The sequence below is a fragment of the Lactuca serriola genome, chromosome 8 (assembly GCF_051521515.1).
Source record: "Lactuca serriola cultivar US96UC23 chromosome 8, Lser_US96UC23_V15, whole genome shotgun sequence".
Classification (NCBI taxonomy): Eukaryota; Viridiplantae; Streptophyta; class Magnoliopsida; order Asterales; family Asteraceae; genus Lactuca; species Lactuca serriola.
The window spans coordinates 33996300-34068388 of NC_136415.1; the positions used below are offsets into that span (position 1 = coordinate 33996300).

Below are 72089 nucleotides of genomic sequence, written 5' to 3' on the forward strand. Positions count from 1 at the left end.
CCAGATAAATGTTTGGACTACTGATCCGGGAAACCTTCACACTAATATCATCAGATAATACCTTAATTAATAATTAGTTCCTAAACCATAATCGGGGCCGCATCCAATGACACCCAGAGGCTAATATGGCTGAAATTCCTAAATGATGCCTAAAGCCCATTATGGGCTCAAATTCAAGAAGGCCCAAAGCCTCATTATAAACCAAAGTCAAAAATACTAGTGGCCCAACAAGGCCTAAAACCTTAATATTTTAAATATGGCCAAAATCTGAAAAGTCAGCAACTGTTGAGTACGCCCGACGTACTCGTACTTACGCCCTGTGTATGCCATCTTTGGTTAGTATGTGCCGCGTACGGGATGGGTACGTCCAATGTACTATACAACCATCCCACTGCCATTAAGTACTTAATTGGTTAAGCCACTAAGTCCAATTCTCAGATCTGATCCTAAATGATGTCTTAACACGTAAAGTTGGCAACTTTACTCCTTTTCATGTCTTATTGGGACCCAATATTCAATAAACCCCATAATAAGAACCCTAATTCATGCATGCTGCAATATAACAGATCAAGATTTCATTTTTATGCACAGAGAACCTCAAAAATGCTAAGATCTACCATCCCTAGCTTCTGGAGTAGCTCATACTCTCATGTATGACTTAAAGGACCATAAAAAGCACAAAACCAAGCCCTAACTAGATCTATCAAAATGAACCATCAAGTTAAGAACTTTATACCTCCAAAAGCTTCCTAAGTTGGTGATGATTCTGGATCTACAAGCTCTAGCCACACCAATGTAACTTCTAAGAGTTCTTCTTCCTTCAAGATCACTAAAAACACCTTCAAAGTTCACTTCCAAGCTCAAAACATTCAAAAGGAAATTAAGGTTTCGTTCTTAGGGTTTGGAGAGGTGGGGGCTGGTCATAAGAAGGTCCAATAGTGAAATAATGTGTTTAAATAGGGCACAAAACCTAAAAAATAGGGTTTTCCCCTGATAAACATGCACCCCGTGTACCTTTACGTACACCCCGGGTACATGGGTGGCTCCGCGATCATGCCATTGAGCTAGTACGCCCAATATACTCCTAGAGTATGTCCATCATACTTGGCTAGGGACCAAAATGAAAGGGTTTTAAGATTAAAGGCTAAAAGGAAAAAAAAAATGCCTGAAATGCAAATGTTACACAATACCTAAATATAAAGTATAAATAGCAAATTACTTATGATATGTAGCCGTTTATTTTATCGTAGTTGTTGAGTATAACCCATTGTAATTATTTGTTGGTCTATTCAGAAAGAGAAATGATTTTCATCTTGGAAATTGGTCAACACTATGATGAAAACACATAAAACATCTGCATTTCTATCGGGACCATTGAACTTCGTTTGTATACTATCAAGATACATGAAGCAGAATGCCAAGGCTTCATCTGCAACATAACCTTCTGTTATTGAACCTTCAGGTTTGGCTTTGTTTCTGACATAAGCTTTCAACTTTTTCATGTATCTTTCAAAAGGATACATCCATCTCGTATATATAGGCCCTCCAAGAATATCTTCTCCTGGCAAATGTTGAATTAGATGAACCATTATGACGAAAAATGTTGGTGGATATATAAACTCTAGATTGGATAATATATTTATCACTTCATTATGTGCTTTATACATGTCTTTCACATCTAATGATCATGCATAAATTTTTTAAAAGAATGCACAAAGGTCAATGATTGTTTTTTGATACATTAGCGGATAGACCAGCTCGAACCCCTATTGGTAGCAATTGTTGCATGAGGATGTGAACATCATGAAACTTTAAGCCATTTATATTTGAATCATTAGAATGCACCTTATTCTGAAAGAATGCGCAAAGGTCAATGATCGTTTTTTGACACATTAGCGGACAGACCAGCTCGAACCCCTATTGGTAGCAATTGTTGCATGAGGATGTGAACATCATGAAACTTTAAGCCATTCATATTTGAATCATTAGAATGCTCCTTATTCTTGAAGTTCGATCCAAAACTATCAGGTAGTCTTATACCTCTAATGAACTGACATAAATGTTCTCGATCGACTGGTTTGAAAGATTAGTCGATGTGGTGGATAATTCTTGTGTTTTTTTCTTTCGCAACCATAGATTCTCTCGAATAACACATTTTTCCAAATATTCTCTTGCGTTGTGCATATCTTTTGATTTTTCATTCTTCAACAAAGTACCCAAGAAGCTCTCACCCACATTTTTCACCACGTACATAACATCTATATTGTGTTTTAGTTCGAGAGAAGACCAATAATCAAGCTTGAAGAAGATACTCTTTTTGGTCCAATTTAACTCTTACTCAGTTCTCCTTCTTTTCACACCACCACCATAGTTAGGATGTTTCACTAGAATACAATTAGGGAGATGGTCTAGTAGCTTTATTATTGATGCATTACTGACTCGTTTGGTAAGCTTTCTTGTCTATTTCTTGCCATTAAACAATAAACTGCCCCTCTATTTATGTTTGCTATGCAAGAACCATTTGTGACCAACATGAGCTATCTTGTTGGTTATAGAACACGAGGGTGTGTCATTTTTGCAAGTAGCACAAGCTTTATAACCTTGACCACTCCATCCAGGCAAACTACAATGGGCAAGATAATCATTGATAGTTCAAAATAGTGTTGTATACATTGTGAATGCAGTGTTGGTCGAGGCATCTCTCATTTGGACTCCTTCCCACCATAACATTTTCAACTCGTCCACCAAATGCCTCAAGAAAACATCAATATCCTTTGCAGGTGCTTTAGGGCTAGGAATTAGCAAAGTCAACATGAAAGAAGATTCTTTCATACACAACCATGGTGGTGTATTATATGTTTTCAATACTACCCGTCACATACTGTAAAGCTGATTGATGTTGTTGAATGAATTAAAGCCATCGGTAGCTAAACCCAAGCAGACGTTCATGGGTTCTTTAAAAAACTCGGGATATCACTTATCAGATTCTTTCCTTGCCTTCCCATCAACCGGATAATAAATCTTACCATCATTTGAGCGCACAATATTATGTTAAATCATGTCTTTTGCTGTGAATCTGGAACTATACCTTCGATGAAGCCTGACATTCAAAGGAAAATAATGTAACACTTTTTGTGGCACTTTCTTCCTAATTGTGTTTCTTTCAACCCACCTACTCTCATTACAAACATGACAATTGTGCATTGACTCGTTCTCCTTCCAAAACAGAGCACAATCATTAATGTAGGCATGCATAGATTGATATCCCTACCCAATCTTTCTCAACTTCTTTTTAGCTTTATAGTGTGAAGCTGGAATCTTATTTTCTTTCTGGAATGCAACTCTTAGAAACTCTAAAAGTTGGTCAAATGAAATGTCTGTCCACCTGTTGATGACTTTAATGTGCATTAGTTTTTCTAGGAAGTTTAGGGAAGACATCCAACTGCAACCAGGTTGTAACTCCATATTAGCCTCTTCAAACAATGAAACAAACTCTAGGTTTAAACCAGTTTCTTCTTGGTTTATATTTTCTATATGTGGATCTTCCTTTACCATAGCATCATCTATTACATTAAAAATCTTTTCATGTGGGTTTTTATCTGCCACAACTCTAGTACTACGGTACTTTGAAGCCCAAAGGTTGTCTAAATCCAAAGGAGGATATTCCTCACCATGATGAATCCATATCAGATATGATTCTTCAAACCCATGGTCATGTATATGGGAATAAACCTTAGTCACAATATGCTGAAACATATTCACACAATCTACACACGGGCAACATGTTTTGACTTCATCATTGACATGGTTCTTGGCAATCTCTATAAAGTTGTTAAGACCTTTTATGCATTATGGACACCTCTAATTTCGCAATGTAATCCGATTCTTATTGATTGTCATAACTGTTTTATTATTAAAATTTAGAATGTATGCATATTAAATATGTAACATCTCGATTTTTGGTATTTACATTTTGATCCTTGGTATGAGAATTGTTTACAAATTGATCACAAATGGCATTTAAATGAAAATATTTGATCACATACACTGGGTGTACGCTTGGTACGATGGGCATATGTGGTAAATACTTAAATCCTAATTTTTAGGGTTTGGACCCTATTTAAACATCCTTAACTCATTGAGACCCCTTCATTCATTAGCCTCCATCCCTATTTTTCTCCTAAGCAAACCCCATTTCCTTGTGTGTGCATTTTGAGCTTGAAAGTATGCTTTATTGTGTCCTTGAAGGAAGGAGAAAGAGAAGAGACCATCTTAAAAGAGTAAAGAACTTTGGATCCAGAAGTATCATTCCATCAAGCTTCATTTGGAGGTTTAAAGCTCTGAACTTGATGATTATTCCTTTAGATCTTGTTAGTGCTGAATTTTTGTGCTTATTAGTCCTATATCCTTGGTCTATTGAGTATGAGCTACTCTAGACCAAATGGGTGTCCTTATGGATGTTTTAGGGTGTCTAGAGTGATAAAAATGGAATCTTGATTGTTGATATCCCTCCGTGCATGCTCGTTAGTGGTTTAGAACTTTGTGTTAAGTTAGGGTTTTGGTATTGGGCACTTAATAGCCATGCAAGATCATAAAGTTAGAAAATTTATGATTAAGAACAACATTTGAGGACTAGATCTAGATTTTGGATGAAAGGGTTCAATGGATTAAGCATATATTAGAAAGGGAAGCTGAAAGACGCGTATGCTGGACGTACGTGATGGTATGTTGTGTGTATGTGGTCAACTCCCTGTAATTTGGTCAAGATGCTAAGTATTCCACGTGTATAGGCTGAGTACGCTAGGTGTACTCAGCTGAGTTGACTCAGTTGACCCCTTTGACTTTTGACTTTGACCAAGTTTGACCTAAGGGTATTTTGGGTATTTTGAGTTGTAGTTGACATGATTGGTCACTATTGATGTATATGTGACTTGTTGAGCTAATATTAGGAGCTATGTCTATGCAACTATCTTTACAGACTGAGAAGTTAGTTTTCCTCACTATACTTGTGGGTCGAAGGCACCAATGTCGGCCCACAGGGTTATGTATCCTCATTTAGAGGTTTTTTCTATGTTGTATTGATATATTAGAATTGAATCTTGGTATATAGGATGTTGTTATGCGACAGTGATCTATAGATTTTCCTATTAGTCTGATGACTGGTTATATGATTATTCGTTTAATGGATATATGTTATCTGTTATGTATATGTCGACATAGTATGGTTGGGTTGAGGCGATGCTTTTTTGTGTAGAAGCCAACAAACCTGTGAGTAAGCCATACATAGGTTGTAGGCCCGAGAGGCATGCCGGACTTATGTTGTGGGCTCGGGAGTAAGCCAGACATGAGCTGTACACCAAAAAGCAAGCCAGACTCATGCTATGGACTTAGTGGTAATCTTGTCTGTTAGTTGTGGACCCAATATGAATGTTGTTATATGTTTGTGTGGTGGTAAAGGCATGATCATGCACATCCTTCCAGTTTTTATGATTATTGGGTTTTGGGATACTCTAATTGTGATTATCACTTTTGAGAACAACGTGTTGTAAACAAATTATGGTCTCGGTTGGATTTTAAAAATAAAAAATTTTACCTTGATTTTTGGGATGTTACAAAATATATGACTGATTTTTAGCATTCTATTTCTATTTATAAAAAAGAGGGATAAAACTAGAACATCCACTTTTGTTTTTATTTTTCTATTATGTCATTCTACTTTTTCATATTTTTTTATTTATATTATCTTACTTATGTTCTGTTTTCAATTATGGCATTGTACTTTACATTATAACATTCTAATTCTATTGTTTTACTTTGTATAGCATTCTACTTCTATTTCAACAAAGAGGGACAAAACTAGAACACCCACTTATGTTTTTATTTTTTTGTTATTGCATTCTACTTTTTCATATATTTTTTATTTATAGCATCTTACTTATGTTGTTTTTTCAATCATAGAATTATACTTTACATTATATCATTCTACATCTATTGCTTTACTTTTAATAAAATGCTACTTCTATTTCAGACAAAAGAGGGACAAAACTAGAAATTTTCACAACATTAATAAAATCATAGATTTAATAGCATAAATAGTATCCAGATTAACAAAATCATACACAACTAAGAACTTCACAACCAGTATGTAGAAAACCCTAAATTTTACGAAGTTTTATAACATTCTACTTCTATTTCACAGCTTTTATATACACAAATCAATTGGCAGACTTGTATTGCTTTACCTTTTATAGCATTCTACTTCTATGTTAGAGAAAATAAGGACAAAACTAGAATCCTATACATCCACATTAACATGCTTGAAACACAAGAATGTTCAAGTTTAACAAAATCAAACAGTAAATAACATAAATACTATCCTAAACATAACCAAGAACTTATAACTTTGTATGATTAACAAAATCATACACAACCAAAAACTTCACAGCTACTATGTACAAAAATCAATAACCCTAAAGTTTCACAAAGTTTTATACACATTTAGACAAATATTTATGAGAAAAACATAGCCATATCACCACAAACTGATTCTAAACCTTCACATTACATAAATGATAGATAAAAAATCAACACAGCCAAGCCACCGTTCATACCTATTGAAGAAGTGGAGAACACCGAAAGCAAACAACTACCATTAGCTGGAAGTGAGAGGGAGATCAGCGACTTGCAATTGAATGCCAGTGAAGGTTTGTATAGATCGGATAAACTTAAAGTATGATAAACAAGAATGAACTAAACTATGCAAATAAAGAATGGAAAAGTAAAGAACACAATGAATTCTCCAAATTGTCTTTCACCAATAAAGGAGTTGTTTTCACCAAGACGAATTACATTAGGGTTTCACCCTAATGTTGATTTTATATATATATATATATATATATATATATATATATATATATATATATATATATTAATCTATACAATTATATCCTTTGATTGAAGGGATTGTATCTAATCTATACTAAAAACCGATCATTATCACAAGCATATTGGATCTACTATATATATATATGTATATATATATATATATGTATATATATATACATATATATATATATATATATATATATATATATATATATATATATATATAATTACCTAACATACAAAGCTTACATTAGATTGTATGACTACACGCTGACGCTAATAAGGCTGGATGGCGCTGGCGCAGATGGTGACGTTGACGTAGATGCAGATGCTACTAGTTAGCATATAGAGTGTTTGACTCATCAGATCATAAGGTGTGACCTTACAATCTCCCCTATCTGATGATGTCAAAAACTAATTTTCTTCTTTAGAGTCATCAAAAGAACCATTGTAGTATTGGGTATTGTATACTACAACATCCTATGGTGCACATACAACCCTAAATGCTTTTGATCTTTGTTTTCTCTAATTATACATGCAATATTGTTTCTAAAGAATAAAGCCTACAACTAGCATACAATTGACATAAACAACATAAAAGTGAGTTATAGAATTACCTCTTTGTTGTAGCTTGTAGTTTTGGCCTTTAAGAACTTAGCACCTCAAATGTGATGTCTCAAATGGTTCACAAACCCCATGAACAAATGGGGTACTTTTGAGAGAGAATATGGATCACTAAAATTCGGCTGTGATTCTCCAAGAATACCTGTTCAACCAATTTTAGGCCAAAGGGATGTGATATATATATATATATATATATATATATATATATATATATATATATATATATATATATAGTGTAGGAATCCAAGGGTGTAAACCCTAATCCATACACTTGGGCTTATTATCCATGATCCATGATCCATTTGGACCAACTCTTTATGGATCCTTACATAAACTTAGTCCATAAGCCCAAACCATATATATAACAAATTTACATAATTAATCCCCATTAATTTAATTAGTCTCTTTTGATCACTAAATTAATTCTTGATCAATACTAATTAAATAACATGATTTCATATTAATATATTATACTTGTAATATATTAATAAATTATAAATAACCTCTTCTCAAAAGCCTATCCTATCAAATTGCTCTTGTGAAGGCAATCCAAATGGACCATGCTACTCTCGGGTCAAGTACATACCAATTATAGTTATGGGATTAGACACATAATCCAACATGTAGAACTTATCAGCTTCTTTTAAGATCTCAGGCTTAACCCATCTAAATTCATGAATTTTATCTTCTTCCAGAGAGATCAACATACAATATTCTCATTGCAGTTCTTTATAACTAAGTCCTTCCATGCAAAGATGAAATAAATGCACAGTGGGTGCAGCTGGAAGATCGTCAGTACGTTGTTAGCAAATGTGATTTTGACTGTTAAGATAGAAAATACCATGCTCTGGTTCTGGAATGAACATGTACTGAACTGGTTCAACACTTGCTGGAAGTTTGTTGTTGATGTAACGAGTTCTATAAGGAAGAAGAAACTTAGTATTCTTCGACGGTATGGGAGGTCCTGTTCTTCCTGAGGTAGATGGTCTAGAAGAACTAGTTGATGGCATAAGATTCAGCTTCTTAACTTTGTTAAGTAACTGTTGAATTGCTAACTTCACTTCCTAAGCATGAATACCTTTATGCTTGTCGATAAGTTCTTGAATTTGTATCTACTAGCCAAATTTGACTAACTCACGAGAAAATACAACCTTAGTGTATTCATACTCAATCTTCTTTCTGACCAAGTGAAGCTTTAGAGATTCGTTCCTTGGTTTGGTGCATCTTATCCTGATAATGGAATCATTCTTTGTTCTACGAGTCAAAACATCTCCAAACTTCTTTCTGTTGATCCGGTCATTCAGCTCAGAGACCATGTATTGTTTTTCCACACTATTATTGAATATCATGATTTTCTTTACTTGATCATTAGTGATTTAAACATCACCACTTTAATCAGTAGAAGCAAGAGCCTGAGAAAGTTTAAAGGATATACGTTCTCCTTTTCTAACTTCTTTTCTTTCTCGAATGGCAGAATTATTCTCTATCATGATTTTTCTTACTTCCTCAATGGTTATATCCCATTCTTTAGCCAAGTCATTCAGATCAACAGTAAGCTTGCTTTTCTTTGAAGGAGGAGGGTTGAAGGATCACCAACATCAGAAGAGCTTCCAGTTTCAGCGTCATGGGCTCCCCCTGAGAGGGAATCCTTCCTCTTTCTAGGACTAGGCTGATAATTATCAGAATGTATGTCACTATCAGTTCCTTGAGGAATTTCCCCATCAAAGTATGAATCACGGTAGACAACATTCAAAGTAGCAGTAGGATCTTAAGCTTGTGGCATGAAATCTAGATCGAGAAGCCCTTCGTAGTCATCAGTCTCTGATTGATCACCAACGCCTAGGATAGGCTGATCATCAGTCGTTGCATCAACGTCTACAACAATAATTTCTTTTTGACAGTCGGATTCAACCCCCCCATCTTTAGTCATCTCAGGTTGAGATGAAGTTGATACAGTTTCCACAACCATTAGCATATGTTGATCAAGACTCTCTTGACTATTCTCCCCCCTTTTGGCAGCATCAGATTAGGGAGGAGAGCCAGGAGGTGGTAAAGGAGTACGAGGAGGAGGATGAGATGGTGGAGGGAGATTTGATGATGGAGGAGGATTACCACTTGGAGATTTTGGTGGGGGTGGCATCAATAACCAGATCATCGTCATCACCCAAGGTCATAATGTGTTTTATGTCAGCCACATCCTTTTCCACTTTATTCAGTGTTTCTCCCAAAGACTGAGTTATCTGCACCAGTAAAGATAGTTGTTTTAAAATTGGAGCTGGATTCCCCCTAATAAAAAGTATCAGTCTGAATAGGTGTTGGTATAGGGGAACATTCTCAGCTTGAGGAGATAAAGACGCTGATCTTGGAGAAATTACATTTTGGATCAGTAGATCAATAGTTTACACTAGAGGTGGGGTTGATCCACGTTGTGCAACATCATCAGTAGAGGGACTGGATGAAGAGGTAGATGAGAATAGAATGTGCTTGTTTACTCTTGGAGGAGAGTTTATTCCATGAACAAAGTCTTCCCCCTTATCAGTGGCTAAACCATCTTCTTCATCATCAGCCCTTCATAATCTTTAACGTCTTATTCATTAACATCATTATCATCCTCATCATCCATTTCTTCATCGTTATTTTCATCATCTTCTTCTTCATCATTATCCTCATCATACTCCTCTTCAAAATCAGAGGAATCAACATTATAGGAGTTGCAATGCAATTAGCCATTCTCTGAGTGATATGGAAATCATCTTTAGAAAGAGAAACATTGATGATCTTCGAGGAGAGGCAGGAATTCGAATGGTGATCCCATAATTTTTAGTATAGCCTTCCTCACGAGTCAAAATCAATCCAAGCCAACAGGGATAGGGAACATATATTGGCTTCTTGTTCCCTGCGATACAATCAATCACTTGATCAAGAAAAAGTTGAACAAAATCCAATATTTTTGCACAAAATGGATTACAAAATTATTTGCTCAAAGAGATTCAGTTGATCCAAGCTTCCAGTTTTGTGACCAAGGCATTTGCCAATAACCCCTGTTAAGTACTTCCATCAAACACCAAAACACTGATGAATAGTGTATTTGTGTGGATCATGAGAGGTGCCATGAATGGAAAAAATATACCCTATTCCTTCACGAACAAATTTGAACTTTTCTTCTGAAAGAGTTTCAAAATAATTTTCTAATCGAGGAAGACGAAGAGCAGTTTGAAAAGATTCCACATCCATAATAACTTTATATTGACCATCTCCAATGGTTCCTGTAATGGTTTGAGCATCAGAATCAACACATCATGAATAATAAAACTCACATGCTTGTTTACGGTAAAAGGGCTTTGGGAAGTCGCAGAAGGCATATCGATGACGACAACTTTTGACATAGTCGGCGAAGTCTTTGATGCCTGAATTCACAAACTATTTTGGAATGTCATCAGATAATGCCACATTGTTTGCTTCAATGATGATGGGAGAATCAGGGGCACGAGGACCTTTGATGAGATTAGCGATATGGGCAAACTCGTACAAAGGCTTTGACATTGTGAGAGCTTTGAGGAAGATTATGGTTGGGAGTGCTTTTTTTCGTGAGAGAAATCCAATTGCTTGAATAACTTCCCTTTTACGTAATCATGATTGAAGAGATTGGCGCCGTAAAAATCTCATATCCCAAGATATTGATGGACCTTTTAATCGTCATCCAAAGAGTTATCGTTGAGGTAAAAAAGTTACATCAGTGAGACATGGCATCAACTACAATGGTCATCAGCGGAAGCAATCATCGTATCAAAGATGCAGCTTGTAATCCAGTAAGTTTGTGATGTCTCCTGATAGTGTGGGATTAAACTACCATTCACTAACATAGTATTGTGAGATTTCATCAGTGTGTGGTTTCATACAATAACTCGCTAATCACTTTTATTAGAAGAAAAGAGCAAGAGTGGCATGATGTGTGTAATACATTCCGGTATGAAATGTACCCATCGAAATAGATTTTTTTTGAATTCTCATCTAGTTTTGTAGAACTCGCCGAGTTGGCTGATTACTTGGCCAATTACTCCCTACTCGGCCCCTTACCGAGGCGAGTTACAGAATCTGAGTACTCCCCGATCGGCCCCTTACTGAAGCGATCAGTGTTGTAAAACTCATCCAACTCAGTGATTAATATGTATAATATAATTAATGATATTTTATTTAACACACCCACCTGTGATTATTACTACGTATCTATCTTAAAACTTCAGTAATTATTCACGAAGTGAGACCATTACGTGTTTTTCAGTTTCTATGTATTCCCATATATCTAATTTTGTTATATATTTCAATCAACTTATGATTTTGACTTATATTCTTGACATATATAATTTCCCTAAAAATATTTCTAAATGAATTACCGAATCCGAGTACTCCCCGAGTACTCGCTACTCGACAGTCAGCTGAACAGGTACCGAGTAGTGAGTTCTAGAACCTTGTTCTCATCAACTATGGTTTCATACGCTGAATCATAAAATTCTAAAGAAGAAAATAAGGAGAGAATGGATTGTTTCAATTATGCTGAGGTGGAATCAACATGAATCATTAACAATGATATCCCGTCAGCAAGAAGTGGTTTAATCCTTGCATCACAAACTTAGTTGCAGTCTAGAATCATAGATTCACCTTCAATACGTAATGATACCATGTCATGCCTCAGTCTAGGAGGTCAGGGACATGACTAAACCTTTGTTATTTAAGGATCAGACAAGTAACTCTTATGATGATGACTATGCAATCAGGGTAAGCCATTGGGTTATGCTTAATGTTTCAGCAAATAATGAGACTTGATGTATACGACAAGCATGCTTATAAGGACATAGTCAGACAAGATAGTTAATAAAAAATAGACACCTGAGCCTTTCTATAAATTTTTTATTTGGACCAGGCAATCTCACTTAGAAAATTTAGATGATGCTAGACAATCAGTGTGAGGGGGTGACTCAACGTCATCTCAACAAATGGTGTCACTGATGAGATACTTAGAGAGATTTAGTCACATACAACAGCATGCTTCTAGGGATGATTATTTGTCAAAATTTACATACTTGGGTTATAAAATACCACTGTCAAACCTTAAAAAATGGTACATAGTAAAATAATAAATAATATAAGAATACTAACAAAAAAGTCAGTTAAACACAGAAATATCTAAAGGAAATATTTGTGCAGATTTTACAAACTGGAAATAAAGACTCGATTCATCAAATATTTTGAATTGAATGGTCATAAATCAACTTCCATTTTTCGAGATATCTACCCTTTACCACTGTTTATAAAAGAGAGCAAACAAGATCAAATATATCAAACAAAAGCACAATTCATAGTAAACAAAGAAAGAGAATGCATTTAATCCTTGAGATATTGCAGATTGATTCCAAGCTTCATGTTCACCAAGAATAAGAACCAGTATTTGTAACCAATTAGTTCAGAGGATCCAATATCTGTAACCTTCGAGTTATGAGAGTCACCAAGACAAAACTCGAAGGTTTCACTCATTGTGATCCTTGAAGGAAGAGAATATGGGACCACTATCTTGTTGAAGATGCCTTTGGATTTCTAAGGGGAGTTGGTGTTGTAGTGAGAGCATCTATGAAAATAGATGTGCTATGTTACCTAAGTTCACCTCATCCCACTTAAGTAGAGATAGGATATTCAGGAAGGAATAGATATGTGCGCAAAATAATACATTTTGGCACAATTATCTCATATCCGGTCTCATGAATAGGATGCAACATGTCAAACAACGTGAGCATCAACATCTGGGAGAGAGTAGTTGGTACTGAAGAAAAGATGTAGAGTCATCGTCAACTAGTTCTACTTAGAAGATGTTACACCAAAGGAATGACACACTGATCCTTTCTAAAGAGACAAATTAGTTCAGATCACTATCGAGAGAGAAGAACATGTATAGACAAATGTTAGTAGAAAAATGCACAATATATACTTCTTTGGTAAAATAAAAGTTAAAAGAATTTTGAAGCATAAAATAAAAATACACCAAAACTATAGTAGCTTATGTTCAGAAATTTTAAAGTAACGAAGCATAAAATTAAAAAAAAAATAGAATAACATTGTCTAAAACAAGCAAAACCAAATCATATAAATGTTGTTGTCCCTGAGTGCATTAAGCACAATGTTATTCTTAGAGTCAAAAAACTTTCCTTCATGGAAATCAAAGAGAGCTTTATAACCAACGTCACAATGTTGAATGATGGAGATAAAATTGCCTTTTAGACGCTTTACATATAAACACATCCTTCAGATTGAACACCCTGCACTCAAATGTTTCAACACCCATAATAGCTCTTTCACTATTGTCACCAAAAACCACCATTAGACCATCTTTTTCTGTAAAATATGTTAAGAGGGGCTTGAGACTAGACATGTGTCTAGAACACCCATTGTTTAGGAACTAAGTATGTTCCAGATTCTGACTTAATCCTTGGACAGGTTGAGAGGTATCAGCATCACACATGCTGAGACTACCATCAGGGGAATCATCGATAAGATCCATTAGACCCTTAAAATTCAACCCCTCATATTCAGATGTCTCCTCTTCTTCCAGTCATTCCTCACAATCCACTTGTTTTGCAATGAAAGCTTTTGGCAGCAATATGTTTTCCTTCTTCATATGAGCCAACAACTTCTTGTACAACACTTCTGTAACGCCCGCAAATCCGGGCAAGTCAATTTAGAGGCAATAGGGGTCGAAAACGACTTTTCGACAAAAGATTATTTAGAAAAAATAATCTTAACCAAGTTTTAGAATATGTCACAAGGTTTCCATACATATAAAGAACACCGAAATCCGAGTTATAACGAAGAAGTTATGACCCGTCGAAGTTTCGCGACAGAACCGGCACGATACCGGAAAGCGTAAATAGTGAATTTACGATATAGCAAGATTTAGCCTTAGCGATCTAAATGAAAGTCGTAGAATATGTTAAACTAAGAACATCGATAAAAAGAACCCCCAAATCTGACTACGTATGAAGAAGTTATGATTTTTCGAAGTTTCGAGTTAGCAGTGTACAACCCGAAATTCGAATATTAGACCGAGCGGGTTTTAGCCAACACAACCTAAACAAGAATCGAAGATCTCGTTAAGAGTAGCGTAACGAGAAAAAGATGGGCGAAAACGGACATCCGATGAAGATGTTATGAGGATTTAACGGACCAATCCTGTCCCGGCCTGTTAATAATATAAAATTTAAAATCGAGTCAAAATAACCTGACAGAGTCTAAACGAAAGTTGTAGAGTACGTTCCCACCTTTGCGTGGATATAAAGAACGTCAAAAACGGAGCTCGTATGTGAAAGTTATGATTTTTAGAAGTCGGAAAGTGAATTTGCGAAATCTGTTGCGAGGGTGATGACGTGGCTCAATCAGGGCCGTCGCTTGCTGATCACGCTTCGCTTCGGATTTACGACATGTCGCTTCGCAGTACGCCCCACGTCCGAAGAGGTTACGCCCCGCGTAGGTCCGATCTGATCCATCCGATGGGTGCAAGACAGCTGGGTCCGAGCCGGTGGTCTTATCCGAGGAGTATGCCCAGCGTACCCTCGGTACGCCCAACGTAAGGTCCGAAGCTCTGGCTATAAATAGAAGGCCGAGGCTGCCATAATTCTTCACTCCAAAATCTCTTCTTTCTCTCACTAATTTCTCTCTCTAGAGTTCCAAACCCCCCCTAAGACCTAGATAAAATCCCTAGCTCCCGAGGGAAGCCCCGAGGCTCCCAGAGTCCCGAGAAAATGAGTCTTTCGGTTTCGAAACGCTGCTCCAATCAAGTTCCGGTTTTCGATAAAATTCGCTGTAAGTGTGCTATGCTTACGTAATTTTTAATATAGCTTTCAAATAATTATAGGAATGTTATTAGGTCCTTAAAATAATTATTTGGGCTATTATTATGAGTTATATTGAGTGTTATTAACGCTTATATAATAATAATAATCGTCAGACTAATTAATTTGTCGCGGTTATCGTTAGACTAAACCCTAGTGGTATTGGTACTAGGTTTTATCGAAGGAAAATCATTTTGAGAGTATCGAAGCGCTGTCCGAGTGCTGAGTCATCACCTTTCAGGTGAGTGCATAGTCCCTTTCATCTTACACATAGATATGAAGTATTTTATATAAACTACGTGCTATGTGTGCATATTATTTGAATACTTGCTGTTTATGCTGGATGAACGTTTTATACATGTTTTAAAGAATTTAAACTGTATACGTATTTTATATATACGAATATGTTGGGTATGAGATGGGTAGATGAATGATGAGAGATAGAAGATGATGTGAGTATACATCGGCAGCTATAGACTTAGTGCCTATGGGACAAACTATTGGAATAGTGTCTAAGGCTGTAACTATATTAGGCAAGTATTTGACCCGGTTGTGCATGGTCCTTTTGGGTTGCCTTCACCATAGCAACTTTATAGGATGATTTATTAAGAGAGAGTAAATATTATTAATATATTATGAGAATAATATAAAGAATAATGTATTGTTATTTGATTAATATAAGTCATAGAATTAATTGGAATTAATTTGGTGACTTAAAGAGATTAATTAAATAAGAGGGTATAAACTGTCAATTGTTTGATAGTTAAACTTTAGATTGTAAATCCATATAGATATGGATTGGACGGATTCTAGAAGCTAAGGATTGCTTCAAATCGTCCAAGGAGTTATCTAAGGAAAGGATTTGGATAGCCTTAAGAGAAGATTATCCAATTACGGTTTAGGTTGTAACCCTTAAGGAGTCTACAAGTATAAATAGACCCTATGGCTAAGGGAAATGGGCACCTAAACTAAAGTAGAGAAGCCTTGGCCGATTTCCTCCCCTCTCCTCTCTCCCAAATCATCCTCCTTGCTATTTGGTGTTTGTAAGCCATTAGAGGAGTGACAATTGTGACTCTAGAAGCTCCAAGACAACAAGATCAACAAGGAATTGAAAGGTATGATTCTAGATCTGTTTTATCATTGTTCTTATTCCTAAATAGTCATTAGAAGTCTTGGATTCAAAGCATGTTTAATTAGAAAGCCTAGATCCGAGCATTAGGGTTTTGCATGCGCACATAGGAAAGTTCTTATGGCTAAAACCCATCAGTGGTATCAGAGCCTAGCTTGGTTTTCATTAAATTGTTGCTTAATTGTCTGAAACTAAACTGCAAAATTCAATTTTTGTGTTTCTGAGTCATGGACTCGGCGAGTTCCAAAGTGGACTCGGCGAGTCCAAGCGTCAGGAATGGCCAGATTCGGGATTTCTTCATGATTATCTTATGGAAACTTACCTTAATCATATTAGATCAACCTTAATCCGATTTTTTGATATATATGACTATAATCTTGATCTAATTAAAGATATTTATCAACTAATAAAATATTTAATTTCTTTATATGATAATTAATTAATTATTTTGATTATTTTGGTAATTATCTTGAAAGAAATCTTGAATAAATCAAATATAGATAATTAGGAAATTAATTGTTAATTGAAATTATTTGTTATTTGATCCTCCATGTTTTAAATGTTTAAAACTTGTCCTCAAGTTTTGAAATTTATATTTTGTGATTAAAAGGTTTTAATTTAGACAACTTAAATTTCAAACCCTATATTTTAAAGGTTTAAAATACAACCCTATACTAATATGATATTACTAGAATAATATATATATATATATATATATATATATATATATATATATATATATATATATATATGTATATATGTATAACTAAATGCTAGTCTTACCGTTAGTAGGCCTCATTCACGAAGCCGATCTATAAGGTGGGTATAAGGTTGCGGCCTATAAAATGGCGCTTAATGGGTGTACACTCACACCCACCGCTTGCTTGATCGGTGGAGGGTCGTTAGCCGAACGGGTAGGATAGGGCAACCTCATCCTCTCATTAAAAGTATAATAAGTAATACAAAGTAACTACACATATTTTAAAATTTCCCAATCTTAGTTACTTTAGGAAAAGTGAATTGATGCAATCCCATGAAATTACACTTTGCACCCTTGCTAAGAAGTTAGTGGAGCGTGTGTGGTTTACCGGCACACTAATTGGTTCTAAGCAAAGGTGGCAAAGAGTGATTCATTGTTTATCATAGTTCGATGGAGCGTGTGTGGTTTACCGGCACATCAAATAGGTGATCGTTACAATGAAGGCACCATGTGAATTTGCATGGTAATTCACACCCGCTTTGTGATCCTCGGTATCCCAGTCACAAACAAGAGGGGCATATCTAGATTTAAACATGCCATTGAATAGTTCCAATGAATCTCATCCGAACCTAGGAATTCTCAATACATTTAGGTCTAATAGTTAGGTTTTGTGGTGGAGAATTAGTGAATCGTCATTCACTTACCTTCAATTTATTTGCATGTTAGATTACGGCATCCCTTTTCTAGTATGTGAATGTTATTGTTGGATCCTAGCCCTAATTTTTCTTATTGGGTGATAATTAGGGATTCTTATTCTAATCTATCTTTGTCCTTTTCTATTTGTAGATGTCGAACACTAACAACGCTGCTGCTAGTTCTTTCAGGTTGATAAGCCTTTGCCAAAAGGTCACCTTCGATGGAACGAGCTTTAGCGAATAGATAAGATACATTCACACCATTGCTCGCTATGAGGATAAGGAGTATGTCATCGATGAGAAGCTCGAGAAAATCAACCCTGAAATCGCTACTCCAGCTGAAATTACCGCTTTTGAAACTCATGAGCGAGATACAACGAAGGTACATTGCATCATGATATCCACCATGAACTCCGAATTCCAAAAGTCCTACGAGGACATGTACCCGTACGAGATGCATCAAGACTTATTGGAGAGATACCACCAGAACACGAGACAAGAGCGTTATGAGATTTTCACTAACATGATTTCCGCTAAGATGGGTCATGGAGAATCTCTTACCATGCACCTGCAAAAGATGCAAAGGTATGTCGACCGCCTTCGCAAGTTAAATGTTGACTTTGGGGAAGACTTGGCAATCGACATGGTGCTTCACTCTTTGCCTCCGATGTACAATCAATTTAGGATGACCTACCACATGAACAAAGAAGAGGTCACCCTAAGTAAACTCCAAGGTCTTTTGAGGGTCGCTGAGAGCAACTTCAAAGACAAGTCTATTGCACCAACTCCCAATCCACCCGCTGCTCCTGTCTTGGCTATTGGTCAAGGAAAGGGAAAGAAGAGGAAGGCTTCGTCTAAGAACTATCGCAAGGTTAAATCCCGAGATGGTGCCTCTTCTAGTGGGACCAAAGTTGATCCCACTAAGCCCTGCCCTAACCCTAAGGAGGCAGAGTGCCACCACTGCCACAAGATAGGACATTGGAAGAGAAGCTGCCCAGAGTACCTGCAAGCCATCAAGGAAGGAAAGATCAAGCCATCTTTCGCAGGTATATACACAATTAAATCTAACGATTCTAATCATGCTATTTCTTGGGTTCTTGATACCGGTTGTGGTTACCACATTTGTTCTAATGTGCAGGGACTAAGAAGAAGTAGGGATGTGGAGCAAGGAAGAATCAATCTAATCATAGGGAACAGAAGATCGTCGCCTGTGACCAAGATTGGAGTGTATTCTTTAGTGCTTAGGAATAATTTGTGTTTAGATTTGAACAATTGTTGCTATTCTCCAGAAATGGCTAGAAACATCATTTCATTTCATGGTTTATATAGACAAGGTTTTAGATTTTCTTTTAATAATGAGAATGGTTCTATTTTGGCTTATCTAAATGGTGTCTTTTACTTTGAAGCTATACCATGTAATGGAATTTATGAAACTGTTATGATTGTTGATAACTTAGGAAATGATGTTTTGAACATAGATTCTTCCAGTAGTATGGATAAAGCATCCTTGTGGCATTGTCGTCTTGGACATGTCAACAAGAAACGCATAGCCCAACTCCAAAAGGATGGAATGTTGGAGTCATTCGACCATAGGGAAGATGACACATGCGAGTCTTGTTTACTTGGAAAGATGACTAAGTCACCCTTCACGAGTACGTGTGAAAGGGGTGAAGGTCTATTGGACCTAATACATACCGATGTATGTGGACCGTTTAGATCAACCACAAAGGACGGGAACCGCTTCTACGTGACTTTTACCGATGATTATAATAGATATGGGTATATCTATTTAATCAAGCAAAAGTCAGAAACTTTTGAAAAGTTCAAAGAGTTCAAGAATGAAGTGGAGAATCAATTGGGCAGGAAAATCAAGATGCTTCGATCCGATCGAGGAGGAGAGTACCTAAGTCTTGAATTCCACGATTATCTCAAGGAGTGTGGAACAGTTTCGCAATTGACGCCTCCTAGGACACCGCAGTTGAATGGTGTGGCAGAAAGGCGTAATCGAACTTTATTGGATATGGTTCGCTCTATGATGAGTCGTGCTTCACTACCTATCTCTTTTTTGGGGTATGCCTTAGAGACTGCCGCCCATATCCTTAACCGAGTCCCTACTAAGAAGGTTGCCAAAACACCTCACGAGATGTGGACAGGGAAAGCTCCCTCGTTGGCACATATCAAGGTTTGGGGTTGCGACGCTTTTGTAAGACGAGATACTCACGACAAGCTCGAACCTCGAAGTGAGCGATGTATTTTCATCGGCTACCTGTAGACATCCTTTGGATATCTATTCTATAGAACGAAGGACAATGTTGTCTTTGTTGCGAGGAGATGAGTTTTACGAGAGAGAGAACTCATAGGCCAAGGAGACAGTGGGAGGCAAATTGAGCTTGAAGAGATTCAAGAGTCGATAGATGAAGTAACCTCTACCGCTGGCGCTCAACCCGAGGAGGAAACTCCGGTTGAACCGATTGACGAATCCTTACCTCTTAGACGTTCCGATAGAGTTAGAGTTCATCCCCAATTTTATGGTTTTCATATTACTACCGAAGGGGACACATATATTAGTGATGGTACACTAATAAATCTTGATGAACCTAATAGCTATAAGGAAGCCATGGCAGGCCCGGAGTCTGCGAAATGGAAAGAGGCAATGGATAGCGAGATCCAATCCATGCATGATAACCATGTTTGGAATTTGGTTGATTATGTGCCCGGACGTAAGACCGTTGGGTGCAAATGGATCTTCAAGAAGAAGACCGACGTGGATGGAAACATACACATATATAAAGCGCGATTGGTTGCGAAGGGCTTTACTCAAACTCCCGGAGTTGACTATGATGAGACCTTCTCACAAGTTGCGAAGATTAAATCTATTAGAGTGATGCTAGTTATTGCCGCATTTCATGATTATGAGATTTGGCAAATGGATGTCAAGACCGCTTTCCTTAACGGAAAGTTGGCTGAGGATGTTTACATGGCTCAGCCAGAGGGGTTTGTGGATCCGAAGCATCCGAATAGAGTGTGTAAGCTTGAGAAGTCCATTTATGGACTTAAGCAAGCGTCTCGCATATGGAATCTTTGCTTCGATGAGAAAGTCAAAGAGTTTGGATTTGTACGAAGCGAAGACGAATCATGTGTATATGTCAAAGCCAGTGGGAGTATAGTAAGCTTCCTCGTTCTATATGTCGATGACATATTACTCATAGGAAACGACATCCCGACTCTGTAGGAGGTTAAGTCCTGGCTCGGGGAGTGCTTCACTATGAAAGACCTCGGAGAGGCTTCTTACATTTTGGGAATAAGGATAGTAAGAGAATGAAGTAAGAGACTAATTGGACTTAGTCAGAATACTTACTTAGATAAAGTACTAAAACGTTTTAGTATGGAAAAATCAAAGAAGGGAGAATTACCGATACAAAGTAATGCCAAGTTGAGTAAGACTCAAAGTCCGAGTACCGAAGCTGAGATAGCAGAAATGAGCCGAGTACCATACGCTTCCGCAGTTGGCTCAATCATATACGCTATGACTTGTACTCGCCCTGATGTAGCCTTCGCTTTGAGCATGGTTAGCAGATATCAAGGGAATCCTGGCAGAGTACATTGGATTGCGGTGAAGAATATCCTTAAGTACCTTCAGAGGACGAAGGAATGGTTCTTAGTCCTCGGAGGGAGTGATGACTTGAAGGTGCGAGGGTATAGTGACGCCAATTTTCAGACCGACAGGGACAACTACCGTTCACAGTCGGGCTGGGTCTTTACCCTGAATGGAGGAGCAGTGACATGGAAGAGTTCCAAGCAGGAAACCGTAGCTGATTCAACGTGCGAATCAGAGTACATTGCAGCGAGCGAAGCGTCGAAGGAGGCAATATGGCTGATGAACTTCATCGGTGATCTTGGAGTTGTACCTGCCATAAAGGAGCCCATGGAGATTTTTTGTGATAACGAAGGAGCGGTTGCCTTGACCAAGGAACCGAGGGATCATGGTAGATCAAGACATATCGACAGAAAATATCACTTCATTAGACATCGTGTAGAAGAAGGACAACTCGTAGTGAAGAGGATATCATCAGAAGATAACCCAGCAGATCCGCTTACGAAGGGACTGAGTAGGGTTAAGCACTTGTAGCATGCTAGGAGTATTGGGCTGAAGGATGATATTAGCATAGATTAGATAGTGTTAGAAACGTGTAATAGATAAATGTAATTAACATTTGATGATTAAATAAAGGAGTTTTATTTATGAGTAATGTTACTATCTTATGTTAATTGTTTAACTATTGTTTCACTTTGCATGTTTTGACTTCTCGAATAATTGAGTTTATTAGGAATAATCGAATTGTTCAAATTGTCCACAATCATTCATATGTTGGAAGTAGATATGAATGAAGATTGTCATGAATTGGAATGTAGATTGTCTAAATGGTGTTAGACATAGCAAAGGGTTGCTACAATGTTCATGAGTGCTTATGAACTAGTTTTGAGCATTGGAACAAACCCGCGCTTGCTGGAATCACCTTATGGAATATGATATAAAAGGGTGATCGCAAGACGATAATATCATATAGTCTTAAAACCTAGATATATGGTTTGTTATTTGTTAATTGATTGTACATTGATAATGCGAAAACGCATCAGTAACTCGGTGTTATAAAACGCATTGTTGTGTATAGTTGGTTAATGAATAAGTAAATGCATATAAGTCGAAGTTTATCTGTAACTTTTATCTAAGAAGGTAAAAGCGATATCTCGGCCGCTCGATGATTTGATTTGACTTATGTGCCGGGCCCGGTTAGAATTGAATTGATGTGTTCGATTAAGTTCTATGTCGAATAAATCAGAGATCGAGAAACCTAAATGCTTGACTAACCATTCAATAGGATTGTTAGCATGATATCTAACAGAGGACTGTACGATCCCTTATCTAAAGGACAAGATTGATTATATCAGAGTTTGACAGCGTCTTTGAGAGCTACGATTGCAAACCGAATTGTACTTGTGCATATAGTTACTAGACTTATCCAAGTGGGAGACTGTTGGAATAGTGTCTAAGGCTGCAACTATATTAGGCAAGTATTTGACCCGGTTGTGCATGGTCCTTTTGGGTTGCCTTCACCATAGCAACTTGATAGGATGATTTATTAAGAGAGAGTAAATATTATTAATATATTATGAGAATAATATAAAGAATAAGATATTGTTATTTGATTAATATAAGTCATAGAATTAATTGGAATTAATTTGGTGACTTAAAGAGATTAATTAAATAAGAGGGTATAAACTGTCAATTGTTTGATAGTTAAACTTTAGATTGTAAATCCATATAGATATGGATTGGGCGGATTCTAGAAGCTAAAGGATAGCTCAAATCGTCCAAGAGTTATCTAAGGAATGGATTTGGATAGCCTTAAGAGAAGATTATCCAATTAGGGTTTAGGTTGTAACCCTTAAGGAGTCTACAAGTATAAATAGACCCTATGGCTAAGGGAAATCGGCACCTAACCTAAAGTAGAGAAGCCCTGACCGATTTCCTCCCCTCTCCTCTCTCTCAAATCATATTCCTTGCTATTTGGTGTTTGTAAGCCATTAGAGGAGTGACAATTGTGACTCTAGAAGCTCCAAGACAACAAGATCAACAAGGAATTCAAAGGTATGATTCTAGATCTATTTTATCTTTGTTCTGACTCCTAAATAGTCATTAGAAGTCTTGGATTCAAAGCATGTTTAATTAGAAAGCCTAGATCCGAGCATTAGGGTTTTACATGCGCACATAGAAAAGTTCTTATGGCTAAAACCCATCACAAAACACAACCCAAACCAACACCAGAAGCATCGCTATAGACAGCGAAGTCTTCAACTCCATCGGGTAGAGAAAGAATCGGTGCTTCACATAGCTTCTTCTTTAGTAACTCGAATGCTTCTTTGTGCTTGTCACTCCAAGCATAAGTAGCTCCTTCGTGGGTCAAATTTGTTAGTGGAGTAGCGATTGAAGAAAATACTTAGATAAACCTTCGATAATATCCAGCTAATCCTAGAAAACTTCGGATCTCCGTAGGACTTTTTGGTTGTTCCCACTTCATCACAGCTTCAATCTTCGCTGGATCAACCATTATCCCTTCTTGGTTGACCACGTGACCCAAGAATTGGACTTCTCAAATCCAAAAGTCACATTTGGAGAACTTTGCATATAACTTCTCCTTCTTCAAGAATTCTAACACTTCTTTCAAGTGTCTGCCATGCTCCTCTTAGCTTTTCGAGTAAATCAGAATGTCATCTATGAACACTAGCACAGATTTATCAAGGAACGGTTTACAAAACCCTGTTCATTAAATCCATGAATGCTGCTGGAGCATTGGTTAGTCCAAACAACATAACCAAAAACTCATAGTGTCCATATCGTGTTCTGAATGCAGTCTTTTCGATATCCTGCTCTCTCACCTTCAGCTGATGATATCTTGAACCTTAGGTCGATCTTTGAAAAAATAACTTGAAACTTGTAGTTGATCGAACAGGTCATCAATCCTCGGCAACATATATCTATTCTTTATTGTTGCCTTGTTTAACTCTTTGTAATCGATGCACATTCTCATACTTCCATCTTTCTTCTTCACGAATAATACCATAGCTCCCCAGGGTGATGAACTAGGTCTAATGAAACCGTTGTCGAACAACTCCTGAAGGTACTTTTGCTATTGGCGTGCTTCCTGGTAACAAGTCTATTCTGAACTCCACTTGTCTATCAGGCGGTAATCCGGGAAGATCTTCGGGAAATACTTCCGGATAATCACACACCACAGGAATGCTCTGCATCTCCTTTTTCTCCTTCTTTGCATCAATTACGAATACCAAATATGATGTACATCCTTCGGCCAAACACTTTCTGGCTTTCATTAGGGAAATAATCCCATAACTTAGTTTGCATTTGTCCCCATACACCATAAATGACTCCTTCCCAGGGGGATTTACCCTTACTATCTTCTTTCGGCACAATATTTCGGCATCATTGGTGCTAAGCCAATCCATTCCCAGCACGATGTCGAAACCATTTAGTTCAATAGGCAATTATTCCTCGTGAAGCTTATTCCAATTCAAATCAATGAAGATGTTTTTCATGCGATGGCTAACAAGTATAAACTTGCAACTAGCAACTTCGACTAATAAAGCATTATCTAGTCTATCGACAAGCAAAACTAGTTTTCTACCAAATTCATGCGAAATAAAGGAGTAGTTGGATCCTAAATCAAATAAAATTTGTGCAGGCAATTTGTTTACGAGAAAGGTACCTGAAGCGACATCAGTTTCATCTTTCGCAGCCTCCAGTGTCATCTGGAAGGCTCTCGCCTTCGGCTTTGGTGGAATGTTGGGCTTTGTTGCACATCCTCTTGTTGGACGGACACTCATTGGCATTATGCCCAGTTTTTCCACATTTGTAGCAGGTCACCTCCATACTACACTTCCTAGAGTGCTTTTTCTTGCACTTTTCACACCATTTCACTTCACCTCCAAACTTCTTTGAATTAGACTTCAAAATTTTCTTTTTCTTGCTTGAACCCGAAGTTCCTTCAAACTTTCTCTTTTCGCCAACCTCAACCTTGCTGGTGGTTCTTCCTTTGATCATGTCCTCAACAGACCTGGCAGCCCAGATAGCTGCCTCTAGAGTAAGTGCCTAATGTACTAGCACTGCATACTCCCATGGGAGTCCCTTTACGTACCCGTCAACTTTTGTCAGCTCATCTGGTATGATGCGCAAAGCAAACTCCATTCTGTCTGTAAAGGCATCAGTGTAATCATCGACTGACATGTTGCCTTTAGTCAATGTCAGAAACTTGTTCTCTAACTCTAGTAGATTTTGGTCCGAGCAGAACTTGCGCTTGAATTGCACTAAGAACTCTGCCCAAGTCAGTTGTAGTGGCTCATTATGGCTTAGGGTTTTCCCAAGTGTGTTCCACCAACGAACAGCGCCACTTCTGAACTGACGTACTATGAACGTGGTCTGCAACTTGCCTCTGCAACCACACGTCATGAAGGCTAGCTTCATTCCATGACTCCGATCGGATCTTCCTTTCCATGACTCCGATCGGATCTCCCTTTCCAGTGAAGGCCGATGGTTTGCGTCTGCAACTTGCCTCCGTACTGAGATCCAATCCATGACTCCGATCGGATCTTCCTTTCCAGTGAAGGTCGATGGTTTGCAATTCATAAAGTCTTTGTAGTTGCATCTGAGTCCATCAATTCCTCCCTCCTGGTTGTTTTGTCTAACTAACGGTGGGTTGGCTTGACCAACAGTCCAATTGAAGTTACCTCCTTCCGAATGCCCTTCATTCAACTCGGGCTATTCAATTGGCATTGAAACCTCTTTTTACGATTCTGCTGATGCAGACGTCTAGTTTCATCCATTTGATGATCCAACATCGTCTGAATGATCAATTGTACACCAACCATTGTTATTGGCTCAGCTGTTGCTGTTACAACAGATACTTGCTCAATTACAGGTGGTTGATTCCTCTCTTCGTTCACGTTTACAACTCCACTTCTGGTTCTTACCATTTTTGATCTACACACCGAATAAGGTGAATTTAGATCCTCAATCACGATAGATAATTAAATCACCTTTATCACTCCAAAACGTTTACATGCTAGTTCTAATACCGTAATTATACGCTTAGAATCCTAAACACATAAGGTTTCCATATCCGTTTGGCAACAAACCATAGATCCGAACAAATAATATCATATATGGAAAACATATAACATTTAGCACATAAAAGCATTTTAGGCAGCTTTCCTAAAATAAACTAGTGCTTGTGTCTAAAATATGACATACATTCTCTCAAAATCTTCATTTAGCATTCCAAGTTTAAGTCTAGAAAGACCAGTTTCATTTATGATTTTAAAATAATTTCAGAGTAAATCCATTGATTTAAAAGAGTTGCGGAATTTGTCCCCAAAACAATACATGATAAAATAAGGTTTATCAAAGCATTTCTTAAAGAAATGTATTTTCATTATATATCAAAACTCAGGATGTTATGTTCCGATACAGACACAAAAGCATAAACAATAAAACATTGACCTTACACAGTTATATACAACTACTTGTTTATAAACAAAAAAACATCATCACAAGTTCTCCAACTTATGCTCTCGCGCCACTACCTGTAATACAAAGAAAACTGAGTGGGTCAGACTTGGGAGCCTGGTGAGCATATAGGGATTTCAACCCACAATAAATAATTATATTTATTTCATCAACCAATAATAACCCAATTACCCATTCCCGTTATCCTCACTTTACGTCCTTAAAACAACAATCACAAGGGAACTAACCTAAGGATTTTCATCGGGGCGACAACACATGCTTCGGGGGTTCCTCAGCAACATATGTTAAACAAGGAAACCATGTGGGGGATGGAGTACATCAAATGAACACCCAAGTTCATTAACACCTACAGGTGGCGAGCTTGCCAGCTTTCCATTGGACTGTCTAGAAAAGTTCGTGGTCGTCATCTAAACTCCGCTAGATGACTGGATCACAATAACATTGAGGCCTTTCATCAGTTTATCACACGTCAACTATCTACCCATGTTGGGTCAAAAATATGGTTTATACTTTGCTTTTCTGGGCAATTATATTTTTCTGTAATATTTCTGGAGTTTACGGTCATGTTTACGGTTGAGTTTACGGCCGTAAACACCTTACGGCCATAAGCCCATTTAAGCCTATGTCCACCAAGCCCATATTCTCCAAGTATAAATATAGGTGTTAGGGTGTGAGGAACTGATTGATGAACCCTAGAGATTGTACGGCCAGAGAGAAGAGAGAAACATGTGTGTGTGTGAGTCTTTTGTATCTGGAACTTTAATTCATATCAATACATACAATATTCATATTAATCTTCTTCTCCTTCTCTTCTACTTGATCTGACATCATCCGTTTGATTGGGATTCTACACCATCAAACGGATCTGATTGATACACAGGCAGATTAGGGACTTACAATTGGTATCAGAGTCTGGTTGTATCAGTCAATTTTGTCATATTTGGAGCATTATTTGATCTTATTTTCAAAATATTCTTACGTTTTTGGATAGATCTCTGAAAAATAAGGGGGGTTTGTTCTTCGTGTTTTTCATAAAAAAGGGTTTTTGATCGAGTTTTGGAGCAAAAAAGGGCAAAAATCACTATTTTTGGTCGTAACCTGCGAGGGGGTGGCGGCCAGCAGCTAGGGTTTCCGAGGAGTTCACGGCCCGAGGTTTGCGGCCTCGGCTCGGAGTATACGGCTCAGCAGTTTGCGGCTCGGTCTCACACGTTCCCGGCTTCTGAGTTCTCGGCCTCGCACCTTGGCCTCGCAAGCAGCAACCTCGCAAGAACCAGCCTCGCTTCGCAAAGATAAAAAAATCGAAACTTCGAAGGCGCTGCAGATCGAACCCGGGTCTCCTGCTCACTAAACCTCGCGGCTTACCAACTCAGCTAGAAGACCCTTTGTTACTTCCCTTCCGAATTTAATTCATAAAGCTTCTTTCTCGGTTCTAATTTTGCATTTTTGACACTTTTAACCCAAAATTCACTTTTTTGTTTTAAATTCTTTTTTCATCCAAAATTAAAAATAATAATAATAACAATAATAAAAATTAAAAATAATAATAATAAATAAATAAATTAAATTAAAATTAATAAATAAAATTATATTTTAATTTTTAACTTTTGACCTTAAATTTTGACTTTGACTTCCAAGTTTGACCTTTGACTTTAAACTTTGACTTTTTCGTTTGATTTTTAAATTTTCAAATTTAACTTTTCGGTTTGACTTTCAAGTTTGATTTTTTTCAAGTTTGACTTTTTCATGTTTGACTTTTGAGTTTGATTTTTTTTTGTTTTAAATTTGACTTTTAAGTTTTATTTTAGCTTCTAGTTGTGTTTTTTAATCGATTTTAAGGTCTACGAGGGAGTTGAAAACATGAAAGAGAGTCGTCAGGATATGTTAAGACAAAATTTCAACATTTTTGATTATATCCCTGGAGAAACCCTCGAAACTCAGTTGCAGCGATTTACCACACTCACTACTGAGATGAATATAGCTGGGATCTTCTTGTCCAAATCTGAGATAAACAAAAAGCTATTGAATTCATTTCCGAAATCGTGGGATATGAACGTGACTATCATCAAGAAGACAAAAGATCTCAATCATCTTAGTCTTGCTGATGTAATTCAAGAACTTGATACTTTGAAGTGTAGAGAAACAATGAGTTCTGAAAACATTCCGGTCACTGAAGTTACATGTACTCCAGCTTGTGAAGCCACGATTAAATTTCTTCGAGAACAAATTGATTTATTTAAAAGAGAAGTTGAGGACCTGAGATATGAAGGATATCAACTCAGGAAAGGACAGAAACCCCTGAAGGCTGAATTAGAAGCAAAAACCAAGGACTTTAGGAAACTTCAGGAAGAGTATAGCAACAAGTGTGAAAATTATGATTATGTTAAGAGACAACTTGCTGCTGTAACTGAAGAACTTGATGCTTTAAAAATTAAGTGTGGAAAAACTGATGTCAGTTTCAAAAATTATATTGCGTCAAGTCAGACAGTCGAGTCCTTATATGAAACCCAATTAAAATTCAAAGAAAATCAAAACAAGGGTGTAGGGTATGATAGTGTACCTTCTCCTTATAATTATAACTACACATCCATCCCTATGACACAGGATGAAACTGACAGGGAGCCACATCTTCAATATGGCAAACGAGCTGGATTTGTGTCGGGAGGAGTTATTAATATTAAAGATACTAATGTTGCTACTTCTTGTGCAGGCAAAGTAACAGATGATGAGAACAAGGAGAGTTCTTCTGAACAAACAAACGACCCCTTGAACTCTGAATTTGTTGCTTCTAATCAACCTGTCGTTGAGAAATACAGGCCTCCAATTCCAGCGCAACAAAGTGCCTATTGCGAGCGTGCATCTAGGAACAATAAGAGACAAGGCAAGGATAAGCTACCAGGGGCAGGAATAAATAACTTCACAGTGAAGAAAAAGACTTGTTTTCACTGTGGAACACCTGGACACATTACCAGAAATTTTCCTAATCGTGCATACGTTCCCTACTATACACCAGGATGGAAAAACGCACCAAGTGGGATATACTTTAAAAGAAACTCTTCCAGGTCACGTTCAGACAATGGTGACTGGAACAAGCAGAAGGCCAAGAATCAAACCCACAAGGCCAAGCATCCAACTCCCAAGGACAAGCATCGAACTCCCAAGAACAAGAAGGGAATGCTGGCCCAAAAGTCTAGTTCAAGAGATGCTCCTGTGAAACCAAGACCGGTTAGGTCAAAGTCATCTCGGCAGCCGGCTTCAAGTTCCAAATCAAGTGCCGAGGCACCCATCGGATCGAAAAAGAAATGGGTTAAACCTGAATATAGATGGGTACCAAAGGTGAAAACTCCCAAATCTTCTAATTACTCTAATATTTCATCGTCTTCTATTTCTGATAAGCAGGATATGTCATGGGAGAGAGTACCCTGCACTGATGACAAAGGTCGACCCAGTTTCAAAATGGACTGGGTTCCAAAGACCAATTAATCCCGCTCTGTGTCGGAGCAGCTATGGAGGCATATCATCAGACTTTGGTTTGTTGGTAGTGGTTGTTCCAGGCACATGATAGGAGACATCTCTCAACTGTACAACACTCAGAACATTATTTGAGAGTATGTGTCCTTTGAGGGAAAGGAAGAAAGGAAGAGATCACAAATGCGGTTAGTGCTTAATGATATGAAGAATTTTCGGATCTGTTCTGAGATTATGCTTGCTGTTCTCAGACCTTCTGAATGCAGACTCAATCGGTGAATTACGGTTTGCGTTTTCTTCTCTATACTCCTGAGTTTTTCTTAAGCTGATTCGCTTTAAAGACTATATTTTGTTTTAGGATAGTTTAAATTTGCGCATTTACTTTCGTTCTCTCCTATGCACAAATTTAGGGGGAGAAATAAAACAAAACAAAAAATTAGAAAATCTTAAAAAAATCCAAAAACATCAGAAAATCAGAAAATAAAAAATATATTGGTTATGAAATGTGTTTGAGGGAGATGTTTTGGGAAGTGATATTATCAAGTGATAACAGGCAATCTGAGTCTGCGTAATGTACCCAAAGTTGAAGGGTCTATGCTCTGGTTTGATGCGTCGGTAGGCACGGAAAATTTTAAATGGACATGACTAGGCAGAATTGAACTTAGGAAATTTATAGACTTGACAAATCTTGACCTATTTAGATACGTTTAGCCTGACAATACAACGCTCGGATAGGTTGAGCAGGGAGATATACATGGGAATCTACCCGTTACATTAATTGAACCCGTACTTGGAACCGTGGCTTAACTTTTATTCCATGTGCGGATTCTGTCCTTAATTCCGGTTGGATGGGGCGACTGGTAAATTCCGATAAATTAGGTCTGTAGAATATCATTTTCTTTCTTTCCGTCTGTTAGTCATATGTTGTCTCCTTTGCGTGACTTCCAATCCGACCTGGTACTCAACATATGCAACTCTATTTCTCTACATGTTATATATGTGAAATACTTCTTATTTGTTAGCCATATGCTGTCTCCTTTGCGTGACTTCTAATCCTGGTACACATCATATGCAACCTTCTACTTCTCAACCCCTCTGAAGTAATAAGTAATAGAATTCTGAATCTATCCTCTCTCTGAATGGTTGTCTGCTCACCAGGTGTAAGGAGTACTCTGGAAGTTCTTGATGGCTGGGGCATATCAGGAAGCGGGAAACATGTTCCAGTACAATTAAAATTGAACATTCAAATATTGTCTATAGATCTCGCTGCTCAATTTAGGTGGACCACAATATCCCTGGTCGTCGTCAGATGAATGGTCCTTAAGATATAGTATCTAGGAACTTAGGATCAGATATAATATCTAGGAACTTAAGTTCACCTGTCTTGTAACAAATAGTATGTCCTAAATTTGTCACAATTTTTCGTGTTTAAGTGGACAACAATACCGACGATCGACCAGACAAAGATGTGAATATGAAAGGTACCGACAAGTGGATAAAGGTTGTCTAAAAACTTTGATCCCAAATCTCTCTTAAAGTTAGATATCATTTTATTTTTGTTAAATTTGTCATAGTTTCTTCTAATTTAAATATTAGGGGAGAATTAAAAATTAAAAACAATAAAAAAAATTAGAAAAATTCAAAAATCCAAAAATAGTGTTATTTTTGTTTTATTTCTTGATCAGAAAAATCAAAAAAATCCAAAAATATGTTTGTTTATGTTTTAATTTGTGTGCTAAGTTTTCTTTTAGTTTAGTTTTGTCTTGAAAAGTGATTTCAGGTATAGATAAGACTCATGGAGTTTGTGTTGAAGATTTCTGAGCTAAAGCCTCGTCTGTGAGCATTGAAGAATTCGCATTCGAAGGAGCAAGAAATGAAGATCATTCTTTCAACATTCAATCCTTCAACCCCAAAAGCAAGGTGAAGCTGCAATTGAAGATTATGTGACAGATTGCATTAAAGCCTCCTCAATCAGTTTGCTGCTATTGTTGTACCTGCTGAAGTGATCTAGAAGGTTTGTTCTCTCTGATGTTCTCTCTGAAGATTGTCAAGCTGAAAGCACTATCTTTCAAGAATCAGTACGTAAAACTTCCTCACCCAACGTGCGTCCAATGCCAAATTCTGAAGAAAAACCCAACCGCTCAAGATGAAGTCATTCATTGAAGATTCATCAAGTTCATCCTGAAGTCGTGAAGAATTTGAAGATTAATGCTGAAGCCAAGTTCCCAATGAAGATTATCAAGAAGAGCCAGCTACTTTTTAGGGGGAGCTTGTTGGGTCAATTAAGAAAAGAAAGCTATAAACCAAGGGGGAGATTGTTGGGTCAAAAATATGGTTTATACTTTGCTTTTCTGGGCAATTATATTTTTCTGTAATATTTCTGGAGTTTACGGTCATGTTTACGGCCGTAAACACCTTACGGCCGTAAGCCCATTTACGGCCCATGTCCACCAAGCCCATATTATCCAAGTATAAATATAGGTGTTAGGGTGTGAGGAACTGATTGATGAACCCTAGAGATTGTACGGCCAGAGAGAAGAGAGAAACATGTGTGTGTGTGAGTCTTTTGTATCTGGAACTTTAATTCACATCAATACATACAATATTCATATTAATCTTCTTCTCTTTCTCTTCTACTTGATCAAACATCATCCGTTTGATTGGGATTCCACACCATCAAACGGATCTGATTGATACACAGGCAAATTAGGGACTTACAACCCAGTTCTACCCAACATTTTTTTTTTGTAGATAGCAACATGCATAATCATTCAGATTCAACTTATAAACTTGATAAGATATACATTCAATACTCATTCTAGATAAACAGATCATATATACATATATATATATATATATATATATATATATATATATATATACACACACATAGCACGTATTCTATATGAGATACTTCATATTTATGTGTTATAAGAAAAGGGAATATACCCTCACTCAAAGCATATACCTAATACATACAATAATACTTGTATTAAAATCATGTATATGAAAGGGACTATACACTCACCTGATAAGATGATTATAAGACAACACTACAGCTCTAAAAGCAGTAACTCTTCCATGAATCCAGGATATCTTCACACATCGGGCTTCTCGCGGGCAGAGCTTCGGCTCGGAAACTCTATTCTTCTCGGGATCTTCGGAGCTTCGGGACTTGCTTCGGGTGTCGGTATGATACCAGGGCTTCGGGAGTATAACTTGCACGTAAATCGAGGTAATATGGGTGATAGGAAAGAAATTGAGCAACAAAACTCAGCTGGCCTTGCTTTCTATTTATAGGAGGCTGAAATCCTATGCTCACATCGTGAGCCACTTATGCTCACGTCGTGAGCTCGAATATGTTACTGCGTTCGTCAAGGCCACTTGCCCTGGAACACATCCATCATCTGCTCACGTCGTGAACATTGTGCTCACATCGTGAGCTCTAACATAGGTGGAAGTTCGTGCCCCAAACTTCAGAAATTCTTATCTTTCGCATACGAGCTCCGTTTTCGACGTTCTTTATATCCTCGCGTAGGTGAGATTATGCACTACAACTCTCGTTTAGACTCCGTCGGCTAATTTTGACTTTAACTTTTATTATATGATTTTTAGTAGGCCGGGACATGAAAACTCCGTTAGAAATTCATAACTCCTTCATCTGATGTCTGTTTTCGTTTGTATTTTTACCATTGCATTACTATCGATGAGATCTTCAATTCTTGTTTAGATTGTTTCAGCTAGAAATCACTTGATCTCATATTCGAATTTTGTGCTGCATACTACTAAGTCGAAACTTCGAAAAATCATAACTTCCTCATACCAAGTCACATTTAGAAGCTCTTCTTATGCACACTCTCGTTTTAACGTTCTACGACTTTTGTTTGGATCACTAAGGCTAAATATCGCTCTATCGTAAATTCACTATTTACGTCACACAGTGTCGTACCGGTTCTGTCGCGAAACTTCGACATGTCATAACTTCTTCGTTATAACTCGAATTTCGACATTCTTTATATATATTTGAAACCCTTGTCACGACCACTATAACTTCCTTCATAGATATTGGGTTTATCTAATATTTTATTATTACACTTATTTTTTTATTCTTAATTCATTTAAGCCACACAATTAAGCATAAAACACATAATACTCAAATAATACATTTCTATTATTTCAAAATGAGTTACAAAGGTTAACCAAGACTATTACATCAATATTATTGCCTAGCCTAGAAACACAGGCATTACAAGATTGATATGTGACTCCACTATGATGATTATGATGTTTATGGTATGCTAGCATAAATTTGATTGAAATGATGATAGTTATCTATGCTTTGGTGAATTGTTGATGAATTTGGTAAGTATTATAATATTGGTTGATTGTATTAAATTGCATGCTTTATATGATGATTTGATTGTATGAAATTGATATGCTTTTTGTTTGACTTTGGGTATCATCGACACATTTTTAGATGTTATCATTTGCATAGTCTATCACTAGAGCATTAATGTCATGCGCAAGTGGGAATGTTGAATTATGTGCATCTGACAAAACACATGGATCTCTCTACCAACATCAGCTAAACCTAATGAGTCATACATATAGGAAATAGCCAATGAGAATAATGAGTAACAAGTTAATGAATTGTATAAGTCGTTGGAAAATAGTTTGAGGCATAAGGGATTTACTAATCTTACTTGTCGTGGTGTAACACCCCAAAAACCATTGTAATTTTGTATTTCAAATTTTAAACGAAATAAAAACCAATTCCATCAAAATATTTTTTTTTCTCAACATAGATTTAAAATCAGATTTATAAAGAAAAGAAACATGGAATCTCGAATCATAAATCATCTAACGTGTGTGTATAGTCCACCTTCGCCTTCCCACGAACCGATAAGTGCCTAAAAACATTTAATCCACATTTGTAAGCATAAATTTTAATGAGTCCCCCAAAATATCACATATAAGACATCACAACTAAACCTATATAACAAATATGGGTTATCCATAACCATATGGGCTATTAGCACCTTGAGTTATCAACAATTCTAACAACTATGGGTTATCAGCAACCCTATGAGCTATCAGCAACCCTAAGTTATCAGAAACTCTAACAACTATGGGTTATCAGCAGCCCTATGGGTTATCAGAAACCATTTAGGGTATCAGCAGCCATGAGTTATCAACAACTCAAATATAGTACATGATATAAGTAATATAGTGAGAATACTCACCTTAGATAAAAAACAGAAACTCACTGACAATCTCAGCGACAAAATAACTAACATAGGATACCTAATGCCAAACTTAGGCCTCGTTTAGCCCTTCTTCACAAAGTGAAAAGACTTAATCCATTAAGTCGAAACCCCAAACTTCCAGATCTGGTTCTTAGCAATGTCTTAATGGATAAAGTTTCCAACTTTACCCATTAATACACTCCAATCAAGCATGATCTAAATCTTAAGTCTCAAAAAGTCCAAGAATGCATCTTTCTCAAAGTAATCTAATAAGTCCAAGCGATATCTAAATGGATAAATTTTCCAACTTTACCCATTATAAAGCCATAAAATTCCAAGATCTTAAACCCTAAGTTGAGAAATGGCCAAAAAACCATATTTTTTATGCATGGAGTAAAGAGAACTCTTGCATGCACTCTTTACTCCACCAAATGACCATATAACATCCAAAAATCAGTAAAAAGCTCAAAAGTTCCTCCAACTCAAAGGAATAAGCCACAAAGGGACCAAAGCTTACTGAAATTGACTGAAAACTGAACAAACTCTTAGATATATGGAGGAAACATAATAAAGCTTGAAAACTTTAGAGTTTACAAAGGTTCAAATGTGTTAAGAAGGTTGAAATCCTCAAGATCCATGCTTCCTTGCCCAAACTTTCATGCATCATCACCCAAGCATACCATAGGAGAAAAAAAATGAACAAAAGCAGCACCAAAATGAGTTTATGAAAGGGGATGAGATCCAAACACTTTAATGGAGGCTAGGGTTTCATTAGAGGTGTTCTAGATGAGGTGGAGGCTGAAAATGACGAACTACAAGGTTAATGGCCTTTAAATAATCCAAAAAACCCTAAAAAACACACAGCCCACTAGGCCGAAGGCGCCCTATGCTCAGTAAAGGGTGTGCCATGCTTCTTAGATAAATTCTAGATTTTTCAGTTTTCAACTTCATCTTCAAAAAATCATAACTTCTTCGTTCTAAACCCTATTTTAGTGATCTTTATATGCACACAGGGATATTAAAAAGCACAAAAACTTTATCATATTAACTTTGCCTTAAAGCATATCGAACTTAATTTATTAATACATGCAAAAAGTCCAGAATAATACTTTTTCCCATTTTACCTTTTTATGGCTCCAGTACACAATCTAGTGGCTTAAATTTAACACCACGATTTTAGGTACATATTTTTCTAAATCCTATGTACTTATTTGGACCTTATTAATATATAGATAATTAAATAAGTTTGAAAGGGGACCTTTTTGTTAACTTTTAAAACTAAGTCATGAACCTTTTTATCTTTTGGGTCAAAAATGACAATTTTGGGATTTTTTTAGGGATTTTATTGCTATTTTGTAATTTTTGCCTGGGAGCCTCCAAACTCATGGGATTGAACTCAAATTTGCATTCCATTCCTTAGAAAATTAGGCCTACTTATATAAGCCTTATGTCTCCTTTGTAATTTGGTGTTGATATCTAATACATAAAGGTGTTGTGAGTGTATGTGTGTGTGATGTTTACCTAAGCCGAGAAGAAAAAAACAGAGCGAATGGAAGATTGATAGATCGAGAGAGAAGACAAAGGGAAAGGGGATGTTTTGAGTGAGGTGTAGCAATCAATCTAGGTAAAAGCTTATGGTGATCGATCCTAGCTAAGGTGAACTTCTAATTCCTTACCTCCTTCTCCTTATCTTTTTTTGGGTGCATCTTGCCCTAGAATCGTCTCCACCACCACTTGACATGGCCACCTCCATCCGACCACCACTACACACCACGTAGTGGTGGAAGTGGGTGATGCCTTACCAACCTCAGTAGGTTGAAGGGTGGAGAAAATCCAAGCCCTTGTGGTGTTTCTCTATTTATAATATCACACTTTGAAATTCTCTTTAAAAGTTGCATATTTTGAATCATGGTTTGATGTTGGAATTTGTCATTTTGACTCATTGAATTGTGGCTACCACTTGGATACCATTTTTTAGTTGTATGGGCTCTTTGGGTGTTGACTTATTTATGTTAAGATGCCAAATTCATCCAAAAAGTCAAAGCTGGGAATTTATGTAAAATACCTATTATGCCCATGTTTTATGAAAAATCTAGAAAAATCATCGAAAGTTAGAATTAGGATCTGTAAACTCTTAAAGTTCTTATTTTGAGTCTAGTATGTCAGTGATTTTTTTCTTGACTTGATGTTGGCTATAACTTGGCTGAAAATCGTCATTGTCACTGACTGGTCCAGAATAATCTACACTGATATGCAGTTTTGTAAAATCCGTAATAAGTTGTAGAAAAATCGTATGGACTTGTGCAAGTAGTACCTGTAAAGGTATTAAACTTGAAATTCCTGAATATGGATTCGTAATCTAGATTGAAAGGGTTTAAGAGGGGTAAAACAGGTCTTAAACAGACTGCAATTTTAGTGTAAAAACAGGAAATAAACTTAGGAATGTTTCAATGGAATCAAGGGTTAAAGAGTGTTTATTAACACTTTAAAAACTTATATATGGAATAAGGAAGTACGTTGATTCTTAGAGCTTATGTGCTTGATTGGGGTGATTCACATATGATTTGAGATGAGTTCCTGTGACATCCTCAATTTCACGGCCAGAAAAGACCGATGTGATTATGCTTATTTCATTTCGGAGTATGTTTTTCAAATAATTATAATGCGGAATTTGTTCCCAATAATGTGATAATATTATTACCAAATATTTTCGAAGAAATGTGTTTCGAAGGTATTGACAAGCCTCACATTTCTATCAAATTACTTTTGAAATAAAGCATATTGAACTTAATTTATTAATACATGCAGAAAGTCCATAATAACATTTTTTTTCCCATTTTAGCCCTTTGTGGCTCCAATACAAAATCTAGTGGCTTAAATCATTTCAACCAATATTATCAACATCTAATAAGGTTGAAACTTTATCTTTTTGAATCCCGATACTTACTCTTGACTAAATTAAAATCCGCCAGTCTGAAATAAGAAATTTCCTAAAACCGGATGTTACACATGGCTAGGAATGGTGCCACTCCCAAGGCACGACCCAAGGAGGAGGGTCAAATCCCTTTGGGATCCTAGCATTCTCATTTATATAAAATGTACCATTTAACCTGTTTAAGGTTGGATGTTATACTTTGACATATCTAAGATTTTGATAGAATTTGTTCTCTTGTGAGATCGAAACCCTAGTTGTGTTCATCCCAATTGGAGCTAACACTTGATCATTGGTGGTGACTTTACTTGCTTATGGATACTATTGGGGATGAGCTATTTTGGTTTACTTATAGATACTATCGGGGATGAGCTCTTTTGTTTCTTACGTCTATGTGCATTTCAACACTACTACATCAAAATTGCACTAAGGTATAAAGCATCTAAACCTCTTACACTTGTTTTTCTGGTTAGATCTTTCTTGCCTTGTGATCTAACATTGGGATCCTAATGACAGCCAATCCGACCCTTGTGAGGAGTCACAACATGCCCTCCACTTTAACCATCTCATCTTTCCGTGTGGTTGGTAACATCATCTTCAACACCTCCTTCATTATGGATGGTAGAACTAGGGATGAGAGTTAGAACCGGAAAACCGAATCGGAACCGAAATATATAGAATCAGTTCCGGGTTTAAAAATTGTCTTTATCTGGGTTCCGGGTAATCCGGGTTTGGGTCCATCGGGTCCGGGTAAACCCGGTCTAAAAACCGGAACCAACGTTAGGAACCAGAACCATTTTTAGGGTCGGAACCGGTTTTTGTGAACCGTTTAAAAGATTCATATCTCATTCGTTTCAACTCCGATTGATATCAGGTTTTTTCCAACATGTAGTTTAGAGTCTGTACATAATTTTAGACTATAAATTTGTCATTTTTAGTTTTATATTCATTGACTTACAGTCCCCCAAAGTCGAGATATCAAAGCTGAAAGTTTTTAGTTTTTTAGTTTCGGTGAAAGTTTTAAAACATGCATATTTAATTTGTTTGAAGTCGGATTGACATGTGGTTTTTTCCAACTTGTAGTTTACATTTTGTACATGAGTTTAGACTATAATTTTGTCATTTTTGGTTTAATATTCAATGATTTACAGTCCTCCGAAGTCGGGATATCAAAACTGAAAATTTTCAACTTTTCAGCTATTTGTTTTTGTACTTTGTATTCTGTGAAAATGTTAACACATGCATATCTCATTCGTTTAAAGTCGGATTGACATGCGATTTTTTCAAAAGTGTATTTTAGAGTTTGTACATGATTTTAGACTATAATTTTATTAATTTTGGTTTCATATTCAATTAGTTACAGTCCCCCAAAGTCGGGATATCAATATGAAAATTTTCAAAGTTTAACTTACTAAGTAGTAAGTAATTACCAAAATATTTCAGTTTTTCTGAGTTTTTCGGTTCTAAACTCACTTTATCCGGTTCCAACCTACGACTTTGATGTTTTCGGGTTTTCCGGTTCTAGACCCACTTTACACGGTACCGTACCTGAAACCGGTTCGTATATACCGGTCCGGATTCCGGTTTTAAAAAATCTCATTAACCGGTTCCGGGTTTTCCGGGTCCGGGTCCGGGTCCGGGTTTGGACCCACTTTCATCCCTAGGTAGAACCGAAGTACTTCAAACTTCTTTGTGTGTAGAACTTGCTCAATGATACATACTTCTACTCTTTTATTATTTTGCTCATCTGTGAAATTGCACCATAAATATTTTGTCTTAACTATATAGATACATAATCCATTTTCTTCCAACCTTGTTATCCGGGTATCCAAACATTCAACAACGCTTCAAGCTGACTGTGGCTCCTTATAATCACAGATAGAAGCTATATTGGTGGAGATCTCGTTGTGCTATAATACTGTTGACTCTACTAGCTTACATGAATACCCACAAATTGATCACATCTGCATGTGCATGTCCCTTTCATGTCTACCTCATAAATCCTTATGAATAATCCGAGCATGCAAGAAAACCAGTACTCCCTGCCGAATTTGTAGTACTCCACAACAAAAATTTCTAACAAAAAATTATTTGAAAGATTTATGAATGAAAAATGAAAAGGTGAATTGACAACACTCACTCGTGTAGCTAAATGTTCCTTTATTCCCTGTGTCATGGGGAACTGATTTGATTGAATGAGACTCTACCTTGGGGCAAAGTAGGAACCAGATTAAACGTGTGGCTGGCTCCATTCCTAACTCTAGCTCCCAAGGTCTATGGTATTTCTGATAGATTTATCTGTCTACAATTGAACTTTTCTTTTTGAGTCATAGTCATAATAGGTTTTCATATGTATTATATATGTTTTCTTCCCATCGGCTTTGTTATCTTCATACGTATCAAAAATCATAGGAGTAGAAAATGCTTAACATAGGAAAATCTTTACAGAATAGCTTAACGGCGCCATAAGCAGATAGTCTAACTCGATGCATATGTATACACACACATACACACATATACATATAACATAAACACTCACTCGATGTAGCAAATATATTTTGGTCAAGAAGATGATCTGAGAAGAAAAATACTGAGCTCTTGTCCACCACTTTGGCTATTAGAGAATGAACGTTCATCATGTTCAGGGTTTTTCATGTGAAACGACTCTGAGTTTGGTGATCCAATGATTCTTCGAAAGCTGGCTCGGAGGTACATGAACCCGTCACTCCCATGGTCGTTTTCCGGTGGCAAAACCCCTGCTCCGGCCGACACAGATTGCATACGTGTAAGAATAGCCATATCGGCAGCTGTCATCTTACGTCTGGTGGCATAACCAACTTTCCGACCATTACAGTACATAGACCAGACCGGCACGTCAAATATTATTGGCGGTTGTTGGCGGTGACTATTTTCTTCCTCCACCAGAGCAATGCGGAGGAGACCATGCTGCATCTCTTTTGCTAAATAAGACGTGGGAATAGCGAATTCCAAAAGGAGAAGAGGTTGTGAGAATGATGACATGGTGGTGGCGGTGGCGGTTGTCGACATTCTCCTTGACGGGGTCCGCCGGTGGTGGTGGTGGTTGTCGTCCTGGATACAAAAGCTAACGCGCCCATTTCTCTGCCCAAAGAATGTACCTTTAACAATGGTCGAGGATGATGACAATGAGCGAGTCTACAAAAATTACACAAAGAGCAATTAATTTACATTATCAACCTAACAAAAGATTTAGGATGGCAAAAATATATTGTAATTTCTTACAACAGTTAATGACGATGATGATGATGATGATGATGGCGAATCAGTATCGCTTGAGAAAGGCGAAGAAGAAGAAGTAGCTTCTGGAGAAAAGTTGGCAGACTCAGAATGAGGTTCAAAACCAGCAGCACAACAAGCGGGGACGATGCAGTCAAGCAGGGATCTTAAAGATCGCCGTAGTCCAACCTCCCTGCTGCTGCAGTCAACGGCGGTGGCTGATGTAATTATATGAACTCCTATAGGTCCTCTTTCCCTTCCCAAATCTATCATCGTCCTCATTTTAAACCAAAATGTGAAATGAGAGAGTAAGTAGTGTAGGGGGTGCTACGTAGAGGCTAGAGAACTCACTATATATAGATTCTTAGCTAAATGAAGGAGTAGACAGAGGTCTAAATTAAAGAATGAATGGAAAAAAGGGCCTACGCGACTTCATAATCAAGAACGATAAGCAATTCTAAAGAACGATGAAAAACAAATTACGTGTAAAGAAAAGACGACAATGAAGAAGAATAATTGTACGTTGGACATGAGGGGGAGGTTAAGGGGTCCATATATGTTTGTGATTTGTGGAAGGTAGCCAACCATGAGTGACTGATTGATCCTTTATGATGGTGAAAAGTTTATTACTATGCATATGTCTTCTAGTTTCACTTTTCACATATACCATTCATGCTTAAATTTGAAGTTATTTTCATAATCCCCTTTCATATTCGGCTTCATAATATGCACTTTCAGCATTTCTTCCTTGCCTCCTTTATGAATGATCAAGGATTCAAATCTAAGTGTAAGCATACGGTTTACCACTACGTGGTTTTAGCAGTGTGAGAATTTCGATTTCAATGGGGATTGTGTTGTTTTTGGGCATTGAGCTCTGGCGGGCCGCTGTATACCTGATTTAAGTAGAGACACTAGCTTAGGAGTTGATGGAAGAATAATTGTGAGACTTATAATTAAATGATATGCATTGAAAGTCATATGTTGTTCTATGGAATAAAAGTACAGCCATGTTTATGACTTTTTGGGCAGCAGAAAAGTGAAAAAATGTTGGGTGAACACTAATTAAGACCAACCAAGCATGCACATAGTGATGAGTGAGCGAGAGCACTTTTAGGAAAAGCATGACCAACTTGAATGATTGGACCCCCACCCACCCTTCATATGAATCAAATCCTGTACCAATTTCTGAAATTTGTAGGGTTAGAATTTGCATCAAAAGGAAAAGAGGTTGATCTTAGAATAGAAAGAACACCTAACCTTCAATCCCACTATCTCTTTGATGTTGTGTTTGTGACAGTTAATGCACTTGATTCCATGTGTCCTAATTCAAGTACATCGAACTGATGTTTTCGGCGTAATTTAAATGCATGAGGAGTTACTATAGCCCAAATTCCTCCACTTAAGGGATTTGTTTTTGATGTTTTGGGTTTAAAATTCTTTCCATACAACGTTGCCCCTTTTTTTTTAAATAAATCGATAGCAATATATAATAAAAGTTCTACATGTTCTTTCCCTGTAATTTTGAAAGACATTAAAAAGTTTTGTGAATTTTATCTAATAACGCGTGTGTATACATTATGTGTTTTAACTGTCTAGATTGAATATATAATTATGATTTTGTATATGTGATTGTAATTTTATATGAATGAAATGGATGTTTGATGGGACCAGGCTACCACTATGATACATATAAGTTTGAAAGGTTCGATGATGAATTTGCTTTATGATGAAGTGCCAGAAAATTAAGGGTAGAGTAATGGATTCTTTTAAGTATTAAATTCTAATGCTTTTGTGGTCAACAATCATCAAAGATTGGTTTAAGAAAGCAATTAAGTAGTAGTTGATTGCAATGATGGGATGAGTCATTAATGAATATAAGTGAGGCATTTGATTTTGTGTTTGGTGCTTTTTGCCTTCCTCAAGGCTTTCTTCCAACAAAAGAATATGATTTGTTTATTCACTAGTGGTGGAGGCCTACTTTTAGAAACAAAGCATACATCAATGGTTGGTAGTTTATCACAAAAGTTACATAGATCTTTGGTTATTATAAAAGGGTTGGTTTTATTATTTCTTCATATCATTAATTCTTATTTGATTAATTACTTACTGAACTTGATACAAGTACAAGGTGTTGTGGCATATCAGTATATGCAAGTAGGTTAGAAATGAAAAACATGGAATGCGCATAAGGTTGGAAGTTGGAACTATTCGGAGGAACATTATGAAACAGAACCAATTAAAAATAAAAGTATAAACGAAAAATCCTACAAGGAATATCAGAATGTACACAAGACCTAAACCAGAACCTAAACCTAAACCTAAACCAAATAAATACTTGGATTTTATTTGCTTTGAAAAACATACATCTACGCCAGAAAAATTTGAAAAATGCTTCGGTGATCAGGATCACTACAAGATTAAAGACTTATGGAGACAATGAAAGTCGTAGCTATAGGGTGCAAAGTCGTCGCTATAGAACACAGCGACGACATGTCGTCGCCATAGGCCTCGTCGCCTTATGTTTAGCTCATTTTGTCGTTACCATATAAGTTAACATTTTAACGACGACATCTCATCGCTTTAAGGCTTTGAAATATATATATATATATATATATATATATATATATATATATATATATATATATATATAAAAGTGAATATGTGACTGTTATGTATCTAATATTAGATGTCGAACCTTTCAAAAGTACGTAGTTTTAAATAAAAATGATCTTCTTTATAATCGTTTTCATCGGTTTTTAAAAATGATCCACCAAAACAAATGAATTCTTAAATCAAAGTAATCAAACGCATACTTTTTTCACAGTAAAAAATCATTATTTAAAAATGATCCACCAAAACAAATGAATTCTTAAATCAAAGTACTCAATCGCATATTTTTTTTACAGTAAAAAATCATTAATTAAGTTTCGACCACACAAAATAATCAAACATTTTCTAAAGTTAATATAACTTGCATAAACGTTTTATCCTAATCATGGGAAACACATCCCAAAGCATTTATTGATGGATTGATCACGAAGCTCATTTTCTTTTTTAATTCCACCACTATCGCGTAAAAGTAAAAAAAAAAAAAAAAAAAAAAAAAAAAAAAAAAAAGAATACATCGATCATATGTTTTAGTCTTGCCATTTTTGTTTTAGGGTTCTTTGTGCAACGAAAAAAATACATATGCTTCGTTTTAGGATAGAAATTAGTGTAAAGATGTTAACTGATTTAGATATGTTTTAATTAAAACTACGTAGTTTTGAGAGTTCTATATATAAGGATACATACCTAAGAACCATATATTTCTTAAGCCTATATATATATATATATATATATATATATATATATATATATATATATATATATATATATATATATATATATACAGAGAGAGAGAGAGAGAGAGAGAGAGAGAGAAATGATCATTTGAGAACTCAAAGTTTCCCGAGAACCCGAGAACTAATGGTGGAGCGTTAGATCAAAATCTTGAATGACTTAGATTGATCATGGCGTAATTGTAATTATCACTTGTTTCGATGGTATCTTAGACATTTTATAAATATTTACAAGGGCAAATTAGGAATTAAAAATATCAATCATAATAATCAATTTAACACATTTAAAAAACCCACACACACAAACACGTGTTTCTCACTTTCTCTCTCATCTCTCAGGTTCTTCACGACTCCATCATCCGCCTCCTTCTTATGAATATCTCTCCATGCGATCTTTCCGCCACAGATTTCTGCCAAGGATACCGCCACATTGAGGATCGAATTCGACGCATAGACTAAGGATCGACGATCCATTCCATCTACCGCCTTCTTCCTCCTTCCATCCTCCATCTCTATCTGTTCTGACAAACAACGACTACCAATCCATGGTCCTCGTTTGACATATCAACGACGTCAAATACACAATCCAAGAGATCTACTTCATTCATTTTTATGTTAAATTGCAACAATAAACCGTTGAATCGCATTTGTGGATCACCTCTATCTAGCGAGGATCTTATATCGCCAATGCCTTCTTTTCCAATCGTACCTTTGACCGCCATAAACTACACAAACACCGTCACATATGGCTCCAACCTCCACGGTTGCCACCTATGTATCGATTATCAAGTAAGTATCATCAATCGCTTCATGATTGAATCTGTTTTCATGACCTCGATCTGTTACATTGAAATGTTGCTAATCTGATTTACTTCAATTTAATTCTATTCTTCCAATGTTGTTTGACACAGAATACTCTTTGAATCAAAACCACTTATTTTCGCGAGAGTGGAGATCTTCTTGTTCCGCTCACCACCTGTTCGATGAAATGTCACAGAGGGTTTTGGGTTCTTTTGAGCTCAGAAGAAGTGACATCACATGGAGATCATTCTTTTGCGAAAATTGGAATACATCAAGTGACATTTGCTCTAACTTGCATTCTCATTTTCACTTTATCGATTATTGTTTTCATCATATATTACATTAGTCTAGTTCCAAATGTTTTTGTGCCCTAAAATTCAACGAGCTCTTACAATATTTTCACTGTTTCTAATGCTTTAGTGCAGATCCCCCTTACCTTGAACCAATGTTTCTTGCTCATATCAGCAGCTTCTTTATCCCACTTCTTCTTAGATCACCTGCTCGAGGTAATGTTTCTCTTTAGGTATACATAATAGAGGCAAAAATGATAAGAGTTATTAGTTGATCAGAGATCAAATATGGTAGGAAAATGGGCATTCAATCATGTACACATGGATACTGAGTACTGGTTGGTGGAAAGGTCGTGCTCCTGTTAATCCAAATGTTGTTGTTGTGATTGGATTTCTCTGCACCTGCTTAATAATTGGTTTCATTCGAATCAACATGTGCTTCTTTTTTACATTATGATCCGAAATCTTAAACCACATATATCTTTTTATCATATATCTTGATTTGGGATTCAATTTAGATGGCTCCATTTGTGCCTCAATGGTAAGAGACTTGATGAGCATTATTGAATTAGATCATATCTTTTGTGTGCATTAAACAAATTAATTGCATTATAATTTTTGAATCTTTTGTTCAAGTATGCTGCACTTGGTAAAATTCCCACACACTATTTGCTCTACAAAGATGTGAACAGGAATCCATTATAATCATGTGTGGAAGACAATGTAGATGGAGTTTAATTACTTTAGAAGCTGATGGTTTATTAGAGTTGAAAGCTTTGGGTATCCAAATGAAGTTGTACACAGATTCGGTTGTATCAATCAACTATTATGTAAGTGGATTTGTATCTTGTTTCATCTGTTAAATGGATCATGAGTCGATGTGACTCCAAAGTTCCCCATATTCATGTTATTACGATATAATTAAAATAATCATATTCTATTTTGTTATAACAATGAAATTTTTTGAGGATAATGAAGTGATATATTTGAATTTTCCTAATCATTCTCACATATCTATGCTGGTTATTTTGTATTTCAAGGGCCAAAATTCTAAATGGGTGAATATGTACATCAGCAATTTGAACCCATCAAATGATGACTAAATTGGAGTTTTCTCCCCTGCCAATTTTAGGTTCTTATCATTTGTATTTTCTACTTTTGTCAATTTGTTTATTATATTTATAGCATCCTACTTCCATTTGTTAATTAATTAATAAAAAATGCATTGCTATAATTACATATATTTCTTAAAGTATAATAATTTTGAGAACATATTTTTTGTCCCACTTTTTAGGTGGGACAAAAAGCTTCAATTTCTATCCATCTTGGGATAAAAAATATACCTGGTAGTCTATTGTTTTCAGCATTCAGCCTGCTTCCCTGAAAACTCAAGAGTCAGCCCTCCGTATTTATGCGTTGCATCTATTAAGGTTTGTTCTTTTATTTATGACATGGGTCCTAGATAGTTTTTGGATGTGCATTTTAAAAATAAGTATAATCATTTGCTAAAAGATAGGGATAGTTAGGAATTTTTACATATATCTCAATAATTAGTTATCTAGTAACAACTTGTTACAGTATTATCCAAAATAAATTATTTTTTCGTATATAATATCCATTGTATTAATTTGGATGTGATTCATATATTTGCATGTGAATTACATGTGATTCACATGTAGATTATAAGTGATTCACATCTAAATCTCATGTGATTCACATATTAATAACACGTAAATCATATATGAATGATATGTGATTCACATGTAAATCACAAGTGAATTACATATTACATATATATACACACATTCATATGTTAATCACATGAAAATCACATGTAATTCACATATTAATCACATTTGATTCACATGTAAATCACATTTGATTCACATATAATTCACATGTGATTCACATGTAAATCATATTTGATTCACATGTGAATCATATGTGATTCACATGTGAATCACATAAGATTTACATGTGAATCACATGTGATACATATGTGAATCACATTTACATATGATGTCATATGTAAATGTAATTCATATGGGAATCACATGTGAGTCATATGTGAATCGCATGTGATTCATATGTTAATCACATTAAAATCACATATGTATTTTTGTTAGTGTTTTTGCATCAATCATTTTTTTTTTTAATTTTCTTGTAGATTTGGAAGAAATTCTGGTGAATATTGAAGAGGTGAAAAATGATAAATTGAAGAAAATAAATAAATATTGACACAGAGATATGAAAACAATTTGAAATTTGTAGTATTTTTTATTTTTTATGTTTTATTTTGTATTGAATAAAATACTTGTATTATTATGTTTATAGATTAATTAATAAAAATGAGATTTTTTTGATAACTTACGAAGATTATAGTATAAGAAATATACATATATGCGTTTGAAAAAAATATGCTTATATGCACCTTAAAGTTTACTTTTTAAAAACAATGCAGTTTTTTTTTGAAAAAATTGCAGTTTTTTTTTTTGAAAAAATGTAACTTTCTTTAAAAACTTGTATTTTTTTTTTGAAAAGATCGTATTTTTTATTTAAAAATGTAGTTTTTTTTTAAATGCAGTTTTTTTTTTTTTAAATTACAGTTTTTTGAAAAAATTGTTGTTTTTTTAAAAAGTATTTTTTTTTCAATTTTTTATTCAAAAGTTCACGTTTTCTATAAAAAAAAATAAAAAATCTGCATTTTCTTTAAGAAAAAAAAACGAAAAATACTATAGTTAAAAAAATCTGAAAATTTGATTTATGATGTAAATTTTTAGACATTTATATTAATATATTAAATAACACAAAAAAATAAACATTAAACAAGATTGGTAAGATGACGATCATGTCTTTAATGAATTACTTTTGATCCAACGCTCCACTTTTAGTTCTCGGGTTCTCGGGAGACTATGAGTTCTCAACCGATCTCACCCATATATATATATATATATATATATATATATATATATATATATATATATATATATATATATATAGAGAGAGAGAGAGAGAGAGAGAGGTTCAAATGTTTTTGACAACTATTGTCTGCATGAATGCACCAATAGGAATTTAGGAAAAAATAAATAATTAAATAAATCACTTAAGGGTATATATATATATATATATATATATATATATATATATATATATATATATATATATATATATATATATATATAGAGAGAGAGAGAGAGAGAGAGAGAGAGTGAGGAACAAATAAGCACACCGAAAAAGTTAAAAAGACGTGAACAATTGTGGACCAATCATTCTATTAGGGCAACAAGGAATATAAAAGGAATTTTACAATGTAATTAAATATGGATAATTAATTAATTCCTACAATCATGGGAAATCATAGGATGTTATCTAATTAATTGATTTTATTTACCTAAATAGTAGAAATGTATTTAATCAATAAACTTATTTCTAAATTTTTTTCACCATAATTAAAAAAAAAAATGACAGAACTGCAAATTTGGTCCTTGTGGTTTGCCAAAACCTTTGGATAGGGTCTGAAAAGTTTCCAGCTTGCACTAAAGGTCCAAAATCAAGGTTTTCATGGGTTTTTAGTCCATTTTTTCATTATCCGTTTGTTTGGAGCCGTTAATGCCATCATGTGCCCTCCATGTGAGGGCATTTTGGTCATTTTAGGTCCTTATTTAAAATAATATCATATTTCTGCTTTATATACATACTCTAATCCCCTTCTTCATTTTGATTTACAGAGAAGCAGTAACAAAGATCTTCTTCTTCTTCTTCTCTCATCTACTTCTACTGCTACGAGCTTCAAAAATGGTGCTTTGCTTCTGTGGGAATGTTGTTGTTGTGCGAACCGCATGGACCTCACGAAACCCTAGTCGTCGTTTATATGCATGCCCTAAAATGGTAAGCAAACTCATATTAGGTTATGATATTTCGGTAGTTATGCAATAACTCTTCTACTTTAATGTATTCTTGTAGGGATCCAGATGTGGATTTTTGGGTGGGTCGATCCCCTATGTGTCAAAGATGAACTGTTATCATACCAGGACTGTTGAGAACAATGAATAGGTATGAGATTGAAGTGGGTCAGCTGAAGATGTGTTTACTTGCCTCGTGGGTCTTGTTTCTGTTGTTTGTGCTGTTTTGGAATTAAGAATTAGAGTTTAGGGCTTTTTTGTTGGTAATAACCACTTGAAAATGTTGTCTTTTGGTGCTAGAAGGTTTAATTGTGGTTTATATATGTTGTAAGTGTTGTCTTTTGGATCATTGGATATGTAATGCTTTTATGACAATGGGAAGTGTAATGGTTTTATCTTTTTATGAATATGAAATTATAAAGATTTGATCTTGACATGATATGCAAGTGTAATGGTTTTTCTCTACGCTTGAATATGCAATTGTAATGGTTTTATATGCATATATTAAGTGCATTGCCATAACATCTTCATGCTTTGACAATACAAAATAAACCAATAACAAACTACATTACCAAAAGGGCACCATAACAGATTAATGCCAAAACACAAGCATTACCAACAAAGGGCATTAAAGTACATTACCAAAACATTTGAGTACATTGTTCCATAAAAGGGCATCAAAGTACGTTATCAAAATGTAACCAAAAAAAGGCATCAAAGTACCAACTAAAGTGCATTAGCAAGTCTTCACAAACATAAACAACTTAAGTACTTAAACATCAATTCCCATCTTTGTCCTTGCAGGTCCTGGCATTGTGACCCTTTTGCTAACAGTTACTACATATCACAGTCAAAAACTTCCTGCTCAATGATTGAGTTTCATTATAATTTTGACTTTGACTGTTTGCTTGCCTCTTACATTGCTGGATTTCAATCATTTCCTCTGTTGTAATCCTCCTTTTCTTTGTTGGCCTGCCTATAGCTTTGTTGTGTGGTGGAGGTACAAGAGTTGTTGGGCAGTCACTCTTAGGCCACATGGCTCTAATTTTGATAGGCTCCACCTTGAAGGAGTACATCTCTTTCCATGTATCAAGCCAATACACCTTATGGACATAGGTGTATAGTTCTCCCACCTTTTCATTATTATCTACCATTTCATTTAGGCTTGCAATTGCATGCTTGCAAGGAATTCCAGTAAGCTCCCACTTTCTACAACTACACTCCCTTTTCTCCATGTCCACCATATACTGATCATTCCATGGACCTTTAACCTGATACTTTTGTCCCCCATTCTATCATGCATGATACTTACTAGCAAGTGTTGTGTTTGCTTCCAAAATCCCAGTACCAATTGGAGTTAGTGGACCTTGACACTTGTTTAACACCTTCATCACATTGCATACTCTCTTCATAAGGTACTCTTTGATAAACTCCAAACAGCTGATAATGGGTTTGTCTCTTCCTTTAACAAGTTTGCTATTGAACACTTCACAAAGGTTATTCAATAACATGTTTGAAATTGCCCTTCCTAGTAGTTCATTAAGAAAATAACAGTTAGTGTATATCTATACTATAATAAAAAAAAAATAAGACAACAAATTGAGAAAATACCTGAAAAATGACTTCTAGCCCAATGATGTGGAGGGATTTTCAAGATCCACTGATATGCTTCTATGTCATAATTCCTTAGCTCTACCATTACAGCTTCAAACTTTGGTATCATGGTGGTTTATAGCACACCTCCAAAAATAATCCTTGTACTCTGTAGTCTTAAATAACTTCCTCATGTTCTGGTATATGTGTCTAATACAACACCTGTGTTTTGTATTAGGAAACAATTGTTCTATGGCTGGTAGAAGACCCTATTTTCACCAAAACAAAATAAGTAATTAGCATTAGTCTGTAATGAAACCTAGTATGCAATATTAAATGTAACTATTGTACCTTCTGTCTATCACTGATAAAGGTGAAGTTGGAATTTGAATACAAGTCAAGATCTTCTGCAAGACACTGAAGAAACCATTTCCAACTTGAGGTATTTTCACTTTCAACAACAACATATGTCAATGGGTAGGTTCCATTGTTGGAATCAACACCAACTGCACTTAGTATTTGACCTGGGAAAGGTCCCTTCATGAAGGCTCCATCTTAGCCTAAAAATTCTCTCACACCTGCCTTAAATCCTTTCTTTAAAGGACCTAAGCACACATATATCCTTTTGAATTGCCTGGTTGGGGATGAAACCACAGGTTCAGAAAACACATCAATCTTTACAGTTGTACCTTCGTTTGTCTTTTGTAGCTCTAGTACATACTCTCTCAAAGCTGCATATTGCTTTACATAATCTCCTGCAACATTTTTGGTGGCTAATGCTTTTGCCCTAAATGCGTTCACTTATGAAATACTAACTCCATATGTTGATTGGAGTTTCTCTTGTAGGGAACGAACAGGCAGTCCAGTATTAGCTTCAATCTGATCCATAATACGTTTGGAAAGAAATGTTGTTGTGCAAGATCTGATTTTTTGTGTTTGGAGGCCGATGTGTTTTTGATTATAGGTCTTAATAAACTAATAGTCTTGTTCACCTAACCTAGATGCATGAAGTTTCCATGTGCATTTAACTTTATCTGAGTTTACATCTTTACCCTTTACCTTTTTCCCAGAGGTAGGTCCACCTACCCCACTTGCATTTACAACTACAGTTCCATCATAAACAGCTATTAATCTACTATTTTCATTTTTTGTACATGAGATATTCCTCCTTGTCTCTAAATCATGCATGTCGACTTTATCTTTCAATTCTTTCTTGGCTTTATATTTTTGCCCAATATGGAAAGCTACCTTGTGCACCTCACCAACAGAACATAATGTTTGTTTCCCCAACTCTTTGATCATTTCTCTTCTTTTCCTATTGTCCTATGAGTCATCACTTAGTGAATCCTACTCGTCATTATCAATTACCTCCATATCCTCTTCTTCATCACTATCTTCATTTCTTTGACCACTGAAACATTGACATCCATTGAATTCTGCTTCTGTATCAGTATTTAGATTGAAATCCTCCATGTCAACTTCAACATCTTCAATTATGTTGTCCTCATCAATCATAAAGTTACTATCTTCATATTCACTGTTTTGATTCTCAAACTCAATGTCATCAGGCTCCTCTTGTCTCCACTCATCATTGAAAGGAATATTATCTTGGCCTTCAAACCCATTAAATGGGATGCTATCTTGGTCTTCAAACCCTTCAAAAGGTTGAAAGTTTCTCATTAACTCATCATCTATGTTGATATTAGTTGAAAATTCATTGACTCCTTGAGGATCATTATCCATGACAACTCTATACCCTTCATCTACAAATCCTTCTACACCCTCACCATTGGATTTGTTCATGTCAAGTTCTTCATTCACATCAATCTCTTTGTTTAACTCTTTTTCGGCATCAACTACAACAAATTCAGGATGCATTGGCTCAACATCCTTACCTTTATCAACTTCACAACTTGCCGTTTTTTTTCACCACCTTCCCAATCCAAGTTAAGCTTTCTACTACAAGACGATTCCCCTTTACTATGTTTCCAACCTTTAGACCTACTATATTCAGGTGTTGCTGATTTGTATAAGGTTAATGCTAACCCTAAATCACCCTCACCAACATCAATTTGGATTGGAGTTACCACTTCATGAGCAACTACAGGTGATGAGGGTCTAAAAATATCCTGATTGTCCATGTCTTCTATTATAACCCTTCTTGTACCAGTTGGGGACATAAATTTTCTAAGCAAGTTCGTTTGACCATGCTATGTGTACACTTTAATCATTTTGTTATGGGTAACATACCGTGAGAGATTACGCACATCATCATCGTTACCTAATGCTCGGAGTCCAAAGTCAAATCCTTTATTAGGAAAACAGAAATGGTAATACACGATTTCAGTACCATCATACCCTAATTCTCTCATCATCAAGTCTAGTTCATGAAAAGAAAATTCATCAATGTCGACAACATCAAGGTACCTTACTTGCCCATTAATATACCTGATATTTGGAAACTTTGTGAAACTCCCTCCGTGATGAAGTTTAATAGAGAATATGTTGGGGTAACCATCTTCAAAACAGAAAGAGACGATTGTTTGAGTTTTTCAAAGTTTGAAGCTTCATCATCAAATACAAAGTTTTTCTAAGTTTTTTCAAAGTTTGAATCTTACAATAAACTTCTTGAACGTTAACATTCTCTCCAACATTTCTAAGTCCCCACATTTTCAAAAGCATGAACACAAGCTAATTCTCAGACAATCGTTAGGGTTTTTGCATCTGGCTAATTGAGGTATGAGTAGAAGACGAAGGAGTGAAGTACAGTCTGCAATCTTATTAATTGAAGTAGCGGCAACGGAGGCTAGGACCTAAAATGACCAAAATGCCCTCACATGGAGGGCACGTGATGGCATTAACGGCTCCAAACAAACGGACAATGACGGAATGGACTAAAAACCCATGAAAACCTTGATTCTGGACCTTAATTTGGTGCAAGCTGGAAACTTTTTGGACCCCATCCAAAGGTTTTGGCAAACCACAAGGACCAAATTTGCAGTTTTGTCTAAAAAAATTTTTTTGTTTTATTTTATTTTATCAATATATCAAAAAAATTGATGAATTAATCATTTCATTTGAATATTTGTAATTATACAATAATAAAACATATTTGTATGAATCCGGTTGTAATCTTAAATGAGTATATTAATTATAAACGAATATAACACAAACTATAGAGAAAAAATTATAATACCATTATAATCATTTTACGTATTGGATGTATATATCTAGATTAAACATCCACTCATATATAATAACATGAAAAGTTACAATGTAATACATATCTATTTTTCAAGAATCAAATATGAATACAATATATACAAAAATAAAAATAAAAATAGTTAACTATTATTCTATAATCATAAATAAATAAGGTAAGATCTTTTCCACTTTGTAGTTTTTGTTTGTATATTAGTATTCTAACAATCCGGTGTAGAAGCATCTCACGCTGTCAAATAAATGAATAAACACAATTAACAATTAACTAAATGAATAAGATTTAGAAAAACACATATGTAGTCAAATCATAAATGAACATACACTAACAAAATATAAAATACATATGAATTTTTATAATTGTAATTATATTCATAGATGAACAAATATTATTAATCATAAATGAATACACTTCTAATCATAAATGAATACCTCTCTAATCATAAACCAATACATAATATAAATTACATTTGGTTCTAAAATAAAAGCAATAAAATACATTTTTTCCAACCCATTCAAGATTGATAAGATACCTGCAAATTTGATTAAATTATAGAAGACATTTCTACAATTATTTTATTTGCAGCAAAATTCGATACATAATGTTTTTATATGAACCAAGTTTCAAATGGTGACAATTCAAGAGGATATATAAGAAGTCAATAGTTTGTTTTAAAAAAATACAAACCAATATAATTGTTTAGAATAAAAACCAAGTGTAAAAGCAATCTTTTTTTGAAGTTCTCAATAAAACCCATAATAGTGAAACATAAGGCAATGATAAGGAAACAAAAATAACATTTCAGAATTACAATATTACACGAGTCGAAGGATTTTCATTTTGGTTCATCCTCCATTCTAGATTGTGCCTCTGCAATCGATCATCGTCCTTTATCTCCCAATCAGCAAGCCATCATTGAAAGCTTCGATGGTGGATCGGCGACTAAAACCATAAACATTGTCGGCTAAACAAGAAATGATGCCCAAACCAGAAATGTTTCTGATCAAGAGAAGATGCTCAACTAAGAAATCTTACCGGCTGAAACCCTAACCGAGAAACGACGACGTTGAGTTGGCAACTTGCGATTATCTGATTTGGGCTATAAAAATCGACGATGTGATGGAGGTAGACTGAGAGATGAAGAGATCGTGGTGTGTGCAGATGATGGAGGCGGGAGAGTGAGAGAGATATTAAAAGGGGTCGACAATCTTTAATAGAAATAAGAGAGAGAATGACAAATTATATGATTGACCTAAAGTTTCAATTATCGTTATACCCATATCCCTTTTTAAAAGTTACACTTTAATACCAATAGTTTTTGAATTAACATAAACGATTTGTTTGATAATAGCCTTAAATATGAATATTTAGACGAGCCAGATATTTTTCTCGCGTTCTCAACCTTTTTGGTGTTCTCAATTGATCTTACTCCTATAAATAAATAAATAAATAAATAAATAAATATATATATATATATATATATATATATATATATATATATATATATATATATATCTTCAAATGAGATCAATTCTAAATTTAAGAACATTTGAGAATAAATTTAGACTATTAAACACGAGTCATTTTCTTTTTTCTTTCTACTCGTTGACACAACGCTCCATTTCTGCCTCTACCCTCTCTGATCTTCAACAATCAATCTACCTTGCCCCGATCTACGACGACATTGCCGCTTCCGCTAGTTTCACCGACGACGCCTATCTCCAAGTGGTTGTAGCGATGTCGACCTTCAGTTTGGGTAAGTTTTTTTTTTCTTTTTTTATCCTAAAATCGAATATAGATGATGTTTTCTATTGTTTTCTTTTTGAAATCTTGTTTTAGGTTATTTTTTTGTAAATCAAGTATAAATAAGAATAAACTTGTTTTTTTCTTGAATCTGAAAACAGTCGGTTGTTATCATTTTTTTCTTCATGAAATCAGATACATACATCGATTATCATAGATGTAGATGTTAAGTTTTCTGATGCTATGGATGAGCAACGTTGGATTTTGTTATGATTTTCATCTTGGATTTTGATTTGATTTCACCATTAACATCAACGTAGCTCATCTTTAACTATCTCTTCTGCAAGTCCCAATTGATAGTGAAGTTGATGTCTACAAACACAATCTATGAGAGCTTCCAGGTAGTATTTTTTTCAAGTCTATACACTTGCGCTTTTCAACCTAAATTGACTCGATTTATCATGAAATTCATGAAATTAAGCTTATAATGATTGATTAATCGAGTGTCTAATACTTGATTTCACATAAGAAGACTTTTTATTTGAAAAATTCTCGTATGTTTTCCTGTTGTTGATGAATTGTGAACTTGGTTGTTCATTTGCTTGTTTTTGTGTGGAATTATACGTAAAGTTGGATTGTTTTTATTGAAAATAGTAAGCTCTAGGCGATGGATGGGAGTCTATTAGATAGTTGATGATCAATGTTGGATTTCATGCACACAAGGTGTTTGTCATATTGTCTGAAAGAACCTAATAAGTGTAAAAGTAGAATTTTATGTGAAAATCCTTAAGTTTGAACACTTATCAAGCCAAGCATTAAGGCCCTTACGTTAAATTGAATTTCACATCTCAATATCCTAATAAGTAACCGACAATCATGTTAAAAGTGATAAACTTAAGGTTTAACCATTAAGTCCTTAATAGAACACCAAAAGTGATTTAAAAACTATTGTGATCAATTTTCCCAAATTTGTCCTCCAACTTCTAAAATTGGTGAAATTCAATAAGAACACCTAAAAATCATGAGACTTAGTTTTCTGGAAATCTTAATGTGTCTAGTTTCTTCAAACATTGAATCACAATTCGAAATTCCAACTCTTTGAGGGGTAAAATTGGCAATCTTCTCAGGCTGGTCCATGTTGTCACACATTTCATGCATTGTCTTCAAAAAAATCCTAATAAATTCACAAGAACTCCAAATGCCAAAATTCCAAAGACTATAGTTAGATATGGATGTATAGTTTCCCATATATAAAGGGATTAATGTAATTCTTAGTAGATTGGTATAGTTTATTCCAAAAGTGTTGAATGGTCCAGAAAGTGACAGCTAAAAGTTACTAACTTGTAAATTTAATATAAAACAAACCAAAAATCATTATAATGAGATCGATATATTTCTGAAAAGATAAAAATGGGAACTTTACCAATATAATTTTATCAAAATTTAATAATGGGTTGAAACGTAAGAAAATATATCCCAAATAGAGTACTATAATCAAAGAGAAAATAAGGAAATATGTACATAAGTTTTATAAGATTAATACAACAAAGCACAAGCTAAATAATGTTATAATTTTTACGTAGGTTCTTGGAAAGTAAAGGATCCATCTTGATCATGCTAGATAATTTTAAAGTTCAAGGAGGTGAGTTACACTAACTCTCATAATATGTAGGCATTACTTGTTTTATGTTATTGCTCACGAATACCCTAATCCGGTAGAGTAAACGAGGAAAGATAGAATGTAGTTTGTTCTATAGTGAGACAAGCATATAAGATTCATTTCCGTTTTGTTGATTTGTTAATTTTTCTTGTATATTAAATGTAACGTCCGGGTTTCAGGGCTAAGCATTTTAGACGATGTAATAGTCTAGGTCAACTATTATAACTCTTTTTGATATAATAAAGATGAAATATTTTAATTCTATGTGAATTATGTGTATTTGTGTGCTTATTACTTTATTATAAATATATATTTAATAAAGAATAAAAACAAGCGTCAAAACTAAAGTGTGAGATAAGTCTGATATCTTTACATAAAGTTGTAGTGGTCGAAACATAGATTCTGGGAATATAAACAACGCCAAAAATTCGAGTTATAACGAACAAGTTATGGCCCGTCGAAGTTTTACGGCAAAACCGGCACGACACCGGGAGACGTAAATAGTGAATTTATGATGGAGGACTTTTTAGCCTTAGTGATCTAAATGAAAGTTGTATAATATGTTAAACCGAGAAAATCCATAAAAAGAATGCCCAAATCTGACTTCGTATGAAGAAGTTATGATTTTTCTAAGATTCGACTTAGCAGTACACGACCCGAAACTCGAATTTTAGTTTGAGCGGTTTTTGGCTTACGCGACCTAAATGAGAGTTGAAGATCTCATTAATAGAAACTCAACAGTAAAAAGATAGACGAAAACAGAGTCCGTATGAAGGAGTTACGAATTCTTCGCGGTCATTTAACAGTCTAAACGCCTCCTACTGTTAAATTTGAGATCGGTCAAGTATTAGCCAACAACGTCTAAATGAAAGTTGTAGATCTTAATTTTACCTACGCGTTGAAAAAAAGAACGTCGAAAACGGAGCTCGTATGCGAGAGTTATGATTTTTCTAAGTTTGAAGGCTGATACGCGATATTGGGTGACATGGCGCGATCACAGCCATTGCTTTCTCTCCAAGGAAAGCCATCAGATGATGACACGTGGCACCAACTCGGCGAGTTGGTCCTCCTACTCATCGAGTCCATTAGGATTTCACACTATAAATAGATGTGTCGGGTTCCATTCATTCTCACACCTTTCCTCTTCCACTTTCTCTCTCTAAACTCTCTCTCTAGCCCCCCTTAAGCCCCCTAAAGCCTAGGTAAACCCCCTAGCACCCGAAGGAAGCCCCGAGGCTCCTGAAGTCCCAAGAAAAGAGCCTTTCGGCTTGGGAAATGCTGCTCTAGCGAAGCCCGGTTTTGAGAAAAAACCCACTGTAAGTGAGCTACGCCTAACCTATATTTAGTTTAGCTTATGTTTTAATATAGTAATGTTATTAGGACCTTATAATAAGTACTTGGGCTATTATTGTGGGTTATATAAGTATCGTTTAACGCTTATATAATAGTAATAATAGCTAGACTATTAATTAGCCGCGGTGAATATTAGACTAAACCCTAGTGGGGACGTAAAGTGAGGATAACGGGAATGCGTAATCGGGTTATTGTTGATTGATGAAATTGATAAACTTATTTATTGTGGGTTGAAAACCCTATGTGCTCACCAGGCTCCCAAGCCTGACCCACTCAGTTTCTTGTATTACAGGTAGTGGCGCATGAGCATAGATGTGATGTTTTAGATGAGGGATTACGGATATAGGCCTGTAGATATGAAATAATGTAGTAAGGCTTATATTGTATTGTTTATGCTTTTGATATGTATCGAACATGGCATCCCAAGTCTTTTAATGAAATACATTTCTTTGGAAATGCTTTTGATAAATCTTTATCATATTTTGTTTTTGGACAAATTCCGCAACACTTTTATTTAAAATGTTACTCTGATTTTTAAACAACACATAAACAAAATCGGTCTTTTCTGGCCGTGAAAATGGGGATGTCACATTAAATCACATGTGGTTATATGATCTAATCACATATGACTTATATGCACAAGATTCATTTTTGTATTTTCGATTCAATAGTTGTTCCTTATCCATATTAATCGTATGTGATTAAATACATAAAATGACATATGATAAAATACATGATAACAACTAGATTAAATAAATGATAACAACTATTGAACTGAGAACGCGAATATGAATCTTATTCACATAAATCATATGTGATTAGATACGTATAATCACATGTGATTAAATACACAAAAACAACTATTGAATGGAGAACACCAAAATGAATATCGTCCACATAAATCAAATATAATTAGATACATATAATCACATATGATTATATACACGAGAACAACTTTTGAATCGAGAACACAATGATAAATATTGTATACATATATCATATGTGATTAAATGTATATAGTCACATGTGATTATATGTATCTAATCTCATAGAAATTATGTGGAAAATATTCATTTTCACATTCTTGATTCAGTTTTTGTTCTTGTGTATTTAATTACATGAGATTATATGTACGTAATCAGATATGATATATATTGACAATATTCGTTTTCACATTCTCATTCAATAGTTTTTCTTGTACATTTAGTCAGTCACATATGATTTCTTTACACAAGATTCATTTTCGCGTTTTTGATTGAATAGTTTTTCTTTTTCCACATTAATCATATGTGATTAAATACATACAATCACATATGATTAAATACGTAAGAAAAAATATTGAATAAAAAATACAAAAACGAATATTATCAATATAAATCATATGTTATTTGATACATATAATTACATGTGATCAAGTACATATGTACAACTATTGAATTGAGAAAGAAATAATGAATCTTGTCCACATAAATCATATGTGATTAGGTACATATAATCACATGTGATTATATGTATTTAATCACATACGATTTATGAGGACAATATTCACTTTTGCATTTTTAATTAAATAAATTGGTCTCGTGTATTTAATCACATACGATTTATGTGAAAAATATGTGTTTTCATATTCTTGATTCAATAAATCATATGTGATGATATATATATGTATATATATATATATATATATATATATATATATATATATATATATATATATATATAGTCACATGTAATTATATACACGAGACCAACTATTGAATCAAGAACATTAAAACAAATTTATGTCCACATGAATCATATGTGACTAAATACTTATAATAACATGTGATGAAATATATGAGAAAAATTATTGAAAGGAAAACTCAAAAATGAATATTGCTCATATAAATCATATGTGACTGGAAACATATAATCGCATGTGATTATATGTATCTAATCACATATAATTAAAGTTGACAAACAAATAATTATTGAATCGAGAACGCGATAATGACATATGTGATTAAATATATCTAATCACATTTGATTAAATATATCTGATCACATGTTATTATATGTATCTAATCGCATAATTTCTATGGAAAAAAAGAATATTGTCCATATAAATCATATATGATTAAATACACATAATCACGGGTGGTTGTGCTGGTGAAGGGTGGTGGGGGTGACATGTGGGGTGGTGATTATAGTTGGCGGTACGTGGCGGTGGCGTGTGGTGATGATGAGTGGTGGAGACGAGTGATGGTTATACGTGGTGGAGGTGGGTGGGTGGGTGGTAGTTGGTGGTGAGGGTGGTGATGGTGTATGGTAGTTTTGGTGGGTGATGGGTGGGGTGGTGGTGGCTGGTGGTTGTGATGGGTGGTGAAGGTGGGTGATGCTGATGAGTGGTGGTTAGTGGTTGTCGATGGTCGGTGGTTTTTATGGGTGGTGGGTGGAGATGATGGTGGCGGGTGCTGGTGACGGTCAGTGGTGGTGGTGAGGATGGAGGTGGGTGGTGGTGATGGGTGGTGGAGGCGGGTGATGGGTGTTGGTGATCGGTGGTTGGTGCATCGTACAAGGTTATTACCAACGACATTAATAATGACAAATGTGTCGCTGCTAATAACCTAAAAAGGTTGACCATGAAATGTTCCTCCCATTTACCATCGATTGTTGTTGTTGTTGCTCTCTGTCTCCGGTAATAGCTTAAGTCGATTTCATCCATGTCAACGTTATGCTTTCTCATTAACACACCTTTCAGTCTCACTTCTCTTCTCTGAAAATTACGAATCCAATTCGACCCATTGGAAAGCTTAAGGTCGTTCAACGAACGATTACCACCTCCGACCGACAGGAACACCACCGGGATGTTTATATCGGCGATTTTGGGGCGTTTGTCGACGATTAGGTGTGTTTCCAGCGACCCTTGGACCATAAAACCGTCGATGATATGTAATTTCTTGACCTTCCTGTCAATTTTTCTTCTCTGAAGTGTGTCCATTCTAAAAAAAAATTTGTGATCAAGAAATCAGTAAACAACCATTGTTGTTGTTGCTTCAGCAAGGCCACCGCCGTTAAAGCTTTTTCCAGCAAAAACACCACCATAGGTGCTTCTGCTTTCGATTTTAGGTTAGTGATTCTTTTTGGTATGCAAATAGATGGTATTTTGTATGTAAACAAATGGTATTTGAGCTAAAACTTTTATGATATTAGTTTATCATTCCAATTATAGAATTATTTTGGTCATATTCAAGGTTATGATAAGAAATCTAATGATTATTGCAAAATTTTGATGATATGCAAACATATGGTGTTTAGTATTTGGTATTTGGTATGTAATTTTGTTTAATCCAACAGTGAATATATTTATTAGTGTATTTTGTTTATGTTTATGTGTATTTGGTATGCAATCATGTATGTGTGTATAAATGTATGCATATGTGTATTTGTATGTATTATATATATGTATATATGTATGATGGATGTATGTGTATTTTGTATATGTGTATTTGTATGCAATCATAATTTATGTGTGTATAATGTATGCATATGTGTATTTATATATATTGTATATATGTGTGTGTATGTATGATGGATGTATGTGTATTTATATGCAATAAGAATGTATGTATTAATTTTTTATGACTTAATTAGGCAAACCTCAAAACTATAATGATATAATTAAAAACAAAAAATAAGATGCTATATATTCTAATGTCATTTAATGCAATAATTAAAAAAATAAAAAGTAATATGCTATGATTCATTTCATCATTTAAAGTATAATGTATAATTGAAAAATAAATAAATAAATAAATAAAATAACTACCAAATTGATCAGCAAATTGTAGCTACCAAAAGCCGTTGTCGAACTCTGACTCAGTCAGTGATGTGTCTTTAGATAAGTGATCAAATATTCCTCCGTTCTACAAGATATCGTATGAACATAATACATGGATTATAATCATTCTATCTGTCCAAGATTTGTTTCCCGATATCTCGATTTATGACGAATGATATCAAACTACTAATTGAACACATCAATTCAGTCCAGGCTTGGCCAAGCGCTTTAGATGTCATCATCAAATCATCGACAGGCCCACATATATCGCTTTTCTCATTAGGGCAAAAGGAACGGATAAACTTCGACTTATATGCTTGCACTATTCACTTATCAAATCACGCACAAAAATACGTCTTATAAAATCAAGTTACTGGTGTGTTTACGTATTATCAATGCACAACTGACTTGTAAACAACAGCTCATATATCTCTATTTCAAGAATATAAGATATTATCGTCTCAAACCTACTCGTGGTAAAATCCATGAAGTAATTTTTTGAGCATGGGTTTATCCAATACTTAAAATCACCATTTCAAAAGTACTCACGAACACTGCAGCAAGCCATTGTTATGTCTAACCCCTTAGACAATCTACAGTCTGATTCATGACAGTCTTAATTCACTACTTACTTCCAAAAGTATGATCGACTATGGATGTTTGAATAATCCAATTATTCGGGAAGTAAAACATGTTAAGTGAAACACAATAATAACCTAATTAACTATGGTCTCAAAAATTGAAACACTTATTATTTAATCACCATATTAAGACTTTATTGATTGTATAATGTTTCGATTAATCAACTAAATACTTAAATTAAACATTAGTCCCTTACTATAATTTTTCCATATATCGAATTTTCTATGTTGAATCATTTCAACATAATATTCATATATGTCCAAGACTAAGTTCCATTAAATCTTTCAATCTAAACTTTTAGATTTGAAATGAAGTATGAGAGCCCTCTCCCTCAAATCTTATTATAGCGAAACAATTATGCTCCCACTAGCATAACAATTATGCTTCTATCTTCATCACAATTATGCTCCCACTAGTTTTGACATGTACCCAAAAATCAAGTTAGACTTCTAGAAATCAATGCCCTTGACTTCCTTAATAAAGTTTAGATTTCTGATACGTAGTGCTTTGATAAGTCTTCATTTGAACTTCTCAAGCTCATAAACCTTCATCATATAGCATATGTGAGTGTTTAAACCCTTAAGAACTTATAGTTATAAGTCCTAAACTTTCAAACTATTTCTTGCCATTTCTCACAATTCGAACTATGAAAAGGGATGCCATAATCATATTGCGAATTTGAGAATGCAATTATCATAACCGGTAACCTTAATGATATTAATCATATTTAAAATCTACTAGCGAAACTGTTTCCTCATAGTCATTTTCATGAATTAGAGTGAAACTTTTTTCCACTTAGATTTTATGGTGTATGTGTTCCCATCCATAGGAATCTTCCACTTTCAACCTTCAATCATAAGACAATGTTGAGGAAAAACCCAAAATCAATTTTAGTTTCCTTTCATGGACTGAACTTGCTTGTTCTTAATTTCTTACCTTATGGTAGCACCAGATCCTACCAGAACTTCCATGTTGTCAATCAGCTTACTCATATTGATAATGTACTATCACTGACCAATGTGTTGTGCCTTTATGTAGTCAAATGAGAACCATAGAACTCATAAGCTTTTCCAACTCAATTGGAAGGTGCACAAAAACAAGAATGTGTCAATTGAACATGATAGGTTATCAACCTCAGGTCGTGTGCTACTGATAACTAAAAGGTTTATTCTTGATTGACTCTTGAAACTTTTCAAGATCAACAAGACTCCTACTAACTTCTTGACATATAAGTTTTTCTGTTAAGGAACATACCTTGACAAGCAAAAACAAATATTCAAAAGTTAGTGTGGATTCTTAACAAGAAAACATCTCATGGAATTGGTCTTAGTCCATCTTTTGTTTTAAACAAAACATTACAACTACCAGTTTCAAATGTGCTAGAGTAAGAAAACATTATTACTCCATATTTCTTGAGGTGTTATAAACCTACTTAGTATGAAATAAGTTTCAAAATACAATTCGTAGTTACTAGAGTATAACTATAAAACTTGATTTGATACGAAGTATGACTCATCTCTCGATTAAACTATTTCAACAATATTTGATTCCTCTTCTTAGTCAAACAATTTCACTAAGATGTTCTTCGAGGATCAATTGTGACATGATTTCATAATCATTAATATGATCATAAACCACGATACCAAAGTACTATCCTTTCCTTTTAGATTGGAGAAACCTTTATCTTTCTACCTAATAGATTCTTCATATTCGTTCTGCCACTCATTGAATTTGTTCAAAGAATCAGAATTACACTTAATCTTATAAGCATAACCATATTTATCGAACCACTAGTAAATTGTGGCGAATAGACTTATTGTCCTTTGTGGTGGATCTGACCAGTGCATATCCGTATGTACTAGATCCATTTGTCCTTCACTTTAACTCACATAAAACATGTGATCAACAAATTAGTCTTAATCTTCCAAAGATCAAGATTCTCATACATCACACAATTCGAATTGTATGACTCCAAGTTTATATCCAGCTGAAACTTGGGTGATGAGAATTCCTTTTTACTTGGTTAATCATGACATTACCACAAACAATATAATTAAGAAACAATCCACATTTAACATTGTTAATAATATAAACGTAACCACCAATTTGTTGGATTTAGTGTCTAAGCCATAATTATAATTGGTATGTACTTGACCCGAGAGTAGCATGGTTCATTTGGGTTGCATGGCACTGGAACAATCTAAAGGATGGACTTTTGAGAAAGATATTTATGATTTATTAATATATTATAAGTTCTAATATATTAATATGAAATCATATTATTAAATTGTATTGATCAAGAATTAGTTTGGAATTAATTTTGTGATCAAAAGAGACTAATTAAATAAATGGGGATTGATTGTGTAAATCATTCAGTCTTACATAGTGGGCTGATGATCCATAATCCTTTATGTTGGGCTAAACCCATGTGGTGACCCATGGATACTCCATGGAGGTTAAAACTCATGGAGCATGAGGAATATGGAACGTCATGCACATTAGGGTTTGCATGGTGTAACCCTAGTTGTGTCACACTATATAAAGGACCCCATAGCTACCAAAATTAGCACTTAAGTGAAAGGAAAGAGGGCTAGCCGATTTTGAGTGCAAGTAAACTTCTCTTAAGTTCTTCCAATTGTTGGTGGTGTTGTGGGAAGTATTTGAGGCATCACACTTGGGTTGCTAGGCTCTTAAAGTCTTAAGGAATCAAGCAACAAGAAAAGGTATGTCATTCTACTCGATTTTTGTATTACATATACTTCATAGTATGCTAGTTAGGATGAAACCTTTGGAAAATGAAAGTTTGCATGTATAATAGAGAAAACATAGATTCAAGGTTTCTAGGGTTGCTTGCACACCTTAGGAGTGTTAGAATGCTCAAAACCCTTCAGTGGTACCAGAGCCTAGGCTTGTTTTCAATTATTTTTGATGCTACTTGTGTTAAAAGCTTGAAAAAACTTGAATTTCTCTCGACAGTGGACTCGCCGAGTCCACTAAAATACTCGCTGATTCAGCCCTTTAAATTGACCAACTCGCCGAGTTTGTTCATGCACTCGACGAGTTGGTTCTCCAGATTGCAGATTTTCGAGTTTTAAAGTTGGAATTGGACTAGGATCATTACCCTAAACTGTTTTTGAACTTATAAACTTGTTTTTGATGTGGTAATGATCATGCTAATCCAATTTAAAAGATAATTGTCAAATTTTCATGTTTTGTATTAGTTTATGATTAGGCTAATTACATAAAATTTGTTTGATTTGAATTGTCTTGTTGATATGAGTTTAATTTAGATATTGGACATTACTTGACATCTTGTTAGTTTAATTGATGATCTTAATGGCCTTTGATGTGCTCCATAACTTGCCCTCAAGTTATGGAAAATGAAAATTCACTTCTTTAAGAGGCATTAAAACTCATAGGTTATGGACTTGAAAAGTTTTGACAAGTTTCAAAACTTGCCCTCAAGTTTTGAAATTTGTAAAGTCACTTTAGAATACTTTAGATCCAAACTCTAGAATTTTAAAAGTTTAAAATTCAACCCTTATATGTTATAGTATTATAAGTTTATATATATATATATATATATATATATATATATATATATATATATATATATATATATATATATATATATATATAAGGTTGTAAAACACGGTACTCGGTACCTATTCAGCCGACTACCGAGTAGCGAGTACTCGGATTCGGTAATTCATGTAGAAATATTTTTAGGGAAATTATGTACGTCATAATCATAAATTAAAATCAAAAGTTGATTGAAATATATAGCAAAATTAGATACATATAAATACACAAAAACAGAAAAACGCATAACGGTCTCACTTCGTGAATAATTGTTGAAATTTTAAGATATATATGTAGTAATAATCACATGTATGTGTGTTCAATAATAAATCATTAAGTATATTATACATATTAATAACCGAGTTGACCAGGTTTTACAATACCGCTCAGTTCAGTAAGGGGCCGATCGGGGAGTACTCGGGATTCTGCAACTCGCCTCGGCAAGGGGGCGAGTAGCGAGTACTCGGAGGAGTAATCGGACAACTCAACGAGTTTTACAACATTGTGTGTGTGTGTGTATATATATATATATATATATATATATATATATATATGTGTGTGTGTGTGTGTGTGTGTGTGTGTGTGTGTATAAATCAAGTCAGTCTTACCGTTAGTAGGCCTCATTCACGAAGCCGATTTATAAGGGGGTATAAGGTTACTACCTATAAAATGGTGGTTTAATGGGTGTCCACTCTCACCCACCGCTTCCTTGACTGGTGGAAGGTCGTTAGCCGAACGGGTAGGATAGGACTGTAATTCTCATCAAGTATAATGATAATAAAGTAACTAAACTTTTATTATATTCTCAATCTTAGTTACTTTAGGAAAATGTGAAATTGATGCTAATCCATGATTATTGCACTTTGCACCTTACCAAGTCGTTGATGGAGCGTGTTTGGTTAACTGGCACATTAAATTGGACTTGTGGCAAAGGGTGGCTCGATGTTTATCATAAGATCAATGGAGCGTGTGTGGTTAACCAACACATTGATTGAGTGATAAAGTCGAGAGTACCAATCACATTTTGCATGGTTATTCACACCTTGTTTGTGATCCTCGGTATTACAGTCACAAACTCGAAGGGCATAATCGATATTTAAACATGCCATTGAATTGTTCAATGAATCTCAAAGGATCTACGAGTTTCAATCCAATTAAAACTTAATAAGTATTTCGTTTTTCATGGTGGAAATTGGTAAATCGTCATTTACCTAACTTCAAATCTTTTGCAAGTTGGATTACGGCATCCCTCTTCCGATTTGTAAAATATTGTGTTGGGTCCTAGCCTTAATATTTCATTTGGGTGTTTTATGAAGGAATATTTATCTAATCTAAACTTGTCTTTCTTTCTTTTCAGATGTCTTCCAACACTTCTTCTGGATCAAACCCTACTGGCTCCTTCTCTCTCATGAACCTTTGTGGGAGAGTCATCTTCGATGGTTCCAACTTCAGTGATTGGATTAAGAACATCAGGATGGTTACTCGCTATGAGGACAAGGAATATGTCCTAGACAAGGAGCTAAAGGAAATTGATGAGTCTTTTTCTACTCCTGAGGAGATTGCTAAGTTTAGGGCACATGAGAAGGATGCCACCAAGGTAGCTTGTATCATGGTTGCCACTATGTCAGCTGAACTCCAAAAGTCCTATGAGGACTTCTACCCTTTTGAGATGCACTAGGACCTGGCGGAAACATACCATCAGAGTGCTTGTCAAGAGAGGTATAAAATCATCTCTTCCATGATAAAAAATAGGATGAAGGATGGTGAACCATCACGGGCCACTTGCAGAAAATGAAAAGGTTCGTGGACCGATTGCTAAAGTTGAATGTGAACTTCCCTAAGGAGCTGGCTATAGATATCATTCGACACTCCTTACCTCCATGTTATGATCAGTTTCGAATGACCTATCATATGAACAAGGAGGATTTAGTGTCTAAGCCCATAAATATAATTCGTATGTACTTGACCCGAGAGTAGCATGGTCCATTTGGGTTGCATGGAACCAGAACAATCTAAAGGATGGACTTTTGAGAACGGGATATTTATGATTTATTAATATATTATAAGATCTAATATATTAATATGAAATCATATTATTTAATTAGTATTGATCAAGAATTAGTTTGGAACTAATTTTGTGATCAAAAGAGACTAATTAAATAAATGGGGATTGATTGTGTAAATCATTCATTCTTATATAGTGGGCTTATGATCCATAATCCTTTATGTTGGGCTAAACCCATGTGGTGACCCATGGATACTCCATGGAGGTTAAAACCCATGGAGCATGAGGAATGTGGAAAGTCATGCACATTAGGGTTTGCATGGTGTAACCCTAGTTGTGTCACACTATATAAAGGACCCCATAGCTACCAAAATCATCACTTAAGTGAAAGGAAAGAGAGTTAGCCAATTTTGAGTGCTAGTAAACTTTTCTCCAGTTCTTCCAATTGTTGGTGGTGTTGTGTGAAGCATTTGAGGCATCACACTTGGGGTGCTAGGCTCTTAAAGGCTTAAGGAATCAAGCAACAAGAAAAGGTGTGTCATTCTACTAGATTTTTGTATTACATATACTTCATAGTATGCTCATTAGGATGAAATATTGGGAAAATGAAAGTTTGCATGTATAATAGAGAAAACATAGATCCAAGGTTTCTAAGGTTGCATGCATACCTTAGGAGTGTTAGAATGTTCAAAACCCTTCATAATTTTCATAAATGCCATTGTAAGGAAACATAAAGTAAACCAAATAAAAACAAAAATCCACTTTATTGATAATGAGCCGAAAAGATTGTCCTTACAATATATGGAAACTATGTTTCTAGATATTTCCTAAGCAATCTATCATAACTCCTAAGCAAGAGCTCAAAAGTCTGACCATTGAACTATGCGACCGAAATACATTTCTCACGATCAGAATCAACTTACTCATCTTAAGTTTCCTTCTTTCTCTTAGATCCTGCAAAACATCAAAATCTTACTATCACATCGTGTATTAAGAATCTATGAATAGGAACTTAATGCATTTAGATAGTGGATGTACCTGAAGTATAGTCGCACGACTTGACTTTACTCTCTTTAAGATCTTTCAGGTAGTCTGGATAACTTCGCCTCCATTAATGTCCCTTCAATTGGAAATAGAAACATATGGACTCTTCAGGATCAGCACATGGAACTATCTCAGAATCAACCTTTCTCTATACCATATGATCAAACTATTTGACCTTGGTCAATCCCTTTCCATTAGGAAGAGAAACCTTTTCTGGACTATCAATGTTTTCATCATCAATGTCCATGGAAATATGGGAGACAAATCTTTCAAACATATTTTCTTGACTTGTACTCTTAAGCATTTTCGCTTCAGCAGCAATCAACATATATGTTAGATCAATAAGGGTCATGTCGTGGTCCCTCATATAGTAGTCTTTGATGAATTGATTATATGATTCAGGAAGCGAAACCAAAACCAAGTCAATGGTCAGCTCACTTGGGAAAACAAAACCCAACATCCCCAATCTGTTAATGTGCGATTTCATTTTCAGAACATGCGTACATACAGACTATCCATCTTGATATTTATATGCCAATAGGGCTTGAGTAGTTTCATACTTTTCAACTTGTAGAAGACATGAATTAGGGAGAGTCACTTGAGGAGACAGAGGAAGAGTTGGAGGAGCATGATTTCCAGTTCCACCATTGCTTGAAGAAGGTAACATTCTTTCACCTTGATCAACATGTGGAAGATCATCTTCAGATAGAGGAAAAACATTTCTAGAAAAACGAGGAAGACCATTGTTGTTTGGACTTGACATCTTAAAAAGGGAGATAAGAGATTTCAAGTTAGTTGGTTTCAATCCTTAATTATTAACCCAAAATTTAAATTAAGGCTAGGATCCAACTAAATAATTCACAATTCAAAAGAGGGATGCCGTAATCCAATTACAAATTATTTAAATGTAGGTAAATGATGATTTACCAATTTCACCACGAAAAAAAAAACGAAATTTGAACGAATTAGGTTTTAAATGAAATTCCTAGATCTTTTGAGATTCATTGAACTATTCAATGGCATGTTTAATCTCGATTATGCCCTTTCCATTTGTGACTGGGATGCCGAGGATCACAAACAATGTGTGAATAACCATGCAAATCAGTTTGGTACTCTCGATGTCATTTATCATCTAATTAATGTGTCGGATAGCCATACACGCTCCATTAATCAATGATAATTTAC

The 72089-nt window shown here is 35.2% G+C and overlaps 2 protein-coding genes across 2 annotated transcripts; both read right to left on the bottom strand.

The window, feature by feature from the left end:
• Positions 1 to 41050: 41050 nt before the first annotated feature.
• On the bottom strand, positions 41051 to 42430 carry LOC145070352 (protein MIZU-KUSSEI 1-like). The gene is made up of 2 exons (XM_079017284.1): positions 41915 to 42430; positions 41051 to 41827 (listed from the first exon to the last, which is right to left on the bottom strand). Exons 1-2 carry the CDS (start codon positions 42188 to 42190, stop codon positions 41216 to 41218), a joined length of 888 nt encoding a protein of 295 aa, XP_078873410.1. The 5' UTR covers positions 42191 to 42430; the 3' UTR covers positions 41051 to 41215.
• Positions 42431 to 51069: 8639 nt separating this feature from the next.
• LOC145066777 (uncharacterized) lies at positions 51070 to 51965 on the bottom strand. The gene is made up of 3 exons (XM_079014050.1): positions 51854 to 51965; positions 51646 to 51770; positions 51070 to 51534 (listed from the first exon to the last, which is right to left on the bottom strand). The coding sequence occupies exons 1-3, from the start codon at positions 51963 to 51965 to the stop codon at positions 51070 to 51072; spliced, it is 702 nt and encodes a 233-aa protein (XP_078870176.1).
• Between the last annotated feature and the right edge of the window lie 20124 nt (positions 51966 to 72089).

What these genes read in the sequence shown, in the direction of transcription:
- LOC145070352 (XM_079017284.1), bottom strand. Translation starts at nt 42,190, where the DNA reads ATGAGGACGATGATAGATTTGGGAAGGGAAAGAGGACCTATAGGAGTT. An exon ending in CATCATCGTCATTAACTGTT is followed by an intron (nt 41,828 to 41,914) that starts GTAAGAAATTAC and finishes TAATTTTTGTAG; the next exon opens with ACTCGCTCATTGTCATCATC.
- LOC145066777 (XM_079014050.1), bottom strand. Translation starts at nt 51,965, where the DNA reads ATGATACCAAAGTTTGAAGCTGTAATGGTAGAGCTAAGGAATTATGAC. An exon ending in GGCTAGAAGTCATTTTTCAG is followed by an intron (nt 51,771 to 51,853) that starts GTATTTTCTCAA and finishes ATGAACTACTAG; the next exon opens with GAAGGGCAATTTCAAACATG. An exon ending in AAGAGTACCTTATGAAGAGA is followed by an intron (nt 51,535 to 51,645) that starts GTATGCAATGTG and finishes CATGCATGATAG; the next exon opens with AATGGGGGACAAAAGTATCA.